General features: G+C 39.1%; 2 protein-coding genes across 2 annotated transcripts; both read left to right on the forward strand.

Moving 5' to 3' along the window:
- Positions 1-35,601: 35,601 nt before the first annotated feature.
- Positions 35,602-36,415, forward strand: LOC134220475 (pro-resilin-like). Its single transcript, XM_062699528.1, has 2 exons — positions 35,602-35,759; positions 35,843-36,415. Exons 1-2 carry the CDS (start codon positions 35,739-35,741, stop codon positions 36,341-36,343), a joined length of 522 nt encoding a protein of 173 aa, XP_062555512.1. The 5' UTR covers positions 35,602-35,738; the 3' UTR covers positions 36,344-36,415.
- Positions 36,416-55,178: 18,763 nt separating this feature from the next.
- On the forward strand, positions 55,179-58,734 carry LOC134220494 (loricrin). Its single transcript, XM_062699558.1, has 2 exons — positions 55,179-55,300; positions 57,404-58,734. The coding sequence occupies exons 1-2, from the start codon at positions 55,283-55,285 to the stop codon at positions 58,019-58,021; spliced, it is 636 nt and encodes a 211-aa protein (XP_062555542.1). The 5' UTR covers positions 55,179-55,282; the 3' UTR covers positions 58,022-58,734.
- The last annotated feature ends 2,761 nt before the right edge of the window (positions 58,735-61,495 follow it).

Below are 61,495 nucleotides of genomic sequence, written 5' to 3' on the forward strand. Positions count from 1 at the left end.
GCATTCTCGAGTCCCTTCGAAACGCGCAGAGGGTTACGGCAAGGTGATGGTCTTTCGTGTCTGCTATTCAAGTACATGATATGAAGAGACTCAAGAGAAGACAATGTAAGCCACCCACCACGAGTTTGTATCGGTGGTGACGAAATCGAGGTGGTTGAAGAATTCGTGTACTTGGGCTCAATGGTGACCGCCGATAACGATACCAGCAGAGAAATTCGGAGACGCATCATGGCAGGAAATCGTATGTACTTTGGACTCCGCAAAACGATGGACGATGCTCGTGGAGGATCAATGCGCACTGGGAGTTTTCGAAAGGAAAGTGCTACGTACCACCTATGGTGGAATGCTGGTGGCGGACGGTATGTGGAGGAGGCGAATTAACCACGAGTTGCATCAGCTGTTGGGAGAACCATCCATCGTTCACACCGCGAAAATCGGAAGACTGCGGTGGGCCGAGAACGTAGCCAGAATGTCGGACAGTAATCCGGTGAAAATGGTTCTCGACAACGATCCGACGGGCACAAGAAAGCGAGGTGCACGGCGGGCAAGGTGGATCGATCAGGTGGAGGACGATTTGCGGACCCTCCGCAGACTGCGTGGTTGGTGACGTGCAGCCATGGACCAAGCTGAATGGAAAAGACTTGTATGTCATAAAAGTCTAATACCCCTATTTATTTTTTTTTCGTTTTGTCTTATTTTTCTTTGTAATACGAAGCTATGGCCATCCGGAACATGCTGCCTGACGAACCACAACTCGAGCACGACGCTACGCCATACCGTTAATGACGTCAAATACCCGGATGAGCAGCTGAAATACCTCAAACCTAAATCCCAACCCCGTCCATCACCAAATTACGCAATCTAACCTTGAGTCGCCACGAGTATCTTGGTCTATACCCTTTCCCCTTACTAACTGTTGATAATAAGATAATATCGATTGTAAATATCATAAAGTCTCGGCTCCGTTAAGTGTTATACACGCCTGAGCCTGTCAAATAAACGCAATAGTTAAAAAAAAAATTAACCGCGAGATTTCTAAGCCAAGTTAGCATTTTTGCATTCTTAAATCATGAGGCTAATACGAACCGAAAATTGTCTAGACCGGCACAGGGAATCTTACCCAGCCACCCTCAGCATGGTCTTGCTTTATAGCCGTGCATCTTACCGCAGGGTAGTACTTCTAGGAGAATAAATCAAACGCGCCTTCAATATCCAAGAATACTGAAGCCAATTGCTCTTTGCCACTGTCCGATTAGAGTTGACGCAAATTAATCGATTACTTCGATTAATCGATTCATTCTTGTGATAATCAATTAATTTTGAATCGATTACTTCCCAAGGATTAATAGATTCAATAATTTACAAGAATCGAGTGTAATTGATTAGTTACAAATCGATTCATCAAGATTTTACGACATCTCTAGGTGCGGTTATGGCTAGTTTATTTAGATTCATCTGATTGAAATCAGTCTTCGGAAAACGACCTGTCAAATCTCGTTAATTGCCGGAAGAGTCTAAGCTTTTAATTTTCTACCGAAAGTAAACAACCCAAGGGCCAGGTGAAGATGCCTAGTAAAATCGTGTGAATATCTTTTGGTTTTTGGAGGCACATCGCCTCCCACAGTATCTGCCTCCCTCCTCACCCCAAAAGGTGGAAGGATAATCACTGTTTATCAGGGTTTGCAAAAACCGCTATCTAAAGATAACAAACAATGATAAAAGAAAAACAAAACTGTTCTGAATCATAACAAGCCATGATAACAAATTTATCAAACTTTTATACTTACTCCACATAAAAATGAACGGGCTTGGTGGTCATATGGCTACCGCTTCTGCCTCATACGCACGAGGTCGTGGGTTCAATCCCAGGCCCGTTCCATTCTCCTACTTTGTATCTTTTCATATATTTCTCATGTTCTAGCAATCGCTAGAACTGGAAATGGGCTTTCATACCATTTCTATCTTCGAAATGAGCGAAAAAGTTCGTTTCGGCATCGGAATTAGAATACTACAACCACCCTTTCATTACTATCACATTGGCAACCTGTTAACCAAGTCGAACCTCTGCCATAAAACCCCTAACCCCCAGATTCCAATAAAATTCCGCAGGAACTCATGGCGAGTGCAGAGGTGTTCTCGGCTTGCAGTGGGCGAGTGACTGCATCATCAATTCCTTCCCATCCCCGATGACCGTGAGGACGTGGCCAGCGCCGTTATCGACCTTCCAAAATACTAGAGTTCTCGGACTGTGCACATTGAGGTTGGAGTGCAAATCCCATGCTTCCATCCATTGGTTCCCTGTGCAATTGCGATTGTTTTGGTCGATCACGGAGTAGCAACTACGAAATGCACGGTCATCATGCTCATGCTTTTATACTCCACATAAAAATGATGATATTCGCTTTGTTCTCGCTCATTTTGTGTTGGGAACCGAACTGCTGTGTAGAACAAGTTGAAATGCATCATCAGAACCAGTACTCCCCGCGTTTGAAGCTTTTTAAAAGAAATTTATCATTATTGATAGAAGAGGTTTCTGGTTATTTTTAAAAGCAGATCGTACCCTAGACGTAACAATGGAATGTTGAGATATTTGCTGTTTCACGATCCGGGAACCAAATTCCGCTGGAAAATTTCCCCGAGGTGTAAGTTAGTCTTACACGGTTAGATGACTTTACCCATTAATGGGTACTTGTTATTGTTGATATTATTCCCACCGTGAAAAATTCACCCATTTTCTTGAAAAAGTGCCTCTACCCATTTAAATGGGGAAACGGTGGAAATGATATCAACAATAACAAGTACCCATTAATGGGTAAAGTCATCTAACCGTATAAAGTAGCCTCACACCTAAGGAAATTTTTCCCATGGGCTCATTCACAAATTACATAACGCATTGAGGGGTGGGTGGGTACACAATATTGCGTTACAAGTTTCACTAGGGAAGTTCCATTAATTACGTAACGCAAAAGTTGGGCACACTTTTGTATGAAAAATCTCAAAATTTTGTATGTATCGTCACACTTTGCTCAACCCCCTCCCCCTCTAAGCGTTACGTAATTTGTGGACGCTCGCCTAGTCGCTTTTCTTCGCTGTGGCCTGTGGCCGGCCCCAGTTAGCCTTGTGAGCAAAGGCAAAGGATTGCCAATTCGGAGGGCTAGTTCGGCCAAAGATGTTTTCGAGTGGAAAGCATTCTCGGCTCCCTGGGCATTACGTATCCATTGTACTTGGTAAACAAGATACGATGCTGGGTCATTAGGCCGAATGGTCATTAGGCCGAACGGTCATTAGGCCGAACGGTCATTAGGCCGAATGAGAACTGAGGAGTGAGAAACGAGTTGTGCGAAATGAGGAAGAAGGAAGATGGAAGAAGAAAGAAAGAATGAGAAAGAAGGAAGAAGGGAGAAATAAGGAAGAAGGAAGAAGAAAGAATAAGAAAGAAGAAGAAGAAAGAAGAAGAAGAAAGAAGAAGAGAGATGAAAGAAGGTAAAAAGAAAAGGGAAGAAGAAAAAAGGAAGAAGGAAGAAGGAGGAAGGAGAAAGGAAGAAGGAAGGAGGAAGAAGGAAGAAGGAAGAAGGAAAAAAGAAGAAGAAAGAAGGAAGAAAGAAGAAGGAAGAAGGAAGAAGGAAGAAGGAAGAAGGAAGAAGGAAGAAGGAAGAAGGAAGAAGGAAGAAGGAAGAAGGAAGAAGGAAGAAGGAAGAAGGAAGAAGGAAGAAGGAAGAAGGAAGAAGGAAGAAGGAAGAAGGAAGAAGGAAGAAGGAAGTAGGAAGAAGGAAGAAGGAAAAAGGAAAAAGGAAGAAGGAAGAAGGAAGAAGGAAGAAAGAAGAAGGAAGAAAGAAGAAGGAAGAAGGAAGAAGGAAGAAGGAAGAAGGAAGAAGGAAGAAGGAAGAAGGAAGAAGAATGAAAGAAGAAGGAAGAGAGAAGAAGAAAGAAGGGAAAAGGAAAAAAGGAAGATGGAAGAAGAAAGAAGGAAGATGGAAGAAGAAAGTAGGAAGAAGGATGAAGGAAGAAGGAAGAAGGAAGAAGGAAGAAAGAAGAAGGAAGAAAGAAGAAGAAATAAGGATGAAGGAAGAAGAAAGAAGGAAGAAGGAAGAAGGAAGAAGGAAGAAGGAAGAAGGAAAGAAGGAAGGAAGACGAATGAAGGAAGATGGAAGAAAAAAGAAGGAAGAAGGAAAAAGGAATAAGGAAGAAGTGGAAGGAAGAAGGAAGAAGAATGAAGGAAGATGGAATGAAGAATAAGGAAGAAGGAAGAAGTTACAAGGGAGAAAAAAGCGAAGAAGGAAAAATGAAGAAGAAAGAACACACAAAAAAATATCGTTGGTAAAACTAAGAAAACGTTGGTAAAGTTAAGAAAATTAGTTAGTGATTTTCAGTAGAAAGTAAAGGATTGTTAAATCTACAATTGTGAAAATGTTACCTCAGCAAAAGCTTTTACAAGAGTTATCTTTTCAAAATAACATTTTCCTCTCGACATGCGACATGCGCATTTTGCTCTAGAATCAACTAGTAATACTTTTAAAACAACAAGTTGTATTCTTTCTCAATTTTACATGTGCATTGTTAATTCATGTCAAAATAAAGTTCTACAGATTTTTTTTTTTAAATTCCATTTTATTACCATTCAATATAATTTATTTTCATGATTGGGCTCGACGGAGCGTAGTTGTTTTTGCCAGTATTTTCCGATTGCTGCAGCGATACAATGAAGTGATGTGTGTACTCGCCGAAAGAAAATATTGAAATGCAGTTTTTCGATGGTGGTTCTGTAGGAAAAAATGGTAAACTGAAGCTCGTTGTGGTTGATAATCTGAATTTCATTACCTTCGGTATGGCTTTGCAGACAGCTTAAACGATTCAGCGTGTGAAGGAGATCGACGGGGTTATAAATAAATGCTTTGAGGACAGTGTGAGCGGGCAGATTTGCACTCCAAGCGAGACTGGTAGTTGGTACAAAGTCTCACGCCGCAAGCCGGATGTGATGTTCGGGGAACACATCTTCGACATGGTTTATATCGCCATACGGGCCCGATCTTTACAGCAACGATGCCACTTCCTTCCTAGTCCTGCAAAATAGTTTTTTATAATAATATATCAACAAATTTATGAATAAATTCCAACTTACCATGATTGTGAAATAATGTTTCCTTTTTTGGAACTATCACTGACAGATAGTGGGCTGCCAATTACATTGTTTCTTTCTGTAAGTGTTGCCAAAGATGTGAAATGTTGAGGTTGATTTGATTATTTTACTAACTTTGTTCTGAGAGGTTTGACTGTGAAAATCAGAACTTTGAACTTGAAAAAACTTTCTAATCAATCAATTTAGCATTTGACTGGAAAGTTTTAGCTCTTAAAAATACCAAAATTCTCATACTTTCAAAATAAAATTGAAAAATGTTGGAATCCCAACTTATTTTTTCTCTGTGAAGGAATAATTGAGAAGGAAAAAGAGAAAAGGAGGAAGGAATAAGAAAAAAGAAGCAAAAAGAAAAAAAGAAAAAGAAAGAAGAATAAAAAAAGAAGGATAGAAGAAAGAAAGGAGAAGGAAGAAAGAAGAAAGAAGGAAGAAGAAGGAAACAAGAAGAAGAAAGTAGAAAGAAGAAGGGTGGGGAAAAGAAGACAAAAAAGAAAGAAGAAGGAAGAACCTAGAAAGAAGAAGAATGAAGGAAGAAAGAAGGAAAAGGAATGCAGAAAGAAGAAGAAAGAAGGGAGAAGAAATAAATAGAATAGAAAAAGGAAATAGGAAGGAGTAAGAAGGAAGAGCGAAAAAGAAAAAAAGGAAGAAGAAGGATAAAGAAGACAGATAGAAGAAGGAAGAATCAAGAAGGGAGAAGGAAGAAGGGGTAAGGTGAAGAAAGCACTTCTCATTTTTCAATTTTTGCTTCTTTTTGCTAATTCGGCCTAATGGCCATTCGGCCTAATGACCTTCGGCCAAATGGCCTGACACCACAAGATACATATTCATGCAATTGGCGGACATAAAGTAAGGGAGGTATTTTGGACCACTTTAGGAGATGGACGAACAATTTTTCGAATAAAAGTTAGATTTTGTAATAAATCTTGATCAATTCCCTATGCAACTAAAAAGTGGTAAGTGCTAGGTTGGATTTGTATGTAAAAATGTTTCTAAATCCCACCGAAAGAACCAAAATATCATAAATTCTGAAGATATGTATGATTTAATTTTGGACCACCTGTTTTTATTTTGGACCACCTATTTAACATATTTTGGACCACTCGAATAATTTTGAATTGCTTGCAAAGTTATGTTAGTATATATTATATTAAATTAGTGATTTTCAGCATTTTTGGCGTGTCATCCTTAAAGTCTTTGTTAACCTATACATTTTTATAAGCACTCAAAAGCTTAGAACAATACCAATTGCTAAGGTGTTGAAACTAATCAATTTCAGTACCACTCGGTACAGCATCATCAAAGCAAAACAAACGTGCGGCCCATGGTCGTGATGTAGGCACCTGGTCACTCCTACCCTGCCATATTTTTATGTAGTTTATCGATCTATTCCATTTGCATCCTTGATAGTAGTGAGTTGCTCGGTTCTTCCTTGCTCCTTGCACATTCTTTTTCCAAACGAAACATAATCGTAGAACACGGAACTCTGTTCCATTGGCAAGCAGCACGGACGGAGAGCTCTAGTAAAGATTGGTTCTTGACATGGAGCTTTCTTAACTATTTTCGTATGGAAATAATTAAAACAGTTACATGTTGGTTTAAAAGACATTTTTCTAGGACTTACATCAATGAACGGTAATTTATAAATTCGGTATGAACTGTAATTAACTAATGGTTTGATACTAGAGAAATAAATGGTTGGTAAAAACAAATTTATTATTATTATTATTTTCCTCATTTAAGATAAGAGGCTTTCAGCTCTTGGCTGGCTCACCTCTGGTAGCAAATAGGCAAAAATTTAAGAGATCTAGAACTTAAAAAGAAGATATGTCCAAAATATGTTCGGTTCAATGAATATTGAACCTATTTTGGACATGCCTCAAAATACTGTTTTTAAACTTGCAATGTTATGCTTCAGGCCTGAAACTGCTTCAATTAGGTTCAAATACGTCAACAACATCATTCACATGTTTTAAATCTATGTACAAATAAACTTACAGCTTTTGAAAGTTGAATTCCATTTTACTATGTTGTCTTGGTTTTGGTCTAATCTAGCTGGAATGGGTAAATACATGAAAATATTCTTAATAATGGCTATATTTTATAAGAAACAAATGTAGGAGATACCTTATGGATAGTTTCTTTTTGCAATAAAATTTAAATGTTGCATGTTTTATTTAGTTTTGTGTGATAAAAATGCAAAATTCAGCTAGGTGGTCCAAAATATGAGCCCGGTCCAAAATACAGCCGTTACCCTACACATTAATAACTGTGAAAATGCTAATAGAACACTAAAATGAAAAGCTAGTCAAGTTCCAATTGGAATGTAGAGCCATTGAAGAATAAGAAGAAGGTCTTCACCAATTATTGTGGACCATATTCTCTCGTTGATTATTCGATCTTCAATTGTTTTAAACGCTAACTTTCAGGGCATGACACCAAAATGCCTGAATTTCCGGAGGAACATAATATACATATATAGTTTTACTTAGAGTCGCTCGCTGGCACTCGGGCGATGATCAGCCGCCAATAACATGGGGAACAAACGCTGTTGTGAGCCGCACAGATGGACAGATGAAATATTATAGACAAAAAAGACTCGGAAGGAAATTATAAAAAAACAAAATTTCCACAAATTAGGAACAACTTAGCATGAAAGATTTTATTAGACCTTGTGCAATGTTGTAAGACGAGCTCATTATTCAATTTAAATCCATCATTTTGCTTTACTGATACCTATTCCAACCTAAATAGTAAGATCGTCTTCAGTGTATCGTAGTCGAGTCAAGTACGAGACACTGAAGACGAATTTATTGTTGTTTATTGTAACACTGGCGGAAAGCTATTCGAATCAACCATACTTGATATATGCTAAAAACAGAGTCATGCTCTTCAGTTGTATCTTTGGGAATATGCATTTGTCCTAATCTACTTATATAGAAATCACTTTTGTAAATGATTCTCACACTCATTTCTGCTTGTAGCGCAACTGTTAACCCTATTAGCATTGAGGTGCAAAATGCTCAACCAGCAGCAATTGAATGTTCGCTATTTGGCAAAATTGCAACTCTTACCAAAAGAAGTGCTGATACAATGCAGCGTCGTCGGTAGAAAGTGCGCTTTCTAGTTTTTGCACTTTGCTGGCAAAAGACGGTTGCCTACAGAAATCTCATCCGTCTAGCCAATTAAAATCAATGATCTTCCGTGTGACTCATTGTGAGCACCATCAGCCAAAGGCATTGGTGACAGACTTAAGCCATGCAAGAGACCAACAAACCAGAAGAAGACAGTCGTCGACGAAAAGCTTAAATTTTAAACAAATATTATCTCGTTCTTTAAGTCGTGTGCCGATGATGACGATTCATTCAACGCTTATTGTAGCCACTTATATCCTATTAATTCTCAACTGGAGACCCATTTCCAGTACAGGATTTCAAACAGATGACACAATGTCAAAACTCCATTGTAAGCCTTTGTACTTATACTGGAGAATAAAACTGAATCTTATTATACAACAGCCGTTTTGAGAAGTGTGCCAAAGTTTGGCACATTTTTTGTTTGCGAATATCTCATACCTATCATTCTTGGTTTTTGTCTACTACTATTACAAAACTTTTATGATAAATTCGGTCGAATAGCTATTGGCTTCACAAGTACGTTATAACCGTCGTGATGCTTGCTAAATAAGACTACATTCATGGTACATCACGTAGATATGATTTTGGCATATTGTTCAATTCGTGCTTAACATATTAACCATTACCAGTCTTCGAAACGAATGGACAAGACCAGGTGCTTTTTTATCCGCCGACTCGTTTCACTATCTACAGCCAGAGGTCAGATCCGCCTTCGTTCCGTCGCCAGTCAACATCATCAACGGTTGCGAATGGCCAAAACCAAATGGAAAGCGAAAGTATATGTACGTCCATATCTGAGACGTCCTCACTATAGCGCTGATGATCAGCACGTTTTGAATATGTTACCGCACCGATCCGAATAGAAGAGCAATAACCAAGAACCGCACGCGCCGAGATGATGATGAGCGTTCACGGGTTGTTATTTTAGCTTGATGAACACTTTTTGATGCATGCACCTCGCCACTAATGACTCGAATGGAGGTATCGTAGCTACGGACACTCGACCGAGATTTGATGGGTACATTCGGTGATGTATCTATTTATCTTTGTCAACGCGCAAAAAATGCACACATATTGCGATCATTTTCTATGAACACCTGAGCAAACGTAATGGAGTTAAAATCAGTTCTCGTTTTTTTATTCGAAAGAATATGGCGTGTATGAAGGAGATTCCACGCAACAAACAAAGCATTTTCAACTTAAACAATTGTTCGAGAAATGTTGGGTGCCATTCCCCTTCCAACGAATATCTTAAAGTGGATTGCGACCCATCGCTTGGGCAACAATGTTAAAAATATTCTATTCCAATTTTGGACATAAATTTCTTCTTCAGTTCTATAATGACGAAACGGCTGGTTCGAGTTCAAATAGCTTGAAACCCCAATTTATATGAGGGAAGATCCATTAATTACGTAACGGAAAAATTGGCTATTTTCAGACCACCCTCCCCCCTATGTCACACTTTTTGTATGAAAAATTTAAAAAAATTTTATGGATCGTCACACTTCGCTTAAGCCCTCCCTCCCCATTTAAGCGTTACGTAATTTGTAGACGTTCCCTAATAATTGTCACTGACAGAAAAAACTACACTATACGCACAATTTGAACGTTTCCAATGCAATTTTATCACGTCTTCTTCTTCTTCATTGGCATTACATCCCCCACTGGAACATTGCCGCCTCGCAGCTTAGTGTTCCTTAAGCACTTCCACAGTTATTAACTGCGAGGTTCCTGAGCTACGTTACCACTACTGCATTCGTATATCATGAGGCTACCACGATGATACCTTTATGCCCAGGGAAGTCGAGACAATTGCTAAACCGAAAATTGCCTTGACCGGCACCGGAAATCGAACCCAGCCACTCTCAGCATAGTCTTGCTTTGTAGCCGCGCATCTTACCGCACAGCTAAGGAGGGCCGACGTACTAATAACGAAAATTAGGTAAAAGCAATCAACATTTACAATTTTATAAGGGACTTATTATACACATAAACATATCAGTATTTATAGTATTATATAGAATTGGTTTTTCACAAATCAAATATATTTTATTCATGAAAAATCGACAATTTCCATAAATAAAATAATAAAACCCTGAATAATTCACCATATTCAAAATAGTGTTTTGGTTATAATTAAAATTCTCATATTTACCTATATGTTTTCCAATCTCTTACGGAAAGTTTTATTATTTTATAGGAAACTGCTCCTGGAATTCATCTCATGGCTCCGATATTCATCCCATTAAAAACAAAGCAATGGAAAGCAATTTTAGTTGTTTCTTATTTTTGTGATTTTTTTTCAGCAGTGAACACGCATGTTGACAAAAAGAAGCGACAAAACTGGTGCTGTATTTCTTTGTTTCGCGACGAGATGAATATATTGCTGCCCATGCGAAGTTTCTATACGATTCCTAATTTTAACTTTTCACGATTTACTCAACATTACTCGTGATTTCCACATAGGGAAATATCATATAAACCCGTCGGAAACGATAACGGACATTTCTGCTGAAGGAATGAAAAAAATCCATCCAGCCGTTTTCGAGTTATGCGGATACGAACACAGACCATTTCATTTTTATTATATAGATATTCAGTGAGAGAGAGATCGGGACAGTTCCCCTAATAAAAAAAATATGTTTGTTTTGTTCAAAATTTTAATTTTGCAATTATTCTTACTAATTTTAATTTATCCTACTTATCAGATGATTTTTTCATAATATTCAATGTAATATAAAGTATTGCTTTTCTTATTGTACCTTTGCCATTTAAAATGGTTGGTTTCTTATTATTTGTAATTTCCCACATCTCTAATGTAAATTTTAATTTTTGAGAAGTTTTATATTCAGCAACTGCCTTCACTCTAGTTTTGTGTTGTAAACTTCTTTCTTATTTTCCTTGAGGCGTTTTTATCTTAGTCATTGACACTAAGGTAGATCACTACGTTTATTCATTTTGCGAAGGCGCCATGTCAGTTTGTGGTTTTCATCTTGACTGTGTGAATGGAGGAAGCATTAAGCTGTGCTTTACGGCTACATAAAGTCTTCGCGATCAGCGCATCGTTGATGGTGACTGCCAGGTGGAAGGTCAAATTCGCATTTAAGAGTGGTCGCTGTGTTGGCCTGTTGTGGGTTCGCGCGACTTTCACGGCGCTTTTTTTTTTACCCTGTGATACCCAACTATGGTCTGGCAGTTGACATCCGGCTTTTTTGTTTTTCACAGGTGCTATGTCAAATGGTATGTGTCAAAACCAATCTTCTTGTTTTGCTCTATTAGAGTTCCGTGGAACTATTTGACCATCATCGACCAAAACATTAGTCATTCTAATTAAGAGGTGAATCTCATTTTTTTGCAACAGAAATTCACATCTACTCCATTAAACAGTCAGTAATGAACCGTACTGTAAGTGGCCATGTAGTGCCAATCAAACTAAGTAGAGAATTACTACATAATCTGATTGTCGCGCTGTTTTTTGAAAAAGTGATTCGCGCAAATTCGTAGGTGGTGCCTAACCACAGATATTATGAGGATAAGGAAGGAAAAGGATGCTTAGTTGAACATAGCATAGCATAGCATAGCATATGTGATTGTACAAATCGTGGGTGGCTATAGGGCACTGCACGGAAACATCTCTTTCTCTTTCGTTCCTCATAAATGTTGACGTTTACTGGCCTTGTTGTTTTCTAATTTCTTTGCAGCGAAAAAGAGACAAAGCAGTCCGTGCAGTGCCCTATACAATGCTCAATTGAGCAATCTACTGTATATTGTCGCAAATTGGTACTTGGGATTAGTACCTTTTCCTATACAGTAGCAGTTGTATATCTGGCCACGTCCTTACAATCACGGAAGGAAGGGAAGGAATGTTAGTTCAACATCTACTAGTGAAGATGCAGGGAACCCATACTACCTTCATAGATGTCTCGGGAAGGAAAATTTGTGTTAGTGGGTAAGGTGAATAATAGGGAGCTCTATTCGACAATATAGAGCGTTTGTCAATAACAGTATATGCTGAAAAAAATATTAAAATATATTCATCAATTTACTTACGAGCCGTCCAAAGGAGGACAAAGTAACCTGGAATTTACAAATGTTTCGCATTATATACAAAACACGTTCAACCGCACACTTATTCACCGAACATTAAAATCAGAACCAAAAACTCGGAAAAACTCGGCCGCGCAATGCAGAACACAATATTTCGGCAAATCGCGCGATCATTCTGCTGTCCGAAACAAGAGCCAACACGCACTGAACTAATTAACTATTACCGGCCGCGCAATGCAAAACACAAAATTTCGGCGAATCGCACGATCGTTCTACCGTTCGAAACAAGAGCCAACACGCATTGAACTGGTTAACTTTATTACCGGCCGCGCAATGCAAAGCACAAAATTTCGGCGAATGAAAAAAGGATGCTTAGTTGAACACCTACTTAAAAAGGATGCAGAAAAGTTTGCGACCTGATCTCATAGATATAGAGTAAAGAGTATTAAAGGTATAATAGTTACAAACGTTTTGGTAGAACTTGAAACATATATGGAACACACTTTAAGATACAAAGTACGAAAGGGGTGAGCTTGGGATTGAAGCCAAGACCTCCTGCTTATAATGTAGAAGCAATAGCCACTAGATCTCGTATCGATTGTTATACCAACTGTTTTGACGTAGGACTTACGTCTCTCTTTACTATACCGGGTGTCATTTCAAAATATTCAAATCGACCGCGTTACGCTGTGTTGAAAGATTTTAAACGTTGATAACGTTCGTCTCAGTGGACGAATTTCTGCGGTAAGACCCGAAAAACTTGTTTCAATAGGTATGAAACTGTTTTCAATGAAAAACATTGATATCAAGGGAACCTATAAATATGGGTACCGCATAATTCTTGCATCATTCCATTACCACGTTCTGATTGGTGCAGACACCAGCGAATGAGCAGCCGCTGGGTCTGCCGAGGAGAAGCCATAAAATAGCACAACGCGATTTTTTTCTTTCATTCAGACCGGGACAAGCGAAGCAACCGCATCAGCATCAGCACTCACACCTTTTAGCAGGGAATGAAGTCTGCACCGACCGCTTTTTCGGCTCAACACCATCGAAGCGACCATCATCAGCCGAAACCTAGCCAGTACATCAGCAGTCCACCCTACAGACCCGACAAAGCAACAATGTTGAGCAGATACTGGCAGCAGCAGCAGAGTCGAGCCGAGACCGGCCGGCATCGGTGCTGAGCCGAGACAGGTTGAAGAAAAGCCACATGATGCAGCATGTATGTTCAAAAAACAAACGGTTCTTCAGAGAGCCAATAATAGAGATCAATATCAATGCTTTCAATACCCTTCGGGATAGAAATTATACTTGGGTGCCAAATCCAATATTCTAGAGATAAAATTTTATGCGTGATTTTCATAAATAGCGTCAAAACTAACAGTGGATAATTGTTCTGATTTAACCGCGAAGTGGACGAAGGACTTCGCTTGACCATGCCTTTAAAGATTCATAAGATGTCCAAATCTCTCACATAATCTTATTTGGATAAAAAAACACCGATAACAGCTCAAACATTAATAAACTATCTCATCGATTTTTCATCAAATGTTGGATTTTTTGGCATTGATAAAAAAAAATATGTAGAAAAACATTGTTTGATACTGACCGCACACAAAACGAACGTGACTGAATAATCGTCCCATGTTACCAATTCTAAATCTTAGCACCCGAAATCCCATGTCCGGGTGTTTCCTTCCTTCTACTACTAACAATGTTGTCTCAGAAAAAAACACCCTACTTCCCATCTGAACTGCAATTCTAAGCTCGCTTGCCCGGCTTATTGGCATGTATCTTGCGAAAAGCCCCGTTAGGAAATAGACGCCAGCAGCGAGCAACAAGCGTAAAAAAGAAGAAGCCCTTCTCTAACGCGTTGATGATGATGACGCTTTGGCTGACAAAGAAGCGGGATACAAGACACTAGCTGATTGGCCCACCGATTGGGAAGCAGAGAAGATTCAAAATAAGGTATAAAAGAAAAGTGCATTCGCTCGCAGAGCATTCAGTCTTTTTTATACCATCACTAGAAATTCGCGGTTATTTGAAAAGATCGTTTTCTTACTTTTGCACTTAGCCGAAGCAAACAGCCTTTTTCAAGGCTCTAAGAGTTAAAAATAATGTTCTCCTTCAGTCGCTATCGCACGGATTAGAAGGTTCTTCAGTGGAAGGGCTGAGATTCAGTCTACATCCCCTGCTGAGCCAACTTGTGGTTTATTTCAGGCAGTCATTCAGTGGGAAGGTTCCCACTGTCGAGGCTAATATTTCGTGACCGGACAGATACTTCCTGAATTTTGATTTGATTTCTGTGTCGGTTTGATGAGAAGATTTTGTCAAGGAATGGTATGCAACGCCGATTATTTATCCAAAATAGTTGATGTGAGAAATTTGGACATATTATGTATCTTAAAGGCATGGTCAAGTCAAGTCCTACGTCCACTTAGCGGTCATGTCACAGACATTACCCACTGTTCGTTTTTGACCCTTCCTTCGGAAGTGTCTATAATTTCACTTTGGATGCGTTACGCAGGCGTGTTATGTATTAATTTATCAATAAACCTCTTGAATTATGAAATAAAATGTATGGCAATTGAAACAAATTCACTTTAATATTGAAAATATAATAACAACAAGTGATATGATATGAAAATATGCTTATTTTTCGGATTTGTTTCAAAGAAACAATTGATTTTAATTGAGGAACAGATAGAAGCATGTACCACAAAACCTTCTCAGAAAAGCAAAAACGTAAAAATTTGAAGGGATTTCAAAAATTTCTTTAGTGAAAGCTAGATAACAAATGTGAGCATGTTTTGAGATACTAATAGACCACTTATATGCATGTATGTGTGCGTATGTGTGCAAATCCTACAATTTAGTACCTTATAAATCTCGCTCATTTTTAAGGTATTAAACATCATTAGTTTTACAAAATTAGGCAGCCATAAGGCAAAATATATGTTATTATTGAACGCTATTGAGTTTCGTTCAGATCAATGACTGATTAAGTTAGTTCTGGATTAATTAATATCAAGGTCTCCGGAAATTACGAGTATACATGCTGCCAGCGTTACGACAGTTTCTAACCAACCATGTTACCACATGTTACAATAGCTACTCAATTCGACGAGCGCCTGATAGATAGGCAACCTGACGTACAGTGCGGAATCATTCGTTTTGTTGCACTCAACCAATGGAATCCGCCTTTTGGTAGGCAATTAATTTGTCATTAACGCTTTCAATCGCCGTGGGAGGTTGAGTAGTTTTATCTAGTGTGAAATACTAGAGTCTGAAAATATTTCCATATAATTAAGGAAGGGTCAAAATCTCACTGTAGGTGGATTAATCAGGGTTTTTTTCAAATAATTTTATTTGATAATTTATAATGGGGGAAATGAAGGGGAGGACTTTTAAGTTTAAAATTTTGAAATTCGGCCATAGCTTATGTGACCAGACGTACCGCGTTTCGCGGGGCGCTCTACTTTGAGCTTCATTATACAAATTTGTACCAGCCAATATTTTTATAATTTTTTTAGGCCAAAGTATATGCTAAATGCACTTTTGGCGTATTCATGTTTAAGCCAGTGACGTAATCCAGAAAGGCGTCCCGCGCCAGGACACTTGCTGGTCACATTAGCCGTTATATTTATTGATTTAGATAATTTTTGGGTGAAATTTGAGTATAATATTTATTTATTTATACTAACAGCAATTTTGAAAGAGGGAATAGCCCCTTTTAGAGCATTTTTCCTCAAAAAGGCACAAAACCTATTGATCTTTCAAGTTGGCAATGTTATAAATGGGTATATCTCCATATTCTGGCGGAATCGTACCTTAAATCTGATGGTCAGAACTTATTATCGACCATTATAGACGAGCTCGGTGGTCTAGTGGCTACCGATTCTTATAAGCAGGTTCGTGGGTTCAATTCCAGGCTCGTCCATTTCCTACTTTGTATTTCTATCTTACATCTTTCTGTGTTTCACGTTATACCAAAACGATTCATACTGTTATAACCTTTAACACAATCTCAAAAGCCTCCCGTGGCACCTATGCACTATGGGGAAAGTGGTAGCCAAAAATCGAAAAATTGACTTGCTTTGAATGACGTGTCTTGCATACCATTTGATAGACGGATAGTTCAAACCTAGATTCCCAAAATTTCAACCTCTTGTGATGAAAACTCATTGCGCCACAGTCATCAGACTTAGGGAAATTGTAGAAAAAATGCATTTCAAATAAATGCAATTTTCTCAACGAATAACGTTTCAATTTCTGAATTTGACACACCGTTGGAAAGATAATTAACTAAACTTCCGAAGTTACACGGGTAATTAAAATTAGCAAAAAATGGGTAATTATCGACAAAAATGTATATTTTTGCCTAAGTTGGGCTATATCTAACAAGCAGTCTTTAGAGACCACCACCACAGTTTAGTTTGGGGTCTATATTATCTGCGGAACGAGAATCCACCTGCGGATAGCTGCGGATGAGCGTCATTTCTTGCCTTTGTTGTATATTATATATACTATCGATTTGCTTGCAACAAGTTGCATTCGATGCAGAATACTGTTTTATTGTTTCCTATTGAAGATTGGCCAGATTGGACTATGGGGTCAGAAATAATGACCGAAATACTATCTTTTATTGAAAAAATGCGTAAAAAATGTCACTCTTTTTTCAGGCACTTATCCTTAACCGATTTACTCGCAACAAGTTGAATTCGACACAGAAACCTTTCTCATTGATGGCTATTGAAAATTGTTCATATCGGACTATGGGCCCGGAGGTTATGGCCAAAATGTTATTTTTAATTAATTCTGTTATTTTTAATTAATTGAAAAAAATCGAGAAAAATTACACTCATTTTTCAGGCACTTATCCGCCCAAGCAGTGTTTTATTTGAATGTTTTTGTTTTGTTATGCACGATAATCGTAATAAAAAACCCTGATTAATCCACACTCACAAAAAACTCCGTGTTATATTCATGAGCTCACACATGGATTTTTGCAATGGGGGTAGCGAAATGGATTCCATACTATCCATGTGGATCATAGTATCCATGTGTGATAGATTTTTGCCATAAAGTATGTGTCGATTTTCCTGAGTGCACCTAGCGGTTATGGTGCCTTTCTCGTGCATTATAAAAAATAGTATTTTGGCCATTATTTTTGTGCCCATGGTCCGATTTAGCCAATTTTCAATAGGAAACAATGGTAAATTTTTCTGCGGCGAATGCAACTTGTTGCAAGCAAATCGGTTTAGGATAAATGCCTGGAAAATTAGTGACATTTTTCTACGCAACTTTTCTATGAAAGATAGTATTTTGGCCATTATTTCCGAGCCCATAGTCCATAGGAAACAATTGGACAGTATTCTTCATTGAATGCAACTTGTTGCAAATCGGTTAAGGATAAGTGCCCGTAAAAGGAGTGACACTTTTGCTTCATTTTTTTGGGTGGGTGCGCACAGACACACATACACACACAGACATCACCTCAATTCGTCGAACTGAGCCAATCGGTTCGATAATACTATGGGTCTCCGGGCCTTCTATAAAAAGTTTGTTTTTTGGAGCGATCATATAGCCTTCACGTATACATAGTATACGAGAAAGGCAAACATTATTATGACAATTTATCAATTTTGTGGTTGTGGTTTGGAAGAGAAATATCTCTTCACCAAAATACCTGATAGTACTCTGGGGAAGCGGTCAAATCTTATTTAGGGGGTGGGGGGTAGTCGGAGGGTGCTGGGTTTCCACCTGTACCTCTCCTATTAAATCTAATGCACAGAAATCTTATTCTCGTTTAGATTTGCCCTTGAACTGCCCCTAAAGTTAAAAACAATCGTTCAAGTTTATTGTTCAAGAATACGTAGCTCATTACTGGGTTGAATACTAGTTACAACTTTCGGATGCGATGAAAATACATAAATATGATTAATCTTATGCTAATCTTACTAGAATACTATAAAAAATACAGGAAAACAAAACAAAATATTGGCCACCACTTTGTATGGAGCCGCCCCATAGTGCTATGAGAGGTCGTAGAGTTCTCTGCATCTTTCTTAAGTAGGTGTCCAACTAACCATCTTTCCCCTTCCTCAGAATTCGCAAGGGCGTGGCCAGGACAGATCTTGACTGTTGGAGAGTGCATTGCTTGCATATAGTAGTGATTAGTCCCAAATCATTGTCTGTTGTAATGGATGAAAGTGATGCCTACTCTCGTGAAATAGTTCGTGCATTATATTCGTGATGACTGTTTGACATGCTTACCTCTGTATGTGTTGTTGGTATGCTTACTAATCTGGAATCCCGGATAAACTTATACGGTTGATCAAGACAACGCACAGTAGAGAAATTTTCAGCAAAAAGGAGCATAATTCAAAAATTTGAACCGAACGGGATGTTCTATACCTCTACCAACGCAGAATCTTACCAGGAATCGAATGCATGCAGTGGTTACTGATGGTATCCGGTGCAAGTTGGTCTTTTTTCACGATTTTGTATTTCGTATTTTGGGTACAATGGTTTTCAGAATGCATAAAATTGATTATAATGCCAAACCTGAATACAATTACCAATAAAGCTCCAATTACCCTCAAAAGTTAGCTTTTTTCAACAGCTTTTGGAAATTGTAAAACATTGCTGCTACCGTCAAGGATCGGTGCGATATAACTTCCAGGAAGAAACTTGAAAAATATTATATTATCGAAAAAGTAGAGCACATTGCTTAAAATATAAAACTTCAATTTTAATACACAAATATATAAAGTCATACATGAATCATTGCAAATTCAACCAGTTTTCATTTGCCGAAAAAATATTGAAAATGCGTGAACTCATTGCTGAAATAAAACGTTTACATTGACAATTGAAATATCTTCAAAACAGCTATTTTGATCAAAACCTAATTAGATGGGAATAATAAAAAATCAAGAATATGCCACCCAACCGTAAAACCAACCACTTACGTGATAAAAGTGTACGTTTCTATTGAAAATAATGCTCGATACTTCATAATTATTTACTGATTAAAGATTGGGTACCGATTACAAAAATTCCACATTTACATTTATTGTTTAAAATGATTCCAGATATACATATTACTATTGTTGATAATTATTATATTTTAGATCAGAACTGTTTGTTGTAAACATATTTGGAGATTATATTCAAATAATACAAACAGATTTAGAATTTATTTATTGTCAAAATATTACTTTCAGGAAATATATTGGTTCTAAGAAAAGTATTTCAAGTAATACTTTCGATGTGAAATTTCGATGCAGCTTCTCAAGTAAATCAAAATATACTTTAAATATATCCATATCACATCATATTCTGCATCACGATACACGGATAGCTCATGAATTCATTTTTGATAATGGCACTAAATTTAGAAAAATTCAATTCAATCGAAAATGTATATGATTATGGTTGTCATAACATACAAGCCTAACCAATTTGCAAGCATAATGGATATTTTCTATTTCCTAACTCAAAATGATTAATCAGGAGGGGCTCAGGGCAAAATTGAGGCTTTTTAATATATTAAAATATTAAGGTTACGAGTAAACAGATTGTTTTGGTACATGTGGTTTTGTGTGGCACGGATCCATGCAACCCCGACCTCTTTCCTCTAATCTTGCTATAAATTCAAGGAAAAAATATTGTTTCGAGCTTGTTTAGTGGAATGTTTTCAGAATTATTACTATTCCATCTATTTCGATAATTGATAATAACTTCATAAGGTGTGTTTGCATCAAAAGAATTTTTGAAAACTCGAAAACATCTTCCAGCTTTTTTTGAAAGTTTCAATTTCCACATGAAACGTATTTATGAGCAGTTTAGCTGTTCAAATTTTCTGGAACTAGAAATTAACCCTCCAGAGTCATATTTCCCCAATTTGTTTGCAGTAAAGTCTGTGTTTTTCTAATATTGTGTTGGGATATAATATTGAAACAAGCATTTGGGCCCTTGCGGACCACCAACAAAATAATATTATATTGAATCAGGTGAATGTCATTCAAATTTCTTCATCTTCCACGTCATCCGCGTATGCATCGTAGATCTCCTCATAAGGATTTGCTAAATACTTCTTCATTTCCAGATCGAATTGGTTTTCAGGAGATCGTTGCTGCCTAAGTCTTCTCTGCAATATTTAACAAACAACCAATCTTCGGATCCAAATGCGCCAAAGCTGTCTTCATCATGTCGGACAAGTTGGCTTCCGGTGAAGTTTGTCGAGCAAGATGAGGGCGAATGAATTTATACATCTTGTGACATCTTTCTCCAGCTTGCTCATCTATGAAGCTCATGGGAAATGGCTGTTGAAATGAATGATTTATTATAATGTACGTTTATAACCTTAGTTATTCTCATCTTACCATTTTTTCTACAAATTCAGCAAGATGCTTGTACTTGTGCAAACAAGGCGGCAGATTTTTCACAAACGGAAACTCTTTACGTATTTGCTGCTCAAAAGTTGAGTAAAGGTCGGGTACCTTCTGGGGATCTAACATTCGACTCGATAAGGCTAAAGCACTAATAAGACGTAAGCTTTCTACAGTTCCTACGTCTACCTTCAGCACGTCTGCCAACTTCTGTGGCTCTGATAAAAGCCGGCGAGCCATGTTGCCGTTGTTGCTACTCCCGCTACCGCCGATTTTAGGTCGATTGATGTTCAGATGAAAATATTCTTCAAGTGCATCCGCCATCCGGCGGGACCGTTCTTTTACTGCTGGATTTGTTAACGCTGGATATCCTGGCACAGATTTTTTCGCCGCTGTTCTTATAAACCATTCTAGACAATTCAGCCTTGAATGGTAGAAAGATGGTCCGAGCCGTGAATCCACATCAGGAACACAAAGTGGGCAAACGTGTGTATTCCGGTTCCCAACAATTGCGTTGGCCGCTTTCCCATCAATCAATGAATACAATGCAGTTATCGTGATATACAGCACTACATCTCCAACTTCGATCTCCAACCCATTTTTATTAATGTTGTCGACTTCTACGTAAAATTCCTTGTACAACTTTTTTGTGATATGATCCGTTTCCTTAACCCATGACATTGAACGAACCCTGCAAAATAAGTCAGACTGAGGATTTGGATTTCTCCATATATCCTGCCCGCCTATCGTTTGCAAGAGTAGTGTCATGTAGTGTTCCGACAGCAAAGAATCATCTTTCCCTCTGAGATGTGGCTGGTTATAATGGCTGAAACCCGTAGCAGAGTCTGGCCCTGCCGTAACATACAGAACGCAATTAATCATCCTTTGGTTCATTCCTACCACAGTTTCAGAGACTTCGTTCAGCTCAGTAATTCTTCTTAAGTCACACGTAACCATATCTAGCAATGAACATTTTCATGAAATATATCCTTCGTCCCAATTAGGTTGTGAAAACTGGAGATATGGAAATGAACCTAGAAGCACGCGCGCAGGACATACGACTTCCGTCTCCGAGTCTCCATGAAAACAACAAAGCCCCTGGAGTTGACCAACTAGCAGGAGAGCTGTTAAAACACGGTGGTGAGTCTCTGGCTAGAGCGCTGCACTGGGTAATTAATTACCATGGTTTGTGAGGATGAGGTTCTGCCCCAGGACAGTGTTGGTAAAGTCACTCATAAATCTCAATCAACGAGCCCTCCCGTGCGAACGAAATCGTCTGCGATTTTAAAAGAATGCATCACGCTTGAATTTTTCATGCTAAAACGGATCGTTTCACTCATTTACCAAAAAATCATTTCGGTTCAAAAACGCATTTGAAACTAATTTTGGGGCAATGTATTGCTTAGACATGGAAGCGTATCCATTGTTCTATGCGACGAACGTTAATTCACTGTTTTTAACGATGGAGAACAAAAGAAAACCTACGATGATTCAAATGGATGATTCAACTCATCCATGAGTTTTTAGGTGTTGAGTTGGGTGCGTTTCAACTCACGCTTGATTTGAATCGTCCATGAGTTTTGAGATTTTGAGTTTTTACCAACACTGCCCCAGGAGTGGATGGATGGTGTCGTGTGTCCCATCTACAAAAAAAGGCTATAATTTGGATTGTAGCAACTACCGTGCAATCTGAACGCCGCATACAAGGTACTCTCCCAAATTTTATGCCGCCGACTATCACCAATTGCAGGAGAGTTGGTGGGGCAGTACCAGGCGGGATTTATAGATGAACGCACTACCACAGATCATGTGTTCGCCGTTCGTCAGGTATTGCAGAAATGCCGCGAATACAACATGCCCACGTGCTCATCTATTTATCGACTTCAAATCCGCATATGATACAATCGATCGGGACCAGGTATGGTAGCTAATGCGGATTTCCGGATAAACTGATACGGTTGCGCGTATGAGCGTACCTCGAGTTTCAGGGACATTCTCGAGTCCCTTCGAAACGCGCAAGGGTTACGGCAAGGTGATGGTTTTTCGTGTTTGCTATTCCACATAGCTTTGGAGGGAGCAATACGAAAGTAGGGACTGACACGAATGGTACGAAGTCCTTCCAGTTATTTGGTTTCGCCGAGGACATTGATTTTATGGCACGTAACTTTGAGAGGATGGAGACTGATTCAGACTGAAATGCGAAGTTAAATGGATTGGACTAGTCATCAGCACGTCGAAGACGAAGTACATGATAGGAAGAGGCTCAAGAGAGGACAACGTAAGCCACCCACCACAAGTTTGTATTGGTGGGACGAAATCGAGGTGGTTGAAGATTTCGTGTACTTGGGCTCACTGGTGACCTCCGATAACGATACCAGCAGAGAAATTCGGAGACGCATTATGGCAGGAAATCGTACGTACTTTGGACTCCGCAAAACGCTCCAATCGATTAGAGTTCGCCGCCCTACCAAACTGAATATCTACAAAACGCCTGTAGTTAGACCGGTAGTTCTCTACGGACACGAGACCTGGACGATGCTCGTGGAGGACCAACGTGCACTGGGAATTCTCGAAAGGAAAGTGCTGCGTACCATCTATGGTGGAATGCAGATGGCGAACGGTATATGGAGGAGGCGAATGAATCACGAGTTGCGTTAGCTGTTGGGAGAACCATCGATCGTTCACATCGCAAAAATCGGAAGACTGCGGTGGGCCGGGCACGTAGCCAGCATGTTGGACAGTAGTCCGATGAAAATGGTTCTCGACGACGATCCGACGGGAACAAGAAGGCGAGGTGCACAGTGGGCAAGGTGGATCGATCAGGTGAAGGATGATTTGCGGATCCTCCGCAGACTGCGTGGTTGGTGTCGTGCAGCCATGGACCGAGCTGAATGGAGAAGACTTCTGTGTACTGCACAGGCCATAAAAAAAATGAAAGGGTTCCTGGATAGAATCCTAAAGGAATTCATTTAGGAATTTATGGACGAATTACCGACAGATTTAAGTAGGGTAGATATAAGTAGAATAGTATACTCGGATGGTGTTCTTCATAACAGATTGGCACTATTTGGCACTATTCTAGTGTTTTTTTTTCAGTCAGCACTTCGATTATTCCTACTGCACCCAAGAAATCTAATACAAAATGCATTAGATAGTTTTCTCACTAGGTCATTCATGTGTGATGTGTTGGATGAATGAGCAGATATTGAATATTCTGGGAAAAAGCATTTTGAACGGTTTAGAAACAACAACTGACATTGGTAGTTTTCATTCATTCTGATTATCAGCGATTTTAAATTAAAAAAAAACTACAGTTCAATTTATAGGTGAATGTATAGTATATATCAGTATGTATACATTAACGACCCCATGAAGAATTCACTGGCAGTATTATGTGTTGCATGCATATGGGACATGGCTACAATATTACAAAAGCATTCAACTTCGAAATTTATTCAGTTCCATAAATTCTACATTCTTCGATCCGTAATGTATTTACAATACCCTTCCGGTGGATTAACGAGTCGTGATTTTGCTAGTTGTCCAAATAAGGCGCTAATAATTCAAGTCATCCCCGCCGGTAGCTATGAAGATTAAGCGCCGTGCCGCGTTGCGTGAGCATAGCTCTATGCTAGCCGATAGCTATGTATGTTCATATAAATATGCCATTAGTAAGCACCATTCAAATAGATTGCAACCGGAATCGAATTGTGCGCGAGGGCCCTCTCTTAAACATGTAGGACTTGGTCGCATCACAAGACAGCATCGCACGAATCACGATCGCTCAATGCATGTTGGTGGTGGAGGATGCTAGTTAAGGGGAATTGCTCCTCGCTATTAAAACAATGTTGATAGCATTGTCCTCGTTGCGGATACATAGTGCAAATTCGATGGACATGTCTTAAAATAGGTACCTATAATGGAGAACACTGTACCAAATTAAGCAGAAAGAGATCATTATAGAGGAGGCGAAAATGATCACAAATGAGTAGAAAAAAAAACAAACAACGAAATAACATCAACAGAGAACAATAAAAGCACTCTTCAATAATGATTCGCGAACGGAAAGATAAATTGGAGGGAATTACTGTCCAATTTTAGCTCTAACTTCATAGTACATACACCCCTACACCTTTGGCATCTACAGCTAAGAAGTGTCTACCAACCGATCGGATGTGGATGGCGAACTGTTAGCCTGTTGGGTGCACAGAGTGTATACTGGGAAATAAATTCTTTGACCACGTGCGCTGTGCATACTGTGTCAACCTTAGATGCGCACAGTGGAATTGATTCAAGAGAAGTTTTGGTTATAATTTTGATCTAATAATTTTGTAATATATGTACTATGAAATAGCAATACATGTAGTACGAAGATTGTTGCTATTCTTACCTCTATCACCCAAGCAGCACAATTGATGCAAATTTGGTTGCTGCGACTTAATTGTGACTGAATCTGGTCATATAGATGTTGCAGTGATCTATTTGAAACATGGGTGCTGCTCGGGTACCTCTTACTACCTTTTTTAAACAGCAAATGTGAAATGAAGCTTCAAAATATGAACGAGCTCCATCAGGCCAAACAATATCATTTGAGAGTTCCTATACCTTTTTTACTGATTACCTAATTTTACCTGAAATCCACGCCGTTGCTAGTTCTGTGTCTTTAGCATTGAGAAAAGTCGTAGGTGGTACAAGCCAAGCCTATTGTAGGAGAGTAGCATTACTTCCAACCGTTATCACAGATATTAATTTGGGCTAATCACTATCTCTTAGATGGAAGCAAGGCATTCTCCAACAGTCGAGATCTGGCCTGGTCACGTCCTTAAGAAAGATGCAGAGAACTCTACGACCTCTCATAGGTGCTAGATTTTTTTGAATTGTTAGTGTGAAAGGTGTAACATTCAGCTAACGCACGTTGTTGAAACGCTCATCCCAAGTAACAATTCTGTGACCGTTGGGTTTTATAAGAATTTCAATGAGGTTTTATTGTGGAAATAATTAAAGCCTATTGTTTTATGGTAGTCTTGAACGATGTTAACGAACAAAGGTTTTATATCACTCTTGAGATATCCATAAAACTCTTATAAACCATGTTTTAAAAACTAAACTTTTTGGTAGCTTTGAAGTTTTAATAATAGTTTTATTATTACTTTCAAATGCGTCATAAAACCACTGCTTTTAAACTACTTTTTGGGTCACTGCTTTTAAACTACTCAACGTGACTCGATCTATTCGCCATGTTGAATTTGGAAAGCAGTGTTGCTGTATAACTTATACGTGATTCATGCAATAAGACGCATAATGAGTAGGGTGGCTCAAAAAACACTTTTTCAAATTTTTTGATGGGCCGCCCTCTTATTCGGTTCTATTTGATGCCCTGATGCTCTGGGCAAAATTTCAGCCAAATCGATCAACGTTTGGGTGGTGCTAAACTTGTTGGAAGTTTATATGGAAAAATATATGCAGAAACATCCAAAAACAGTGATTTACAGTTGGACGGCACAATTTACGATCAAGAATCATGATACTCATTCAGTTCTTGTAGAATTCAATACAGAATGTTATGGTGAAAACCGAGAGTAGATTAGAGATTATTACGCAAAGATATTAGCATTTTACTGGAGTGTTTTAGGGGTGAATTTATTTCTTTTCAAAGGTAAAAGAAAGGAAATTTGCTCAAACCCCACTTCAGAGAAATGCTAATAACTTAGCCGGGCAAACTCTAATCTTCTCGCGGTTTTCTGCATAACAATCTGTATTAAATTCTTCAAGATTTGAATGAGTATCATAGTTCTTCATCGTAAGTTGTGCCGTCCAACTGCAATTCACTGTTTTTGGATGTTTCTGCATACATTTTTGCATATAAACATCCAACGAGTTTAGCACCGCCCAAACGTTGACCGATTTGGCTGAAATTTTGTCCAGAGCATCAGCGCATCAAATAGAACCGAATAAGAGGGCGGCCCATCAAAAAAGTTGAAAAAAGTTTTTCCCATACTAATTTGAGCCACCCTAATAATGAGGTTAGCATATTTTTACCGACATAATGTGAGTGACATGTGTTTCTGATAAACTTAAGATGCTTCTCATTTCCCAATTAAAAAAAAATAACTTAAAAGCGACAGGTAAAAAATCTCCTGGTCATAAGAATCTCCGGTGTTATCCAATAATACCAAAAAGGTTTGTCAAAAACAATTCGATTTCTGTCAATAGTAATTATGTTCTATGAACAGGGTTATTTGAAAATTATTAAACTGTATAACTCTTATGATAGTTTTGATTTTGATTTGGGAAATGAGACACATAAATATGAAATGCTGTTTAATATATGCACTTAATTGAACTGCGGCTTTTCATGAAAAGCCGATGCGATAAAGGAATCATTTGAATTCACGATGATATCGATTTTACGGTTTCAAAACAAGTGAAGGAGGGAGTAAATTTGTCATTTTTCCTGAAAAAGTTTTTGTCGAGCTGCAGAAATAAAAACTGAGTCTGTGTGGGAATGCTTAATGAACACTAAGCTGCAAGGCGACTCTGTCCCAGTGTGGGGATGTAATGCCAATAAGAAGAAGAAGAATATTCCATATTTTCGTAGGTTCAATAATTTCAGGAAATTACTAGCATTCGTAGATGTCTAACACGGATCCGCAAATCCCCCGAGAGCTTCAATTTCCACCGATTTGGCATCGTTGCCCGTGGGATGAAAAAGTGCTTCCCGCCTCAGTGCATGTTATCGAACCGAAAGCCATCTGTTGTAGGAAAGTGTAATCATGACAAAGTTTTATAACAATTTTGAAACGGTCATGAAGTAACCAAGGAGAATTATTGAGGTTATCACAAAAGTCATTGAGCTATTTATCGCCACATTTTTTGCTTTCATAAAAAGGAATGTCGCCATGTTGAAATAATGAAAATATTTTGAGCAGTTTGGAAAATTATTTAATTTCTTATTTACATGTGATTGTTCGATAATTTTGAGGCTCGTTGATTTTAAGCTTCTACAAACTCAATATCCACGATACATTTGGTTGCGCATGTCATTCTGTTGTATGATACTACTTAGATACTACTACTACTTACTTGAATCGATAATCCTTCTGATTTTACTTTGGTTGATATTACAAGTAAAATTAGAAGCATTATTTTCCACACATCAGCTTTACATAGAGGACATTGTCATCTAGTGAAAATAAAAACAAAGGCAATGGAATGACAATAAATATAATCCATAATATGAAATTGAAACATTTTTATTGCTACTCTTATGATGGTCACGACAACCTCTTACAGAGTACCAACAAATTCAATACAATGGTTTATAGCATACTACTCTTAATACGGTTTTAATAAATTCTTTTATATTGGTTCATTAGGCCGGAAGGCTATCTTAACGATGTTATGAAGTGGTTTTGGTGGAGTTATTAGTTTTATTGGCAACTGGTCATGCGTACCTCTTATAGAGCATGATAAATCTTAAAATATTACTTGGGATGCAGGCTCGTGAGTGCTGTGTATCGCGAGCGATGTTTTTTCGTTAGTATTGTACAAAATACAACAACGCACGACCTCAAATGTTATGATACACATATCGTTGCCCAAACTTTGATGAAATCAGTTTATATTATATTGTTTTATGCATAGAATCCAGTTTGAATCACTTTGAGTATTTTATTCTGGAAACAAATGATTATAAAAACTTTTGATGGAATTTCTTGGATATCTAACTTCAAAGTATTTTTTCAGAGTATTAGGAGATTTTCTAGAACAAAATTCTAGATGAATTTCTCAAGTACACAAAGAACTATTTTTTGGAGCAATTCATTTGCGAGAAATACAAGGTTTCAAAACCGTCCGTCAAAGCGCGGAAAAAATAGAAGAAAGCCGAAGATTTCAGATATTCCTTTTCACTCTAACATTGAAAATAATTCTCTTTTATTTCTGCCTATTTGCCTTTCCAGTGCAATGGGCATCAAAGGATTTTTCATAGAGCAGATCTTCAAATTCTAACAAGCAACAAATCCATTCTTTTTCGAAAGTGGTGACTTCTTGCCAAACACCGTTCATGGATAATTCTCAATTCCAACGGTAAAATTTTATTTGAAGATTGTTCTGCGGGATATTATACTTTTGAATTTCCTAATAAACTTGTTTTTCATCCAGTTGAAAACCTGCTGACTTTGACTCTGATCACCTTCCTGTGACGTTTAAACTCTCACAAGAAGCCAATAATAATCCAATCAGCTCTACTTTTAATTATCGTAGAGCTGATTGGGATTTATATAAAACGTATATCGATAGGAATTTTGATGTTAATAATCCTCTCGATACCAAAAGTGATATTGATAATGCTCTCGTATATTTGACAAATTTAATTGTCGAAGCCAGAGGCATTGCAATTCCTAAATGTGAAATTAAATTTAACTCCATTATTATTGATGACGATCTTCAGCTTCTGATCCGTCTTAAAAATGTGAGGCGAAGGCAATACCAAAGAACTCGCGATCCCGCGTTGAAAGTTAAAAGTTTCGCCATTCTGAGAAATACCAACATTGAGAATAATGTCTCAAAGTTGGATCCCAGTTCGAAACCCTTTTAGAAATTAACGAGAATTCTTTAAAAAAGAACCTCAAAAGCCAATTCCAGCCAATTTTATTAACAAATGGCGAACGAAATGGCCCAAAAACTTTCTCAGTAGTTTGAGAGTGCCTATTTTTTAGTCTAGGTCCACTAGTCCAATTGATGAAAGTCATTAAAACAGCGGAGGAGTGACTCCCTATTAATCAATGTGAATGTCATTTAATAAATATCGTTTTTGTTGAGTATTTTGTCTAATAACTGTTGCCTGTCCTTATAATTATTTCCATCGAAAAAAATTAGTCTATTTTTAATTATTAGTCTAGAATACAAAACTCGTTACATTCGTACCAATTTAGCAGCATTTCACGTATACTTCACACTCCAAATGATAGACTCTGGGTACGGGCATGATCAACGGATAAATGGTCATTTGACTCTTGTCCTTATACCTTTTTTCGCGCAGTGTATAACATTTTTACTTCTTACCTACCTGATCAAACCTTACCTACCAGGGCGTCAAAATTCTCTGTTTGCGGATGACAATGGCCTTTCCGCCAAAGGGCGCAGCCTTCATGTTCTTCAAGTTTTCCCGATTGCTTCCAAAACTCAGTTTATAATTTTCCCACCTAAATCGAGAACTTCTTATTTGAATTCTAGCAGACATATTTTCACTATGAATGGAGTTCCAATTAATTGGTCTTGCGAAGGTAAATATTTAGGACTTCTGCTAGATCAAAAAATAACTTTTAAAAATCATATTGAAGGCATTCAAGCCAAATGTAACAAATATATTATGTGTCTACACCACCGTAGCGTGTGGTTGGCCAGGTTGGCCCCCGCCAAGGGCGCCAGGCCTTAGGGGGCGCCAAAATCAAGGATTTCGTGATTTGATGATTTCCTCGATAGTCAACGATTCGTAATCAATCGTATATAGTATCCATCTTCAATGTGTAAGAACTGGTGACCCCAAAAATAAGCAATACCAGCGCCGGCCGTGTCCGAATGCAGGTCAATTAAGGAATGGGTAGGAAATTGTTGACGTGATACTCGCTTTGATAGAAGCCGACGAGTCATCTGCACTTCCACGAGAAATGTTGGATGAGAAAACTGGGATGTTGGATAAATGAGGTAGGTATTGTGGTGGCAGGGTTCGTTTTGGTAAACGGTATGCCGTGTAGTTTGATCAATTCAAAACATAATCGAACAAACACTAATCATTTTAATTACAGACCGCACTAAGCAGAACAAAACTGTCGATGGCCAGCCGATCTCTCTGCTAACCGCACAAAGCAGAACAACATTTTCGATGACCGGCCGATCGTTCTGCTTACTGACGCGAACCGAATCTTCACTTTCTAACTAATTTACTCACCCTCACAAAGCAGAACAACACTTCGATGATCGGACGATCGTACTGCTAACCGCACAAAGCAGAACAAATTATGTGATGTCCGGCCGATCGTTCTGCCTACTAAATAAATCACGACTGTACGTGAACTCTGAATGCTGAACATTTGTCTTTCAAGCAACAAACAAACATGATCTACTTTTTTCACTCAATTCGCGAATACGAAGGCAATGTCTCTACTCGGGTGTCCTACGCAAGGCTGAAACACATAAGGCTGAATGAAAACGTATCGAAAGGCTGAAATTGATGGGATGAAATGAATCCCAACCATACGATATGTTGTACCAACTATGTTGAGTGGTTGGATAGTGAATAATTGATAAAGAATAGAGAATAATGAATAAAGAAGAATAAAAAATAAAGAATAAAGAATGAAGAATAAAGAATAATGATTAAAGAGGAATAAAAAAATAAAGAATAAAGAATAAAGAATGAAGAATAAAGAATGAAGAATAAAGAATAAAGAATAAAGAATAAAGAATAAAGAATAAAGAATGAAGAATAAAGAATAAAGAATAAAGAATAAAGAATAAAGAATAAAGAATAAAGAATAAAGAATAAAGAATAAAGAATAAAGAATAAAGAATAAAGAATAAAGAATAAAGAATAAAGAAGAATAAAGTATAAAGAATAAAGAATATAGAATAAAAAATAAAGAATAAATAATAAAGAATAATGAATAAAGAATAAAGAATAGAGAATAAATAATAAAAAATAAAGAATAAAGAATGAAGAATAAAGAATAAAAAATACAGAATAAAAAATTCAGATTAAAAAATAAAGAATAAAGAATGAAGAATGAAGAATAAAGAATAAATAATAAAGAATAAAGAATAAAGAATAAAGAAAAAAGAATAAAGAATAAAAAATAAAGAATAAAAAATTTACAGAGACAAAGGAGGAAAGAAGAAGGAAGAAGAGAGAATGAAGACGGAAGAAGGAAAAAAGATGGAAGATTGAAAGAAGAAGGAAGAAGGAAAAAGTAAGATAAAGATAAAAGAAGAAATAATGATGAAGCGAGAAGAAACAAGGAAGAAGGAAGGATGTTCTATGTTACCGCCATCGGGAGTGACAATGGGTCATCGCTCTCACCGGCAGTCTGGAGGTCGTAGAGAAAAATCGTTCAAAAAGGTCTCTTATATTTTATTTTTCTTGCCCTCAGATACATTCAATGCATTCTACAAGCATTCATTCAGTGACCCATTCTCACCCCCATTTGACCCATTGTCACCCCCGACGACAGTACCTCAAAATTTTATGAGCTGTATAGACTACAAAATAAGAATTCCGTATAAAAATTGAAAGACAACAAGAAGTTACAAGAAGGTTGCGGATCATTTTAGTTTGTGTCCCTTTTAACGTCAAATGTGAATTCTTTCACTAATATTGGTTTCTCACGATTTTTCAGCATTTCGAGTTTCAGCCTTTTGTTATTTCAGCCTTATGTGAGATTTTTACTTTTCAGCCTTTCGTGTTCAGCCTTACGAGTTTTCAGCCTTATGTGATTCAGCCTTTCGTGAAAGACCCCTCTACTCACTCTTATGGCAAAATCTCATTGCCATCTGTCAGACTGTCTCTTTTCATCATTTATTTGACAGATAAAGAAGAAGAGAGCAAGAAGAAAATGATAAGAACAGGAAACGCAAATGGAAAGGAGCAGACATGAAGCAGGCTTCTAAGGAAGGAGCCCTAGAAGGGGACTTTTTAATACGCTAAAGGCAAAACACAGAGTAGACTGTACAAAACTTCACATGGAAGAAGTGATAGAGAGTTTGTTTGAATTTGAAATAAATTTACTTATTTAACTTAGCTTAGCTTAGACTGATTTGAGATAAATTTACTTATTTTACGCAGACAAACTATTTGATTCGAAATCGATCGCATTTGTTGCATTGATATTTTCGATTCCATAAAGCCAGAAACTTGTATGAGTTCAATAGTGAAAAACAAAGCAAAGGTGAGCATTGATAATATAAGTTTGATTTCCCCCTTGGTTTTATATAAACTGGTTAAGCTTTAAACGAGGATGAGTATTTGGAATGATGTCAATTGTCTAACAGCATACTGAGCGTAAGAATCTGCAGCGAGGCATTTCAATAATTATGGCGACTGGCCTACTTCAACATTGAATTTAATTCTGCCAAGCAATTCCACCATTGCCACCAAACTACCGCCAGATCCGATGGTCATTCTCTCCGGACTTGGGTTTTTCTTGATATGACTAGGTCCAATCGTTAAGCCAACTATCTACCATTTCACAACAGAGTTGAATTTTATTAAAAGTCGTTGAGTTATTGAAACAACCAACCAAGCAACTATAGAGTTGGATTTTTCTTAAGCAATATGGAGTATCTGAAGGTTTTTTATTCGTCTAGGTCCAAGCTTCAAGCACCGACGAGCACATATTTTATTAGCCACTAGTGCATGAATTCATAATAAAGAAGTTTGGAATTTTTTGTCCAGAATCCGTGCACTACTGGTTCGAGTTATTTTTATTTGCATAAGTTTATTGAGTTTCGTGAAAATTTCAATTGATTTCTAGGAATTTTATGGCTTTTAGTAATTCTTACTTCCTACATCTATATTGGAAAATATGAAGGTTATAGAAACTTAAGAAATTCATAAAGAAAATTTTACACCATTCCCCTTAACTAACTGTTGATAATAATGATGATAATAATGATTGTAAATATCATTAAGAGTCTCGGCTCCGTTAAGTGTTATACACGCCTGAGCCTGTCAAATAAACAAATTTAGAAAAAAAGGGGCGCCCAATAAAGTCTCGCCAAGGGCGCTGGGAGCTGGGAGGCCACGCTACGGCTCTGTGTGTCTATATCCACATATAAATAGGAAACCTAAACTTTTTCTTAAGAACAAATTATTGATTTACCTACAAATAATTTTTCAGACCAGTCATGTTGTATACTGTGCCAATATGGACTAGGGTGGGTGTACCAATTGACGCCATACATAAGAACAACTATTTAAAAAAATAAGTAAAAGGCATGTGGGTGGACTTTATATATCAAGCGAAAGGTTTTACTTCCTGCTCCTTAGAACAGCTCTGAAAACCACAATAAAATTTGTTATAATCCTCAAAATTGATTAATCCATAATAGGAACGCATGCACCAGTTGTGACACTATTCTTAATTTTGGTTCCTTATTTGGCAAATCCCATTGTTTTCTTATGGGATTGGCCAAATAGGGACAACTAGTGCGACAACTGGTGCAAAGGACGTCAAAAATTAAGCAAAATCATTTTTTACCATTATGCTTTACTTGTTTTGGAGGAGATCAAAGGTTTTATCGTATCATATGAATATGCTTTATCGATATGAACTTGGTTTGCGGTGATTTGATTGGCCATTTGGCATATAAAGCACTAGTGCGACAACTGGTGCTATAGCCACAACTGGTGCATCTAGCCTAGTTGCTGCAATACCAGAAAGAAGACACTTCAGAGGATTCAAAATAAAATTTTGAAAAATGCAATTTCCAATATTGAGACATTGCAACAAATGTCCAATAGAATATTTTCCAATTTTAGACAGTAATCTTTGCTATCTTCTATTGCATCGATCAGCCGCTATTCCCTTAGCTTAAATTAGGTTAAGCTTATTTTTAGTTAAAAACATTGTAATTCCTACATGGTTCAATTCAAACAAAGGAAAAATCTTAACTGCCAATAGCAAATGCAATGTAGGTATTAATAATAACTAAACATATATCATAGCAAGTAAGGATGACAGTGCTAATCAAACACGGAACACCTAGTCTAAGAGATGAATGCAAGTAATAGATCATGAGCAATACAAATTTGTTAAAAATACGAGAAAGGGAAAACGATGGTTCGACGATCTTCTGTCCGGATTTGGCATCATGCCGCTTACACGAAGGACGTGATAGAGTGGTATAAGGCGAATGATGTCGATTTCGTGTTGAAAGATCTGAACACTCCGGAACTTCGCCCAATAGAAAAATACTGGGCCATTATGAAGGAGCACTTTTTCAAAAGACCTAAAGTGATAAGAATGTAGAAGCAACGAAGAAAGCATGCAAATTACATTAATATGCAAAAAAATGTCGATTCTGAGGTCGTGCAGAATCTTATGGCTGGGGTTAAGGCCAAGATTCGCGCATTCCGAAACAAAGAAAAACAAAAAAATAATAATCCCTGAAAATTTGGTAATGATTGGATAAAAACTTGAATTTTGAGAAAGAATTTAGTGTGTGCGGATTGTTTTTATACATACACCCAACTGGTGGTTGTTAGATTTTCTATCAATTCTTTATAAGAATCTACCAAAACTTGCATAAAAACTGGGCATATGCGAAATTGCTAGATTCTTATACAAATGTTGTATGAGACCTTACAATTTTGCAAGCTTTTCTGACAACATTTGTCAGCTGTCAATTACATTATTTGTATAAGAATCTAACAATTTCGCATATGCCCAGTTCTTATACAGATTTGGTAGAATTGTTAAAAAATCTAACAACCGCCAATTGTGTGTATATATTTAGAAGCTATGGTGCTTCTACTGTCGTTATATTTAAATATAGTGAAAGTTTCTTAACACAGTTGCAATTATAAGCCCATAGTTTACATCTATCATACAACTAACCATCGCGATGCATCGGAGGATTAGCTCAACCACACCGCAGATTTCTAGACGTGCGATAAGATTTTGTCGAAATTCTCACCCATTGTGCGCCTATTCGACGGGCAAAATTAGACAATTAAAACTCGGTAAGTTCTTACCGTCCAACGATTCCGATGGCGCGAAGGCGAGCATTTGGAGACGAACGCGTGGATGGTCGGGTACCGGCGAAGACGAGATCGCAACGCACCAATAATGCTGCTAGGCTTCCGCGCGGGTACTTACAGAAATAAATTTGCCGCAGATTTGATATAAAGTTCGTTGGTCAAGTGTTATGACTGAGCATTCGGTAGTGTTCTTTGGACAGTGCAACAGTTGCCAAAAAGCGATCATTAGAACATAGTGACTAGAATATAGGGAAATAGCGTTAACAATGCTTAGACTAAGTGCTGTGGTGAGTGATTTTCATATTGTGGCGGACTAGAAGTGAAATCAATTGCATTAAATTTGGATTTGTTTCTTTTTCAACACGTGTAGTGTGTGGTGTTGATACTCGTAGGAGTGTCACTTGCTGAACCTCCGGCATCCGGTGGTTATCCAGATCGCCGGAATGGTAACGGACACGGTGGTGGTGGCGGCGGCGGTGGAGGCGGCTACCAGCAGGTCAACAGTGGTCCACAGACCTACGAGGGTCAAAACGTAGACCCTCAGTTGCTTGATATGTTGAAGACGTTGTTGTTGCAGCAAGAATCCGCGAATGGTGGAGGTGCTGGAGGTCCATATCCATCCTCCAACGGTGGTGGCAGCGGAGGTCCATACGGTTCGTATGGACCACCAGCTGGCAGCAGCTCACAGGGCCGCGTGGTCGGAATTGAATTGGAAAATCCCAAGCAGAGCCAGCAGGTCGCTGAGTTCTGGCAAGGTGGTGATGAACAAAGTGCTCCAAGTGGTCAATATGGTGCTCCTGGTCAGGGTGGCCCAAGTGGATCTTATGGTGCTCCAAGTGATTCTTATGGTGCTCCCTTAGGTAAAAAGTAATTTATTGAATTTATTTGTGTGTAGCGTGTAAGTATTGATAGATCAGAAAAAAATAAATTTGTCACCGTAAAATGTTTTAGTGTTTCAATTTCAGAGCAATTTCAATAACTGTGGGTGACCTGCTTAGAGTATGTCTCCAGCGGACCATTATGACTGTTTTCGCATCTCTAACAAAAAAGTTAAGAAATTAAATCCTATAAAATCTATTACGTTCTTCAAAAGAAGTTCGTACTTTAGAGGAAATCCTATTTCCCATACCAGTTTCTGGTAATCTATAATGTTATCGCAAACGTAATCAAATTCGAAACTAAATAAATAACTAAATAATTTCTTATGAGCTTCACAGTCGTGCCGTTAACGACGTCAGACGTCTAGACGCATGTGCTGTGAAGTGTGGGTTCGACTCCCGCCCTGGTAAGAAGAAAATATTTCGTAAAGCGGAAAATTCTTCACTGGTCCACTGGGTTTTGTGTAAATGTCTTGCCCGTTGTCTAATGCTAGATGTTAATTGTTAAGTCTGTACGACCTCTGGTCGAAGACCTTGATTCTATTTTTTTAAAACAAATTACAAAATATAGAATATTAATTTAAAACTCTTGTTGAAACTCATCCTAAATTCCAAAATAATATAATGATTGCTAGTGGAACAAATCTCAACAGAGACGAAAGACACAACAGTAAAACCATTATTTTGACAAGTGAAGACATTCTACTTAGTAGCTGTAGAAATAATTTTTTATGTAGTAAAACTTTTTTTTTCTTTTTGATTTTCAGGAATGATTAACTTTTAAATGATGTTTATGTTGAGACATTCACTGCCACTAGCTATTTTTTAAACTTAGTAGCATAGGTCTTTAAACTGTCTTCAACGGTTTTTAATCCTATGCATCAAACAGCACACGGGGAATCAAACAGCCTAATGAGCTAGCTCTCCGTTGCGAGTTGATCGTATGTTGTACAATTTGGACTTTGGTTGGCCAATGTTTCATCTTCATTCACCAATATCGCAAATGGTGTCGTCATTATGTTGCCTCTCGTGTCGGCTGATTGACTGCAGAATGTACAACTTCTTGATGCATGCAGTGATTCCGCGTATGTACTTGGAGGCGTCCACTCTCTTTTGGAAGGGGACTCATCGGTTGCAGATGAACATTTGAATGGAAAATCGTAACCACAGAATCATCTGGTAGCTGACTGATGCGGTCATGTACAAGGTTGAAATAAATAAGCCGAGGGTGTTAAATTGGCTATGTTTTCTAATTGAGATCAGAAGGACGAACGAATTAGTACAAGATTTACAGTAATACAGTCGGTAAGCCGAGGTCGTTTATTTAATTACCTCAAATTAATTCTGTAGATTGGATAATTTAATTTATCACTCTCAAATTGAGACGAATTTTGATTGAAGTATTGAACTATTTTTTTTTGTTTACCACTATGTAGTGTTATATAGATCTTCCAAAGATGTTTTTTAGAGCCATAGAATAACACATCTCATTTTTTGATATTTAGTACAGTTAGCGTCATCATTCTTACTATAAAGATCATATTGTGGAGCTGAAAGGGCCACAATAGGGTACGTGAAATTGGAATATACGCCAAAATAATTCCAAAAAAAATTCCCACTTAATTGGATTAATACGATATTTTGTATATCTTGTTCGATATTATTGTTCTTCTTATATAGGGTGTCCCAGTAAGTATAAGCACGAGTTTCAATTTAATTTTACGCCAATTAAGAATACTGATCAGATGTTTCCCATTAGCATCAGCACAGACCGTTTGTCAATGATTTAGGCTACATTTTCATTTTTTTTCAAAAGTTATGATGGAGTAAGCTGTCTTAATATACTTTCACAAATGTGCCTTTGTCAAAGTCCAAACAGTTTCAATAGAATTTCCTGGTAATAGTCAAGACAGGAACACAGTCTGAACATTTAGCACCTAACATGAGACAACGGACAGGACACATATCACCCAGTAAACCAGTGAAGAGTTATTCGATCACGAACAGTTTTCTCATTACCGGGGCTGGAATAGAAGACCTCTTGAAAAGAGGCTTCTGAACCTTCAGAAAAAAGGCTTCCAACCCTCTTGAAAAGAAGCTTCCAACCCTCTAGAAAGGAGGCTTCCGAGCCTTTTGAAAAGCTTCCGAGCCCATTGAAAAAGGCTTCCGAGCTACTTAAAAGGAAGCTTCTGAGCTTCTTGTTAGGGTGCTTCCGAGATTTTTGAAATAAGGCTTCCAGGCCTCTAGAGAAGAGGTTTCCATTCTTCTATAAAGGAGGCTTCCAGGCAGGAGGATTCTGATCCTCTTGAAAAAATGCTTCTTGAAAGGAAGCTTCTGAGCTTCTTGTTAGGGTGATTCCGAGCTTTTTGAAAGAAGGCTTCTGACCCTCTTCAAAGGAGGCTTCCAAGCCTCTAGAAAAAGAGCTTCCGAGCCTTTAAAAAATCGGCTTCCGAGCCTCTTGAAAGGAGGCTTCCAAGTCTCTATAAAGGAGGCTTTCAAACCTTTTGAAAAAAGGTTTCCGACCCCCTTCAAAAAAGGCTTCCGAGCCTTTTGAAAATCGGCTTCTGAGCCTCTTTAAAATAGGCTTCCGTACTTCTTGAAAGGAGGCTTCCAAGCCTTTAGAAAGGAGGCTTTTTCAAACCTTTTGAAAAAAGATTTCCGACCCTCTTCAAAGGAGGCTTCCAAGCCTCTTGAAAAGAGGCTTCCAAGCTTTTTGAAAATCAGCTTCCAAGCCTCTTCTAAATAGGCTTCCGTACGATAGGAGGCTTTCGAGCATCTTGAAAGAAGGCTTCCGAACCTGTAGAAAGAAGGCTTGCAAACCTCTATGAATGATGCTTTCATGCCTCTAGAAAGGAAGCTTCCAAACCTTTTAAAAAAGGTTTCCAACCCTCTTCAAAGGAGGCTTCCGAGCCTTTTGCAAATCGGCTTACGAGCCTCTTTAACCTTCCTAATGCATTAGGAAAAAGTTACATATTGTGCTTTGGAATTCGTTTGGACCCAAGATGTCATCATGATCACAAAAATTCAAATTTCAACCGATTTTCGATCTTTAGGCACCAAACGAAAGCTGTAGGTTTCAGGAATAAGCCCAAAAGGTGAATCATCCAAATTGACCTCTCTAGTCCCCGGGGAACCTGTACTAAAGAGGTACTGTTTGAGCTTCCCAATTTGGCAACTAATTTTCGAGTTTCGTGTTATGATACATAAAATTGCTTGCAAATATGTGCTCTGATGATCCCAACTGTATTTGCTATCTTTTATACGTCATTTCTTGGCATTTTTATCCCTTGAGCGGTCATTGGAATGCCATCTGGAAGATCCGTAAAAGTGGCCAATTCCAAAAGTTCATCTCAGAGCTTCCCGATTTTTTCGTAGCTATTCGTCCTGCCGAATTATGGGTGCAATCAATAGTGAAAGTCTTCTGTGACCTTCAAATGTCCCAGAAACGGTGCTTCGGAAAATCTGGAACATTCGTAAAAATAGTCAATTCCAAAAGTTCGTCCCAGAGCTTCGAGATTGTTCCGTAATAATCTATCCTGGCGAATTATGAATGTAATCAGTAATGAAAATCTTCTGTGACCCCCAAATGCTACAGTAAAAATCCTCCGGAATATCCGTAAAATGACCAAATCCAAATTCAATCATCTCAGAGCTTCACGATCTGTAAGTAACCATTTATTCTGGCAAATTATGGGTGCAATCAATAGGGAAAGTTTTCTGTGACCCCCAAATGTTCCAGAAACGGTTCGGCGGAAGATCTGGAACATCCATAAAAGTGGCCAGTTCCAAAATCTCATCCCAGAGTTTCGCGGCTAATTCCGAAAAATTCATCCCAGCGTTTCGCGATTTTTTCGTAGCAATCCATCCTGCCGAATTATGAGTGCAATCAATAGTGAAAGTCTTCCGTGACCCCCAAATGCTCCCGAAATGGCCCTTCGGAAGATCCGGAGCATACGTGAAATGGCAGAATTTCAAACATAAGTACCTTTTGTGCTTTCGAACAAAACCCTTTTGGCTTCCGAAAGGAATCTTTTTAGGCTTTTAAAGCCTAGATGGCTCCAATCAGAATTCTAGAAAAGAAAAGTATTTCTTTCCAAAGAAAAAGTATTTCTTTCCAAAATCTAAAAGGACTCCGTTTAAAGGCCCAAAATAATTTCGCTCGGAAGCCTAACAAGGTTCCGTTCGGAAATTCAAAAGAATTCTGTTTTGGATGCTCAAAATCATTTCGTTCAGAAATACTTTCCCAAATCTCAAATAATTTAGTTCGGAAACCAAGAGAGACTTGTTTTGAGGTAACGAACGCATGATTTTTTGTTTTCTGAACGGAGCTCATTTTTGGCTTTTGGAGGGAGCTCTTTCTGGATTTTCGAATCGATTCCTTTTGCGCTTACAAACAAAATCCTTTGAGTGTTTCAGTCTAGAAGAAAAAGATTCCGTTCACAAGCCCAGAACGCTCTAATCGAATACTAATATGGTTTTATTCAGAACCCCACCAGAACTTCGTTTGGAAGTCCAGAAGGAGTTATTTAGGAAGCTCAAAGTGATTCATTTCGAAAGCCCAAAAAATTTCGTTCAGAAGCTCGAAGGGATTCCATTAGCCGCAGAAGGATTACAATCAGAACTTCGCATAAATCTGAGCAGAAATTCGTACGAATGGATATCTTTGGGTTTTCGAACGGAATCATTTTGGGCTTTCGAAAGGATTCATTTTGAGCTTCTGAATGTAATCTTTTTAGGCTTCCTAAAGGAATAAAAAATATTTGGAATTCTAAAAGGATTCTGTTCGGAACCCAAAAGAAATCCCGTTCAAAGCGAAATTACCGGGCGCGAGTATTAGTCGTTTAAGGCTGCCTCACACCTTGGGAAAATTTTCCAGCGGATTTTGAGCCCCGTGTATTTTAAATGGGGCCGGGATTTTGATTTTCCGTGTCCGAATTCCGAAAACATCGCATATGCAAAAATGCTTGGGGAAAAAATCCGCGAACCAAATTCCCGAGGTGTGAGGCTACCTTTAGCAGCGCAGAATCATTACTCGACACTCTACTGGACGCTACTAAACGCACTGCTAAACCAGTAGCGCAACTGACAGGTGACCAAATTTGGTAACGCTCTAAGAACGCTCCCATAACGATTGTGTTTGAAAACTCAAAAATGGTTCGATTGGAAAGCCCAACCGCATTTTGTATGAAAGCTCAAAGTTTTCGAATACAACAAATGTCTGTAAAAGTCTGTAACTTCCATCAAAAGTCTGTATAATGTCTGTAATCTGTATGATGTCTGTATGCAAGACCAAATGTCTGTATAAATACAGACATGTCTGTATGTCTGGCATCCCTGCATCTCACATTTTTTATGGGTTTCGTCCTTATTTGTTGGAAGATGAGTCAGCCGAGGGCTTAGATCAATGAGAATAGATAGAAGGTGAGGAAGAAGACCAAATGCAAGTGTATTAGTGAATGATGGAAAATGTAAACAGCAAATGGTGACGTACATATTTGCACGGCTTCTTACGGGAGCTCGCTCGAATGTAGTAGTGGAAGCTTTTTCGCCATACACGGAAGGCACGCACACAATATATGGATTTCCATACCTTAGTATTTATTTTCATTGGGTTTAGATCTCTCTATAAGAACTTTCTATGTATATGATCAATGTAGAACAGGGTTTGCAGAAATCGCTCTCAATAGATAACGAACAACGATAAAAGAAAGGCAAAAATTGTTCCGAATCATAACAAGCCATGATAACAAATTTATCAAACTTGTGTACAAATGCAAAAAACAGAATCGGATAGGCAGCCCTCACAGAAAAATGGTGATTCTCGATTTGTTTTAGCTCATTTCGTGTTGATTACTGCACAGCTATGTAGAACAAGTTAAAATGCATCATCAGAGCCAGTGCTCCCCGCATTTGGAGCTTTCTAAAAGAAATTTTTCATGGGGTATAGCCTCCCGAATCAGTTCTCTACACCGAGGCAAATATCCTCATACCTATTATGTGTGAAACTACATAGATTTTTGCAATTTGGGTTATCAAATAGGTAATATGTTTACGAAACATAACTGTTAATAGATTTCCTTCTAATAATTGTTATGAGAAGATTTATAACATTTATTGGTCTTAATTCAAATAAAATTTATGTGTGGAGTTTATAACTTTTATTCTCCAATGGCTCATAATGTTTATGTGGGTTTTTCACAATAATATATTGAAATTAAAAACAATAATTTAGTCTAATTTTTTTATTGACGGAAATCCTAAAATAGCCCCACCTCATTCTAGCACCAAGAAAATATAATTCATTTGAACAATTGAAAATAAAAACAGTTTGAGCTCAGCCACATTCCATGTTTAGAAGATGCCTTTTTCTGCACCGGTGAATAATTGATTGATCCGGCACCGGTAAAAATCAAGGGTTCAACCGATTTCAATCCATCCTGGGCACGAGCACAGCATCCTAATTTTCTATCATCTGTGTTTTATGTTTAGATCGCATCCTTGAAGTTCGTTGCAGTTCCTGCGGCTCCTGGAAGGAAAATTTAAGGAACGAAATATAATTACAGAATCGGAGAAATGGGAAGTTATTTAATATTTTACCATTTCCGTCTATCACACTGAGCGTTCTGATTCTGACACATTATTCCAAAATTTAAAAGATGACTCTTTCTACGCCGGTGAATTGATTGATCCGGCACCGCAGCACAAATCAAAGGTTCAACCGATTTCAACCCATCCTGGCAAATCATTGGGCACGAGCACAGCTCCCTTTTCCATCATCTGCGTTTGCATGTTTGGATCGATTTTCATGAAGTTCATCGCATCTCACAATTGCTATGGAAGAAAATATTCATCCACTTTAAGAAACAAAATATAATTACACAAATTACAAAATCGTAGCAATAGAAAGTTATTTCTCTTACCATTTTCCGATTGTGAAACTTAACTTCGGAGGAGTTCCGTCCATGCGGCCACAGTTTCTTCAATTTTCTTACTTCCATTCAGAACGGCAAACATACGAGTTATGTGTAAGACTATATAATTTTTGACTATTAGATTTCAAACATAATGTTTATGTTTGCGATTATATGATCAATATAAGTTAAGCCAATATGTGTTATATTGTACCCTATAATGAAGAAAGGGTATAACATGAGGTTTATTGTTTAATACATAGACTTAATGTTCGCCGTACTTAATAAAAGTTATAGTTTTCAAACAAATAAATTTTATGATTGAAATTTTATTAGTGTATCATGACAGCTTGCGAAAAAAGTCTCTCGCGGTATGCTACATATCTTATATGTATACAGAGATGATAAGTGAGAGACTTGTTCAGTTCATTCTTTTCAGGATTCAATCCCTGATGCAGAATCAATGGAAAAACGGGACAAATTGAGCATTTTTCAGTTTACGACGGGACATCACAAAAAGGTTTAAAAAACGGGACTGTCCCATTAAATACGGTACGTATGGTCAGCCTACTCTGGCGACTAATAGTCGCCAGTAGTGCAATTTGCTGAAAAGATTTATAAAATATATGAAATTCGTTTTATTATGTTTAATTTTCAAAAAAGGCTTAAAAGAGTATTGGCTAAGGGAATATCGAAAAATGGGATCAAGTCTCCCCAAATTGTAAGACAGTACTGTTGAATTCCATAATACAACTTGCACAGTCGGATAGTCTATGTATTTAGGAAATGAAAAATCGGAGAGCTTTATACTTTTATTAAAGCTTGAAGAGAGATCAATTCAATCAATTTTTGCGGGCAGCAGGGACTATGTCCAAGGGCTTGACGATCCCTCCCCAGGCCATCTGCGAGTTGTGGGGCTTGCCTAGGATGTGGTGGGGTTTGACAGTGGGCCCTGTTAAACCTCTATAAAAAGCTGCATGCATCCGCAAGTAGGCCCCACCAAAGCGACCGTGTGCCGCTCAAAGCGCACAAGCCCAAGTCCTGGTGTTAGGTGGGACGCTAAACAGCCCTGACACGACGGCCCTCCGACGAGACAGAAGGTTTGCGCAGGCCCAATAAGCCGCCTAGAAAACCAATCATTACGAACAATATAAGAGATAATGCGACTCGATATAATCGGCAAAGACCTAGGCGACGAATAAAGGATCACGATTGGAAGCTTGGAACATTGAACTGCAAGTCGCTAGGTTTCGCAGGTTGCGACAGGATGATCTACGATGAATTACATCCCCGCAACTTCGACGTCGTGGCGCTGCAGGAGATTTGCTGGACAGGACAGAAAGTGTGGAAAAGCGGGCATCGAGCGGCTACCTTCTACCAAAGCTGTGGCACCACCAACGAGCTGGGAACCGGCTTCATAGTGCTGGGTAAGATGCGCCAACGCGTGATTGGGTGGCAGCCAATCAACGCAAGGATGTGCAAGCTGAGGATTAAAGGCCGTTTCTTCAACTATAGCATCATCAACGTGCACTGCCCACACGAAGGGAGACCTGACGACGAGAAAGAAGCGTTCTACGCACAACTGGAGCAGACATACGATGGATGCCCACTGCGGGACGTTAAAATCGTCATCGGTGACATGAACGCTCAGGTAGGAAGGGAGGAAATGTATAGACCGGTCATCGGACCGGATAGTCTGCACACCGTATCGAATGACAACGGCCAACGATGCATAAACTTCGCAGCCTCCCGCGGAATGGTAGTTCGAAGCACCTTTTTTCCCCGCAAAAATATCCACAAGGCCACATGGAGATCACCTAACCAAGAAACGGAAAACCAAATCGATCACGTTCTAATCGACGATAAATTCTTCTCCGACATCACGAATGTCCGCACTTTCCGCAGTGCGAATATTGAATCCGACCACTACCTCGTTGCAGTATGCCTGCGCTCAAAACTCTCGACGGTGTACAACACGCGTCGAAGTCGGACGCCGCGGCTTAACATTGGGCGGCTACAAGACGGTAGACTAGCCCAAGAATACGCGCAGCAGCTGGAAGTGGCACTTCCAACGGAAGAGCAGCTAGGCACAGCGTCTCTTGAAGATAGCTGGAGAGATATTCGATCCGCCATTGGTAGCACCGCAACCGCTGCACTTGGCACGGTGCCCCCGGATCAGAGAAACGACTGGTATGACGGCGAATGTGAGCAGTTAGTGGAGGAGAAGAATGCAGCATGGGCGAGATTGCTGCAACACCGCACGAGGGCGAACGAGGCACGATATAAACAGGCGCGGAACAGACAAAACTCGATTTTCCGGAGGAAAAAGCGCCAGCAGGAAGATCGAGACCGTGAAGAAACGGAGCAACTGTACCGCGCTAATAACACACGAAAGTTCTATGAGAAGTTAAACCGTTCACGTAAGGGCCACGTGCCACAGCCTGATATGTGTAAGGACATAAACGGGAACCTTCTTACGAACGAGCGTGAGGTGATCCAAAGGTGGCGGCAGCACTACGAAGAACACCTGAATGGCGATGTGGCGGACGAAGATGGCGGTATGGTGATGGACCTGGGAGAACGCGCGCAGGACATAATTCTACCGGCTCCGGATCTCCAGGAAATCCAGGAGGAGATCGGCCGGCTGAAGAACAACAAAGCCCCTGGGGTTAACTATAGATAGTGGAATATATAGATGAGCGAAGATAAATCCTCTGTCTCCAAACGAACTGTCAAACGTGTCTCCAAACGAGCATGACGTCACGATTTCAATGGAAACGTTAAGGGCTGTGACGTCATATGCGCGTGTGCACGGGCAAAAAAATCGACTCAGCCATGCTTTCGCTCATCTATAGATTCTACTATCTATAGGGTTAACCAACTGCCAGGAGAGCTATTTAAACACGGTGGTGAGGCACTGGCTAGAGCGCTGCACTGGGTCATTACCAAGATTTGGGAGGAGGAAGTTTTGCCGCAGGAGTGGATGGAAGGTGTCGTGTGTGCCATCTACAAAAAGGGCGATAAGCTGGATTGTAGCAACTACCGCGCAATCACATTGCTGAACGCCACCTACAAGGTACTCTCCCAAATTTTATGCCGTCGACTAGCACCAACTGCAAGGGAGTTCGTGGGGCAGTACCAGGCGGGTTTTATGGGCGAACGCTCCACCACGGACCAGGTGTTCGCCATTCACCAAGTACTGCAGAAATGCCGCGAATACAACGTGCCCACACATCATCTATTCATCGACTTCAAAGCCGCATATGATACAATCGATCGGGACCAGCTATGGCAGCTAATGCACGAACACGGTTTTCCGAATAAACTGACACGGTTGATCAAAGCGACGATGGATCGGGTGATGTGCGTAGTTCGAGTTTCAGGGGCATTCTCGAGTCCCTTCGAAACCCGCAGAGGGTTACGGCAAGGTGATGGTCTTTCGTGTTTGCTATTCAACATCGCTTTGGAAGAGGTAATACGAAGAGCAGGGATTAACACGAGTGGTACGATTTTCAATAAGTCCGTCCAGCTATTTGGTTTCGCCGACGACATAGATATTATGGCACGTAACTTTGAGAAGATGGAGGAAGCCTACATCAGACTGAAGAGGGAAGCTAAGCGGATCGGACTAGTCATCAACACGTCGAAGACGAAGTACATGATAGGCAGAGGTTCAAGAGAAGACAATGTGAGCCACACACCGCGAGTTTGCATCGATGGTGACGAAATCGAGGCGGTAGAAGAATTTGTGTACTTGGGCTCACTGGTGACTGCCGAAAATGACACCAGCAGAGAAATTCGGAGGCGCATAGTGGCTGGAAATCGTACGTACTTTGGACTCCGCAAGACGCTCCGATCGAATAGAGTTCGCCGCCGTACCAAACTGACAATCTACAAAACGCTAATTAGACCGGTAGTCCTCTACGGACACGAGACCTGGACGATGCTCGTGGAGGACCAACGCGCACTTGGAGTTTTCGAAAGGAAAGTGCTGCGTACCATCTATGGTGGGGTGCAGATGGCGGACGGTACGTGGAGGAGGCGAATGAACCACGAATTGCATCAGCTGTTGGGAGAACCATCCATCGTTCACACCGCGAAAATCGGACGACTGCGATGGGCCGGGCACGTAGCCAGAATGTCGGACAGTAACCCGGTGAAAATGGTTCTCGACAACGATCCGACGGGCACAAGAAGGCGAGGTGCGCAGCGGGCAAGGTGGATCGATCAGGTGGAAGATGACTTGCGGACCCTCCGTAGACTGCGTGGTTGGCGACGTGTAGCCATGGACCGAGCCGAATGGAGAAGACTCTTATATACCGCACAGGTCACTTCGGCCTTAGTCTGAATAAATAATAAATAATAGAGATCAATTCGCCGCGAATGTTTTTAAATTAGATTTTATCAATATTTCAAAACAGTCGACTGTGTATCAACAACAATTTACATACCGCATATCAGTAAGTCTGTGTTAAAATCTCGTAAATTTGTTTAGTTTTGATTGTGATATGACATTAAAGAGACGAGCGGACCAAGTTTCCTTAGTATCCCCCACAGTAAGTCTAGAAACCTTAGCATTGATATGAGATTCCCTTTGATAAAGCAAAGTAACTAACAGTGTTATCAAACCACACCGAGATGTAAAAGCACCATACACGAATAGAGCATACTTACAATACATTCTAAAGATTTTGTGACAAGCTTTCTGCCCTTTCTGGTGAGTCCGCATCTGATCGTGTTTCCTTCAATACGCAGAACGATCGCGCGATCTTTGAAATGATTTGTTCTACTTTGTAAATTAATCAGTAAGTTTTTCTTATATCACGCAGATCAATCGCGCGATCATCCAAATTATTTGTTATGCGCTACGCGATCAGTAATTTAATTAATTAGTGCACGTTCGATTATGAGTTTATTTAACTTCGATCAAAATACACGCTACACCCGGCATACCGTTTACCAAAACGAACCCTGCTTCACTCCCTACCCCATATATCCAAAATCCCTGTGATTTCTCGTGGAAGTGCAGATGATTCGTCGGCTTCCATTAAAGCGAGTATCACGTTAACATTTTCCTACCTATTCCCTAATTGACCTGCATTCGGACACGGCCGGCGTCGATATTGCCTTAATTTTTGGTTACCAGTTTTTACACACTGAGGATGATGTTAGTCCCAAACATCATCTGTTGGTTCTCTGTGTAATTACAGCTGAACAAGCAATAACGGAGGAGCAACCGTGGGCGGTCAATTATGCTCATCCCAAGTAACACGGTTTGTTGTATGAGTGTAAAAAATACATCTTTCGAACATATAGTTTGTTACGTTTTGGTATGAAAAACTGCTTTGATTACTTTCACACGACCCAAACAGCGCAAAAATTATCGATATTTTCAACATCTTTAAGTCACAACCTTGTTTTTGATTGCACATTCACAGGACTAAACTTAAGTTCTAAGGATGTTTCCAATAACCGACTTTCAACATGGTTCTGTCAAATTGAACACCAAAACAAAAATGCTGACCAACACGTTCAAAGAAATACATTTTATACACAAAACGAATGAAAACATGCATGCATGAAATGATGAACACCATTTTAATAATAATTATAAATATATACAAACTGAATAAATAAATCAAATTTGTTTCGAAGTCTCGGTCGAAACATTATATGCGGCTCATGTTTCATTGGCTTACTTTTCATTTTACTTCTCCTAAATTCATGCGCCATTGATTGAAGAAAAATATAACTATGCCAAAGCATAATTTTGAAATTGATATGTAAACAAATTCTTGAATCTGCAAAGGAAAAATAATATGGCGAGTTCTCGGTAAACAACATTGTCGATGAAGAACGTTCATTACATTGATCTTAAAAGATGTTGAAATTACGTTCAAAATGCATATTTTAGCTAAACTGCTATCATTGGGGTATATATTCTGACGAAACAAATGTCAAAAAATGAACATGTTATGACCTTGTTCGTAAAATCTTCCTGTAGACATGTTTTATGTTGTGAGAATGTAAAACGAAACATCTCAAAAAACCAAACAAATGTCAAAAATCGACATGTTATCAGCAAGTTGTGAGAATGTAGTATGAAACTTCTTTTCTGATCAAATTGCTGTATGTTTTTCAAAAACCTTATCATAGCTTTCCTTGAACATAACATGTTTTGTATTTCATTTTCCCGACCTTTATTCAACATCATTATTAGATCTTCGTTAATAATGATGTTTTCGGTGTTACTTGGGATGCTCATGCTCCAATATTCGGTATAAAAAGTCAATTGACAACTCAGCAAGGGATGAATCATAGTAATTAACCCTCAAAATTGGAATTATACACATACGTAACATTTGTTTTTATAAAACCAATTTTTAAACGGATAAAAAATGTTGAAAAATCATTTGTTTCTATATTTTGAGCGTTTTAGAAGTTTTTTTGGATTTTTTTTTAATTTTTGCATGAATCACAATCTGTTCCTGCAATTATCATCCGTTTCCAGCTTTTATCCAGTTCTCTGGTCAATCTTGTATTTGCTTTTGTTTTCTTCCAACATTCGTACTAGATAGCCAGCCCATTGTCAGTCTGCCATACTTTATTTGATTCATAATATTTTCCTCTTGATACACTGTCTCATAGTTTCTGTGGTACACATCATATTTTACTTGAAAACCACAAAAGCTTCTCATAATTTCCATGTTCCATGAACGATAATGGCTACTGGATGAACTAAAGTTTTATATAGAGCGAATGTCTTTTCTGTATGCATGTTACGGAAGCTCTGATGCTGCTATTTGATTCGTTCCATATCCGCGGGGGTTATTCATGCTTTTATGGGCAGTAAACTGGTTACTTACGTCTGAGAAGGCCATTTTTGCAGCAGCAATACGTCTTTTCTGGAAACATCCCAAGTAATAATTATGACTTTATAATGTTCTTCAAGATAGACACTCTTTAAGTGTGCAATAAAACCATTATAAATACAACGATATTATTAAGGACCATTATCCCACTTCACAAACATTCAAAGGTTAACAATTTCCTCAGCACTTCCCTTATCTCCTACATATCCTGTCATTCTACTTCAATCCGTAACACTACACTTTCTACTTCGTATTGGCAGAGTGAATGGTATATTTTTACCGTTTCCTAAGAGGCATTTCCACTACGAATAAGGTTTCCTTCGGCTTACGTAATCAGTTCTAGGACCAATTTTACCTTTCCAATTTCACGAGTGGAAGGTGTTACGTATAGTACTGAGTGAGAGTTCAAAAAAAAAGCGTGTGCACATGAGTTACGAGCTATATCATATGTTCAAAAAAGAAAATGTTATAAATTTTATAAAATACGGCGTACTTCAGTGTGTCATCTAGCGCAAATGTTGGAAGATGGAATTGTAGACATTTTATTTAACAGAGAACAGAATAAATGCCGGAGATAGATGATACACTGCTAAAAAAATGTAATTCACGTTAAAAAAAATAATCTAAAAACACTCAAGAAACGCTTGAATTACATAAAAAATTATTTGTTACCATCTAAGATCCGTTTAAATGTTGGTTCTATATACAGAAAAACTACAATTGTGTATATTTCCAATTTTGAGGGTTAATTACTGTGATCCATCCTTTGCTGAATTATCAATTCAAGACAAAATTTTCAAAACGACTTATATGCTTTTGTAAACAAAGATTCAAACGCCGATTCGACGAATCTGATAGCTCTCCCACGCAAACCAACGCCATCAATAGGTAGGTAGAGGTTTCCGCTACCTGTTGATGGTGTTGGTTTGCGTTGGAGAGCTATCAGTTTCGTCAAATCGTCGTTTGAATCTTTGTTTACAAAAGCAGATGAGTCGTTTTGAAAATTTTGTCTTGAATTGGCTTTTTATACCGAATATTGGAGAAGAAAACAATAAAAATCACTTTTTTCAAAAAATCGCCGTTGAAATATTGCGGATCTTTTCAAAATTTTCCATTTTGCGGATTTCGCAAAGTTTTTCCGCAGCTGTCAAAGTTCTACCGCAAGCCTGTAAATCTTCAATACACTGAACCACAACCTGTTTTTTTGCGTTGTCATCGTAGAATGCCATGTCAGCCGAGAAAAAATATAGAGTGACAGCTGCAGTAGTTTGAAAATTCAACCGGAAAGAGGAAAGTTTTCTCTGGAACAGCAATATTTTAAAACACCCAGTGCCTCATTTCTAATGACCTGGCCTAACTTTCTATGAAAAAAAAAAATCAGAGGTACATGAAACTTCGATAATTATCCATTTGTTTACACCGTGCCCCCCTCTTATCGTCGTTTCATTAAGATAAAGAATTTGTGTTCCAAATTTTGGTTGAAATCGGCCAAGGGGTTCAGAAGTTACACTGAGTTGATCTGCAACTAAGCAATACCCCTCCCCTCATACCCTCCCTCTTTTCCAAAGAGCCTGCCTAACTCCCCAATTGTCTTCTCCTTAAGATAAAGAATGTGTGTTCCAAATTTGGTTGAAATCGGTCAATGGGTTCAGAAGAACGCTCTACTAAAACGATTCCTACTGTTCTAACCTTCCACACAATCCCAAAACCTCCCGTGGCACCTATGAGAGGTCGTAGAGTTCTCTGCATTTTTCTTAAGTAGGTGTCCAACTAACCATCCTTTCCCTCCCTCAGCATTCGCAAGGACGTGGCCAGGACAGATCTCGACTATTGGAGAGTAAATTGCTTCCATCTAAGAGATAGTGATTAGTCCCAAATCAATATCTGTGGTAACGAATGAAAGTGATGCTACTCTCATACAATAGTCTTGGCTTGTATCACCTACGAATTTGTGCGAATTGCTCAATGCTAATGCTAATGCTGCGTGCTCACTGCTGTAAAAAATCACAAAAATAAGAAACAAATGAAATGGCTTTCCATTGCTTTGTTTTTGATGGGATGAATATCGGAGCCATGAGATGAATTCCGGAAGCAGTTCCCCTATATAGCATGCCTTTTTTTGCTAGTATCTATGCTAGTTTTGCATTTGTTTCAATATTTTCACCTCAGCTATTTTATTAAGATCTTTGCTAAAAGAATCCGATGTAAATGATCGTACGGCTTAGTAATAATCGAAAGAGAAAATAAACAAGAGAGGTTCTCATTTGGTCATTCGACGGTTTTAAAAACCAAGCGATAAATGGCGATGTGATAAATACCTACTACTTTGTAAGAAGTAAGCACTTCCTATGATTAGAATAGGAAGGAATTCTTCTTTCTTTTAGCGTGAACTCAAGTGTTTGCATTCGACTGACATTACGCTAATTCGAACTCATAAAACAACAAGCAAACTAATTAAATCGTACGACTTCTATTTGCACAACGGCACGGTTTCGTGACGAAAGTAGCTCTGCGGTGATCCGCTATGACAATAAAACCCTAATCGCGTATGAACACTTGTCAAACGGAATATAACTGACGAAGCTATCGCCCCTTGTATGCAAACATGCCGACTACACAGATTTGATCAGCGACTGTATTTGGCGACCGACTCGGCGTAAACGTCCTTGCATAACGCGCATGGCTTATTACTGTTTATTGCCCCATCTTCGTGTTTTGATGGAGCATTCTTTTTTTTCACGAAACATGGAAATTATTGGGGCTTTTTCGCGAGTACCAGACTTGCTGACCTCTTCGCCGGTTTAACGGATGGAATAGTGGGTACGTGACGGGACCCGTGTAGGAGACTGCGACCCATTGAAACGAAATGGCATCCAAGCACACCACCATGCGCCAATACTTATCGGGGATTTATTACCGTTGATTATTGCGTGCCATGCATTGTGGTGTTGAGTTGTTCAATAGCTCGGCGGGAGTTCGTAGACATTCCCCCGGGGCACATGCGGGGTCGTCCAAAAAGCATCCAAAACCCCTTCAGAATGGACGGCTGATCGGATGGATTGGCCATGTGAATTCGAGCTGCGTGGTTGATCATTCCACTAGTTGACGAAATACTTGAATACTGCATACAACCCCCGCCAAATTGCCAACGATGACGACGGCGATGATGATCGGTGTGAGGGGCCGCTTAAGATCCCACGAGCGCGTCTGCTGAAGAACCTAGCAACCGATTGCGGTATGTACCTTCACTTTTGGTGGAATCCCCACAAAGCGCCACCCCACAGTAGACAGAGAAAGATGCACACGAGATATTACTAAGTCGAAGATAAGTAGGTACCTTTACTAAATAGGGGAAAAGGGTCAAAATGCACAGCTTTAACGAAATGATTGTTTATGGCGTCTGTGATCACTGATCAGTATAATAAAAACATTTATTGTGCTAAATTAGTTTTCATCCAAATTTGCTGAAGATACTCAGAACATGAGACAGAATCAGATGAGTGTTGTGGAGCAAAATCGATTTTTTAAGTGTGTATTCAAAGCTAATTGCCTATGTTCCGGGTATTAAGCCACCCGGAGTGTAGCTTAGTTGGGAAAGCACCTGTCTAGCGTACTGGTTTCGTGGGATCAAACCGAAGAGAGTGCTTACCCTCCAATACCTTTTCCGAACTAAATCTATCACATGTTGTGCTGTTGTGTGGCCATTAACATTCACAAAATGTTGATCGAATTTCGAATCAACTTCCTTCCACTATCACACTATACGAAATATGGAAGCATTGAAAAACGATTTTCCTTTTTTGCAAGTATATTCGTCACATAAGCCAAAGCGAACTAGCTAAGGGGTCGTTCAATAATGATGTCATAGGTTTGAAGGGGGAGGGGGTCTAAGATTTGGTGACAGTATACATTTAGAGTGATTCAAATTTTGACTTTTTTGCCCCCCGATGCTTAAACGATTGCATTTGCCTTTTTATTAATCCACCTAAATTTTTAGCTAATTTGGATGTAAATTGAGTGAGCACGCGCGGTTTGAAGTTTGTATGAAAATTGCTATGAAAACAGTAACTTTCAGGGAAAACCGTTTCCCAACGCTTCCCTTTAAGCTCTAAAACATATGAGTACATCTGCAACATAAGAAATTTTACAAGGAAACAGGCCGTCTTTGTTGCGAAACGATTTGATGATCACAAGAAAAGTTATTAGAGAAATACTGAATCGTGGGAAATTCAATTTAACACGTAAAAGAATAACATCAATATCAATAATGAGCATTTTTGTTTTCTTCATAACTTTGCTTCCAAACGAGAAATCGCTTCGCAACAACAACTGCCTTCCAGCTAGAGAAGTATTCTATGTAGGCAATGTGTTGATTACATTTAAATAGCTCATGGGCCACCTCACGGAACGGTTATACACATAAGGGTCAGTTTTCACAGTAATTTCCATACAAACTTCAAATGACGTGTACACAGTCAAATTACATCCAAAATTGCTAAAAATTTAGGAGGGTTATTAAAATGGCAAATGCAATCGTTTAAGCATCGGGGGCAAAAAAGTCAAAATTTGAATCACTCTAGTATACATATACTAGGTATACAAAAACGCGTGAATAGTGCGAATATTATGCATCCATGTTTTAATTTGAATCGCCCCTAAACTAAAACATGGATGCATAATATTCGCATTATTTGGCGGCAACTTCAGATGCTGGCGTAAAGGCATCCGTCCAGTGTTGCATTTCGCACTGTCTCCCCTATCGTGATATTGAAGGCGACCGTGCTGCATCTGGTTCTGCGGTTTGCCTCGTCGTCGCATCGTCTTAAGCACCGGGGGGTCGGAGGTAGCTTGGAACAAGACGGATTGTAGTTTGTTGTATTATATGTGGCGCGGAGAAAGAAGAAAAACCCCAACCGATGCGATGATGATGATGGTGGTTCGGGAGAGTATACCCCTAGAGACTCATTGGGTTCGGGAGGATGGCGTAGTACAACAACAACAAAAAAATGAACTATCATTTCGCGGCCGGGTTGGTAGGTTGGTAACTTTGGTTGGTATAAAGACCGCAATTTGGCCAACGGAAGGCACACTCGGTCACATCACTCGTCTCAGTAAACATCTAAATTCTCTACCCTGTATTTTAAGTATAATGAACACCTTTGCCGTGGTAAGTTCGATCAAGGATACATAATTGGTGCAATTAGAGCCGTGTGAAAAAGGATTGGTTCGATTGAAAGGACATTGGGCAAGTGAAGATCTGCTAATAGTTGGTGCAATGAGCAACAAATAATATTTAAAAGGACTTTGTGGTTTTAGTGGAAAAGCTTGCGGCAGTTACAAGCATTGCCAATTTTAATAGTGAAAGTTATGTGATGTAAAACAGATGAAGCACAATCGTTAAGCGCATCTTGGTAGTGTGATTAGCTGTTAATTTAGCAGTAATACGAGACCAGCTGCGATATGAACAGTGATATGAATTTCCAATGGGACTACAACGGATGATGGAACAGATAAGCATGTTTGGTACAGCTTTAACAGGCATCCTCCAAGTGATAATTAAAAGAATTACTGTTTCTTTTACACCAAGTGGCGCATATTCTGCTTAGGACCAAAATAGCAGTGATTCAAGATCATTCCAAGGAATGCATAACAAATGCTCAATCCCAGGCCACCAGTAGGGCATGACCCTTGTGCAGATTTGGGGCTCCGTGATGCATTAGTTATATCAGCAATATTCGCTGATCTGATTTACTTGATTGTTGATTAAATCTTTTTCACATTTCCCGTACAACAATTGAACAGAAAGACTATAAGGTCTCCCCAATTCCGAAGGTCGAAGTTCTTTCTTATGTCGAGTCATACAGCATCGACTCTTGAAGGGGTCGACTTTATACTAATCGATGCAGATCGACAAATTGAGTGACGTCTGTATGTGTGTATGCATGTTTGTGTGTGTACTAAAATGTAAGTATTTTTTTACCTAGCAACAGAGCGTTAGAAGATAATCGCGCTGAGTGTTGATGACGGAAGCTGTCCTTTCAGAAGTACCTTCAAATATTTTCACAAAGCTAAGTGATTTATAAATGTTTCGTTATTAGAAGTGATTCATTACTTTTTGGTGAAATGCTTCAATATTAACACTGTCACAACTGATCTAGCGGAGATGGCACCTTCCACGTTAATCAGAAGAAGCATATTTAAACAAATTGTTTGAATAATGTGTCGTTTATGTTTCCGTTGATATAAATTACGATAAGGAAAGATTAATCTCTTGCCTACTTACTTATACTTATGGGTCCTGTGCACCCCGAGTGATGCAGAGGGTCGATTTGAAAGATCTGTATTCTGGGCGATGCCCAGCATTCACCTTAACCATGACCAAGTTATACTTCGGTCGACTTCTTTTATATCTTTATAAAGACTACGCCGCCATGAGCGCTTGGGTCTGCCTCTGCTGCTATGGCCAGCTGGGTTCCAGTCTAATGCTTGCTTACAGATTCAATTTCCGCCCTTACGTAAGGTATGGCCAACCCATCACATTTTAAAATTGCAAAGGCAGCTCTTTGCTTTCTTAAACCGTGCGTCTATGTCGATCGTGGTAACGCCGTTTGATGCCATTTGACTACCAAAAAAATTGAGTCTTTCAACATTCTCCACTGATTGCCAGAGTTCTCATCCAACCATTTGGTGTTGTTGAAGTTGATGACTAAGTCTACCAAAGAGAAACTTTCGACAAGGTCGATAAGCTTACTCTGCATATCAGAACGCCGTTGAGCTAGGCGCCATAATTTACGTCAAGCTAAAATTTTCTATTTCAACCACCATATAAAAATTTCAGATGATTCATACTAAAAGTGTGACAAAGGAGTTATACTTCTAGTGTGAAGTAATTGATGGAAATTTCACAAATTGATTTTGCTTCGTACAACTAAATCACACTGTTGAAAATATATTCTCAAGATTTTTCTTAAAATTTATCGTGTTTAGTAACTGAACATGTGCCATGCTTTGTTCCTTTTCTCATTTATGCTGATAAGGTTCGATAAAATCACCATTTATTAGAGCTACTTGTTGAATAAAATTGGTTTTTCGAAAGGAATTAATGCACCAGGATTAATCTTGTAACTTTATGATTAAAATCTCATTAATGGCATTCTTGAAATTATTGTGCAGACTTCACATCACCTAAATATAGTTCTAATAATCGACCGAACAATCATACAGTAGAGCATAAGCGTTTACCTTCCGTCTTTCGCTTTTCTTCCATCAGTTTTTGGCCTTTGCATTGGCTGCGGTTGCCGTGGCAGAACCACCATCCGGTTATAACTACAACCGACCTTCTTCGGGAGGCTACTCGCAAGGAGGTGGCGGCGGTGGCTACTCGAGTGGCGGTGGCTACTCAAGTGGCGGCGGTGGCTACTCAAGCGGCGGTGGCTACGCTAGCGGTGGATCTTCTGGCTACGTGAGCAGCTTCAGCAGTGCCGGAAGCTTCTCCAGCGGTGGCGGTAGCCTCCAAAATGTTCCAGTCGGTGGCCAAACCTCGGAGGGTCTGAACGTTGACCAACAACTGCTCAACGAAATTCGTCAGATCCTGCTCCGTGAGGAAAGCCAGAGCTCGTCCTCGGGTGGATTTGGAGGAAGTGCTCCAAGCGGATCTTATGGTCCTCCAAGCGGGTCGTATGGCCCACCAAGTGGATCCTACGGAGCCCCACACGGTGGATCTTCTCGTGTCGTTGGAATTGATCTAGAAGGAGTGAGGCAAGCCATCCAGGTTGCCCAATACCTGCAAACTGCTTCCTCCTCTGTGCCTTCCGGTTCATATGGAGCTCCATCTGGCTCGTATGGCGCCCCATCACGGCCATCCAGCACCTACGGTGCTCCATTCTAAGGACTGCAACCAAAAATTCAGAAAAGTCTTCAAGCCCCTAACAGAGCTACTGAAGAACCAAACCTTCAGACCGTCTGCAAAGAGCCCATAATTGGATAACAGAACCGGCCAACGTACCAAGGATCATGCGAATAAATCCAACGAACGTAGCGAACAAAATTGTCAGAAACAAGACTTAGAACATGCCACCACCATTACAAAGAACAAAAACACGCACATTCAACATACTATCATCTATACTTTCAAACGGGTCTGAGCGAGCGGAGTATTCCGATGAGTGCCCTTCCCCCTGGAAACTGTCTCTCTGTTTGGGACCAACCCATCCAATCAACATCAACGGTTGGGAGTCGGGCAATCGTTGGATAACTCCGGCAAAAAGCAACAGCCGATGTTGTAGCCGATGTCAAAGTGGAGTGAGGAAAGAACATCCATTCAGTAACAGTAACGAACCCCGGAACAACATCTTACCGGTTCTCAGCAACACGTAACGCACTGGCTATAGCACCGTTTGTTACACGACGAGAGAGACATCACGAGAACAACTTTTGTTATTCATTTGTTTTTGTACATACTTGAAAAAAATGTTTTTATCTCTCTTTTATCTAGTTACTTGTTATAGTTGTTTTTGTACCGAGAAAGTGAAAACGTAACCGAGAAAACAAAAAAATCAAAAAAATAATAAAAAAAATCGAAAAATTTGTCACCGTTAAAAATATATTTTTTCAATGGATAAAAATAATATCACCAATGTCATCAACTAGCAGCGCCCCCGTTTTGTGATTGTTGCTAATTCAGAATTTTCCAGATTAAAAAATACAAACACCCATTTGAACACATTATGCTGTCAGTTTTCAAATTTGTGCTAGGAGGTTTATGTTGGTCCATTTGTATGGATTTTACAGTCGGATAAACGAGGAAAACATCGATAATTAGGTTCTGCGGCGACTGTAAGTAACCTCAATCTGGTGACAGATTAGTAGTACTTCTTGTTGGACTCAGGGGCAGTCAACCAATCACGAATTCGACCCTTGACGGAGTTAGTAGAAAGTACTACTGATCAGTCAAGAAAATTCACCGAATTCATTCGTGACGTCATGCTGCAGAATCTAATCAGGCCATAAATTTGTCGGATTAGCGGGGGTATACTGTACCTTCACGTGATGTGTAACGGAGTAAATCTTGTCATATTGTTAGGTTCAGCTCCACACACAAAAGCATACAAAATGGCTTTCCTAAACCAGAATCCCAAGTTTTCAGATAATGTCAAAAGGTGGCATGACCTGGGAACGAAATAATTTTCCAGGTGGAGGCGTTCTCATATGCAGAGACTGTGGAGCTACTACAGCATGTAGTAGGCTGCTTTGGTAGCATAATGCTACGTTTAGACAAAGCAAGTGAATTGAGCAAGTCGCTTGAATCGAACGCGAACTGAACGTGTAAACACCTTAATTCAATTCACTTGAACAAAAAGAAAGTTGCACATGTTCAACTTTATGCAAGTCAATTGAATTCAACTGAGTTGTTCAATTCCCTTGCGCTGTCAAAACGTAGCATAAGGGTTTTTTCCACAAATTACGTAACGCTAAATTTGATGATTTTGGTTCCCCTTCCTCCCCCACGTAACACTTTTTGTATAGAAGGTTTGATTTTTTGTATGGATCGTAACGCTTGGCCTGACCCCCTCCCTCCTCCTACAGCGTTACGTAATTTGTGAAAGGCCCCTAATGGCAGCGGGTGGTACTGTACCGGTCATAAAAAAATCTACTCCTCCACCAAAAATAAGCGCCAGATATTCGCCTAAGATCGTACCTTACAAGAAAAAGCTACTTTGATAGTTTTAGAAACGTGACCACCACGTAGTTAAATATGGCGATGAATGCTTTGATAGCATGTGCTATTTGTACTGTGGATAAATTTTAGACATCTTCGAGAGCCTTGGAAAATTATTACGAAAATTGTCATTTTGTTGCAATGCACAATACCAGGAAAAGCATAAGTATTAGGGAGTCGGGGTGACAATGGGTCAAATGGGGATGAGAATGGGTCATTGTTTCAACCACTTAAGCTGCGTTTTGACAGGGCAAGTGAATTGAACAACTCAGTTGAATTCAATTGACTTGCCAAAAGTTGAACATGTTCAACTTACCGACTTGCCAACCTTACAGTCCAGTCCTTTTACAATTCTATAAAAAATGAAAACGAGAGTGTCCATTATAGGAATATTTTGGGGGGTCCATAATAGGGAAGAAGAACGTCCCGAAACGAAACATGAAAATCAAATGAAGTGTCGACTATAGGAAAGCAATTTCCTATTATGGACCCCCAGGGGGTCTACTATAGGGCAAATTTAGTCCAACTTTAGAATGTTAATTTCAAAGAATAACGTCGAGTATTTGAGTGTTTTATGTATGTATCGTGAAGAGGAGATGCAGAGCTTGATGTTAGACATCACGCAAAATTAATATTTTGACAATTTCCACTCCTTATGCCAGGAAGAGCAAAATTTCGCTACTAGGGGGTCCACTATTGGGCATTTTACCCTACCATCTTGAACAAAACATGTTGATCACAATATTTGAAGCGCCATAGCAATACAATACTTATGCATCTACTGTGGTACCCGTTTATCCCTGGTATATACGCATATGCAGAGTTGGAGCTAGACGCTAGACAGTTGGACATATTTGCCTTTTCATTATCTACTTCGTCTGTGAAAGCTGTATCGGTTCCGAGCGCTTTCTGAAGCAGAATATAGGGCTATCATAAAATAAAAACACTTGTAAGGACGTAGCCAGGTGGGTGGAGACAATCGGGTCAACTTAATTGGAAGAATCGTAGTAACCACTCGCGAGGGTGGACATCAAAATTTTTCGTTTACACGAATTTTATCCAGCGCTTTTTGTTTATTTCGGCTGGATTCCGGGAATCGGGGATCCTAGTGCGAGTGACTTTTACGGCGCGACGCGTTTCCGTTGGTGTATTTTTTTTTCGAAGCGACAGTTCGCGGTTTGCATGGAAAAAGTAATTTTATTAGCTTTTGGACAGCTCTTCGGATGCGCGTGTGTGTGATTTATTCTTTGTTGGCCTTTCAATTATGAAGATTTTTAAATCGTTGGTGTTTGAAGTTGGAAGATTTGATTCTGAGGGCGATCCTGTTGATCGAACAAGAATCCCTTTTCGCATAAGTGAATATTCGATTGGTTGCGGTTGGTTGCTAATTGGTAAAATAGAAGTTGCATAGATCATATCGCTTTCCATGGTGAATCCCGATCTATATTTCTGATTATCCCACCCAACTAAGACAAATTCCTTCCCGTGGTAATTGTGGAGATGCAGAGGTATTCTCGGTCTCTAGTAGCAACAATAGCCACACACTAACATTTCCTTCCTTTCCCAACTGACTGTAAGGACTTGTCCAGCGTCGTTATTGATCAACATTCGAGAGCTGCTGGAACGTGCACTTTCAGAATAGAT

Source organism: Armigeres subalbatus, chromosome 3, assembly GCF_024139115.2.
Source record: "Armigeres subalbatus isolate Guangzhou_Male chromosome 3, GZ_Asu_2, whole genome shotgun sequence".
NCBI classification, from domain to species: domain Eukaryota; kingdom Metazoa; phylum Arthropoda; class Insecta; order Diptera; family Culicidae; genus Armigeres; species Armigeres subalbatus.

Coding starts and splice junctions, on each gene's coding strand:
- LOC134220475 (XM_062699528.1), top strand. CDS start 35,739: ATGCTTAGACTAAGTGCTGTG. Junction 35,760..35,842: donor TGCTTAGACTAAGTGCTGTG/GTGAGTGATTTT, acceptor CAACACGTGTAG/TGTGTGGTGTTGATACTCGT.